Raw genomic sequence first — 72,089 nt, 5'->3', positions numbered from 1 at the left:
TGCACCCAGCCCATGGGGCTGCCTTTGGCCTACATTAGGGATCAATCAATCAGTCATTTGTTAAGCGCAATACATACCCTTGAGGGTCTCAAGGAGCTAGTGGGGGAGGTGGGGGCCGCTACTGATGAAACAGCCAGGTCTTTAGAATCCTCCTGAAGGTCAGCAGGTCTTGGGTCTGTCGTAGGCTCAGTGGGAGGGTGTTCCATGTCTTGGCGGCGAGGAGGGAGAAGGATCTCCCGCTGATGGTTGTTCTTCGGATGCGCGGGACGGTGGCGAGTGAGAGGTCGACTTACGTATAGTAAAAGGGAAGGTTTGTTCCTGGCAACTGGATGCACTTTCCCATGGCAGTTTAAAACTGCTCACACAGACACTGCAGTGGCAGGTCTGAGACATGTTTGCAGGGCTACTTATCTGGTGGCACAATCAGTGCTGCAGGCCCACTAGTAGCATTTGATTTAAAGGCCCGGGGCACACCTGGTACAGTTTACAAGGGACTTACTAGTAAATCAAATATGCCAATCATGGACAAACCAATCACCAATACAATTTAGATAGCGAGCATATGCACTTTAGCACTAGTTAGTGGTAAAGTTCCCAGAGTCTTAAAGCCAGCAAAAACAAGTCAGGAAAATTAGGAGGAAGATAATAAACTTGGGAATAACCTTGCAAAACATCAATTTCCCAAAGGGAGCTGTCAATGGCTCAGCAGGGCTCCTACTCTAGACCTACCTTGCTGGTAATTCAGATTTACAAACACCAAGCCCTGGGTGCTATGCTTTATGGGGATGCAATGTCATAAGGGCCACTGTGGTGAAGTGTGGCTCAATGATTAGAGCGGCAGACCCTGATGCAGAGGTCTAGCCCGGGACCAGGGTTCAATTCCCCGCCTCTGCCGGTCTTGGGCTCAAAATTCCACGGACTTGATAATTCTCGCCTCGTGCCTATTCCAATCATGGAGTCCCACTCTGCAACTCTGGGTAATAGCTTGCTTAATCTCCACAACGGCCCCCACAACGCTAAGGATGCCTGGCCTCCACCTTGGGGGTGCCCAGGAGTGGACGCCTCACAGGGAAAGCCAGGATGGGTTCCACAGCGATATTCGTACAAGCACCTTGAGACCCTTGAGGGTGAGTAGTGCGCTATAGAAGCATCAATTTACTGCCCTCATGACCTTATAGAACCAATTTCTGTGGCAGCTGCTAGAGCTCCTGGTTAGTACTCCACTGCGCCTCGTCAGGATGGATGAGGGCCTCAGACTGGTCTCACATTTGTCTGGTCTTAAACCAATCCTATACTGGAGAATGGTATGGGCTACTCCAGTGCTACATTCCCATCGACAAGGGCTGGAGGAATTACTTAGTCGTCTAGAGTCTAGAGATCTTCCCTGGCTAAATATCACTAAGGAGACCGTGAGGATGATGGGGAACAAAAGATTGTCGAATGACCCAATGGAGGCTTCTTCTCTGATTTCTAAGGTGGCCCTAAAGTGAAACTTCATGCAGCTTAAATAAAGTTCTCTTTTAAATAGAACTACTTTGGGCTGCCTGATATGCACCTTCCTCCTGAGGTAGGATGATTATACATTTTATGATTGGCAATATTAGCACCCGTCCTGCGTCTAATAATAACCTTAAGGGGAAACGATTATGTGGAAAAGTCCATACGGTGAATGGAAGAGAATGGTGGAGTTGCTCGTCCTTATACCATTCAAAGATGGCCGCCACTATTGACAGACTTAGAGGCTGTTTAGGATCGAGTATTTAGGTTTTCAGGAAGAACAACAGAACATCTGCTATTGAGTCTTCCTTCCCCCATTGACGGACCTGTGAACTGCCTTCTAGTGTTGTGAATTGTTAGGAGAATCCATTTATCAGTTCCCCGTGTCTACCTGAAGTCGGGTGTTAGGTACCTGCAGGGAGGCATGTTTGTTGGGCAGAATTCCCTGGAAGTGGACTTTTGATATTTGGGAACATTTTGGAATGCACTCTTGTTTTATCATGTTCCATAATTTGCAATCCAGTGCTCATCAGAACATCCAGACTGTTAGCTTCAGATTGTGTGTGCACATCGATTTTATGGTGATTCATCAGATAAGTCACAAGAGGAGATATCCTTCAAGTTAATTCTTTTAACAGTGTCTGTCCAAATTTAAACTTTTGTTATGTTCTGGGTATGGCACGGTCTGCTGGAGAGTTATTTCATTACTATGTTGACAAAATTATTCTTTACTTTGAGAATATTATCTAAACATAATTTTTTTTGTACTAGGCAAGGTCATGCTAAAGACATATTGCCTATATATTCATTGTTGTTACAGAATCTGAGAGCAAGGTTCCTTGTATCTGAGTATGTTCATTCTATAAGCATCTTTTGATGTGAGAGTGTGTGTGAGTGTAGGCTAGTGACTTTTCTTTGTTCTTGGTTTCCCTGCATTTAGGCTGATTGGGAATAGTATTTTTATGTGTTGGTATAAAATAATTTTTTCCTCCACAGGTCTCCCTCCCTGCTGTGCTTTTCCTAAAATTCCATCCCCCCATTTGGCCACTCTGCGACTCTGATACAAATATGCACAGAGCTGGAGCTGCCGAAAGGTAGACCTCTTAAGAGGGTGCTGATGGAGAACATGGTGGCTGGCTGAAGAGTAAGGCCGGGAGTGTTGATCCTCTCAGGGCAGCAACATGAAATCAACAAGAGTTATTTTCACTCAAAGTGGCTCCATTTACTAAAATCAGCATAGTGAGAACAAAGGGAGCGCAAACTTACCCCGGTTGCAGGGAGATTCTTCGGGTGGATGCAGGCTTCCCATGGTTCGGCTGGAGGCAAGGCTTTGGTCCCGGTAGAAGCACAAGGAGTCAGCATGTGGGTGGACGCAGCTGAAGAGCTGCTTTGGAGATGGAGAGCCACTGCTCAAATTACATACCAGTTACCAGCAAGCATCTGGGAGAGCATTCCGAGAGTCTCAGCGAACCACAGTAGAAGTGAGGGAGAGAAGGAGAAAAACAAAACATGTATGACTCTGGTAAGCAGGAGGGGGAGGGGTAAGAGAAGTAAACTTTCCCCTATAGCCCCATAGAACGCTTAACACAGGCAAGCTCCACTAGTGCCTCAAAAGGGAGAAAGGGACAAAAACACCTTCCCTCTGAGGATGTAAATAAGGGATAGATACAAGGATATGGAACTAGCTACTGCATAAGAAGCTGACACTTTGATATAGAAAACACAGGTATTGGCATGACACGAAATAATTTGGTTATAATCCCTACAATTACTACTAACAGCAAGACAGGGGCAAGCAGAGGGTAAACCAGAATTGGGGGTGAAACCATTTCTTCACTCCCTAAATCTGTGCAAAGCAAGCAAGGAGGGAAAACTAAAATGACTCCTTCTCTTTGCTCCTTCTTCAAAATTCAAGACAAACAAGCCCCTATCACCACAGCACTCTGGTAATCAAAAGAGGAGGGTAAAAATAAGGTTTGCACAGCCACGAATATGCAAGGAGACGCCCAAACCCCCAGGAGTGGAGGGTTGGTTACTAGTGATAGATTTCAAGCATTAGCCATGGACAAGCCAGAAGCAGAAATATTGTCTCCTCAAGTGATCTTCAGGAGGGGATCAAAGGAAGGCCCTGAGACAAAAACAACAATTATTCAGAGTACTCCTCAAATCGAGAACATTGAGATGGGGCCAGGCTGTAGGCCAGATCAAACCGCATAGTCTGAGATGGGGAAGTTAATGGGAAATTCTAATTGTGGAAATGAGAGCAAACATTGCCAAATCCGAGCAAAACCAGGAAGAAATTCAGGCAACATGTGAAGCCCTTGAATAAAAGAAAACTCTTTAATGGATCTTGTTCAGGTGGTAGAAACAACAGTAGAAAAACTCAGGAAAGATATAACAGATAGTCAAAGAGAAATTCATACCCTGAAAGCAAGCGAGAGGGAGCTAAGAGACAAGATTGAGTCATTAGAGAACAATTCAAGACGAAATAATCTCAACATTTTAAACATACCAGAGGGAATGGAAGGACAGAATATAAAAATCTTGGTGATCAATCTTTTGAAAGAGTCATTTCGGGGATGGATGATAGGACACTAGAATATGACATTTAAAGAGTTCATAGAGACCCCTTCAAAAAAGGAAAACTAAGAAAAGATGCACCGAGAATCCTAGCTAATTTTAAAACCTATACTCTGAAGAAAACATTCGGAGTGAAGCCTTGAAGGCTGGTGCCTTCACCAAAGGAGAATGTAATTTCAGAATTCGATCTGACATATCAAGAGTTACACAGGATAGATAATCGGAGCTTGGCAAGCGTATGCAGGAGCTTAGGTCTCTGGAAGCAACAGTCCAGATGAGATTCCCGGCCTTACTGAAAAATTAGTGGAGGAACAAAATGCATAATATTAGGGAGCCTAAAGAAGTAGTACAGTTTAAGTCTCAACAGAATTAGATAAGAGTCTGGGGAAAATAGATAAAAGCACAGCTATATGGATGCCTATATGGATGCCTAGAGAGTGTGGATCTCGAATAGGGCAAACCAGGTTTGTCCAATGGCAACAGGGAGGGTTCTCCAGGGGAGGGTGGGGAGGGGGATGCACTTAACATAAGCGTAATGTTTTCACAATGTATGGGAGCATATGAGAAAAAACAAACCTTTGTCCAATATGTAAAATAAAAGGAAAGGCAAGGTCTAACCCACAAGATAGGGAAAGTAAGATGAATTACAAAGTAGTTGTAAAGAGAGGGCATGGCAAATAACACAGGGAATTTTATGTCTTGGAATGTGAATGGCCTTAGAGTAAAGGAGAGGAGACAGAAAATTGTGTAATATTTACAAATTGTGAACAGTGAGGTTATTATTCTACAAGAGACAAACCTTTTAAAAATAGAATGGAAAAAAATCATGAAGTATCAAAAGTGGGTGGATAGCTATGTTTGCCCAATTCAATTTTGTTTTATTAAAGGCGGGCAATTATAATGGAAAAATCAGTGAAGAGGGGGGCGTGGTCTCGCTGCGCATGGAGTGAGACGTGCCCCCGGGGGGCTCCGGCCGGCCACTGCCGTTTACAGCCAGATTTACAGCACTGGGACTTTGACGTGCTCCCCAAGATGACACAAAAGTCACCAGAGGGGCTTGGGAGCTTTCTGATCGAGCTCCTTGGTGCTGCTGGGGTCTGGGCTGTTGCTATGGCTGTGGGGCCTGGAAGCTCTGCTCAGTGAGGCCATCTTAGCCATGCTGATCACGGAAGGCTGTGGGATGAGAGGGAGCGCACCTCTTCTGGATGGCCAACTGACATATGCCTCGCTACATTGACTGTGGAGGTGGCGCCTCCGTGGGTAGAGGTCCTGTGGGCCATGATTGACGCCTGGAGGCAAACAGGCACGATGCCCGGCTGAGGGAAGAACCGAGACTGCCATCTTGATGACTTGTGTGGCCAAAGCCTCCAAAGCCTCCATCTAATCCTCTTGGACTGGTTTTTTTTTCAGGATCATCAGCGCCAAGATGCTCCCTCCGGAGCGAACGCCGCGCTCTAGAAATACCCCACAAATATCAAATATCAAAAGTGACTACATGCTGCAGCCCCCCCTCCCCGGTCACTATACACATTGCTGGGGCACTGAAGGGCCCACATCGCCAGTACTACAGGTACCGGGGCGGAGCGAGGCCATCGGAGGCACTGCATGGCCCAGCCCTTCCTCTGTGGTCACCGTCATCTGTACCTCAGAGACCTCGGGATGAATGGATCCCGAAATCGATCAAACACCAGGCCACACATATACCTCTAACGGTGCCACAGGGCAGCGCTTCCCTGGGTGGTGCTGAAGTCTGTCACTCTGGGTCTCTGCAGGACTGAGGAATTGCTGCGCTGCATCATAACAAAGGTGGCTTACTTGCTTACTGCACCAAAATGGACTCTTTGGAGGTGTACTGGCGGACTTGATTGCGCTGCGGCCTACCCTTTGGAACAGAGTACAGGCCTGGGTGGCAGCGCTGTACCGGGGAGTGCCCCATGATGCAGTTTGTTGACATGGCGCAAACGTGGCCACCTGGAGAGAACCTGCCTCACGCTTTGCCCCGGTTCTTTGATCGCACTAACCGAAGTCAGTGAAGGCTAGAGGAAGCGCAGTGGCTGCCAAGGCCCTGGGAGGAGGTGGACCCCTTGCTTTTAGCTTGTATTTTCACCACACACTCTGTGGAAAAGAGACTTGCAGGTCCACAGACGTGGCAGCAGCCCCCATCTCTCTACAGTTACACTCTTTACCTGGGGGCACTCTTCGCTTGTCCTGGTGCTGCTGCCTGCCCCAATTGTGAGCGACTTGGCTCCTAATTCTCGGGTGTAGTTGGTCTTCTATCCTGTCCTCCTGATCGAGCTCTTCACTGGGAGCACTTTTGCCTGAAGGGTCATGCCACGTAACAAGACAGGGAAAGATGCCACAAGTGAACTTGAAAGATAACTCTGTCACATCATTGTGGAGTAAAACCCAATTCTTTATGACACAGTCCCTGCAAGAGATCAAATAAAAAATCGGCTCCCTTAAATCTGAAGTCCAAACGTGCATTAAGGAACTTAGAAATTGGGGAGAGGGTGGATGACCTTGAAAAACAGTGGATGCTCACAATGAGGATCAGGAACATCTTTGGCAATGACTTGCCCTTCTTGAAGAACAACACATTGAGCTGCAAATAGAGCTAGAGGATTTAGAGAACAGGAGTAAGCGAAACACCCTCCGCCTTAGAGGCTTACCAAAAGGGACAGAAGGCACGGACATCTTGAACTTTGTTGCAGAGCTCCTCCATGAGGTTAGAGGGGATGAGGACACCTCTCCACCGGTACTCAATAGGGCACACCGAGTGGCTGCTCCCCCAGACAATCTGAGCTAGTCCCCGATATACTATACAGGGTCCATTTCTTTACAGAGAACTAGGCCATCTTAAAGGCAGCATGAAACAAGTCATAAGTGCCTTACAAGGGATTTACTATAAAGCTCCTCCAGGACCTTGCACCTACCATGCGCTGGCACCATCAAGACTTTAAACCTGTCACTGACAAGCTTCATGAGATGGGCATCCAATACCAGTGGGGTCACCCTTTTGGTCTAATTTTCACCTGGTAGACTAAACGCTGGGTGCTACGCTCCCTTGAAGAAGATAAGCGGCTGCTGCAGCTCCCGGCCCCCTCTGGTCAACCAGCCTTTCACGCTTGTCGCTGCTATATAGAGAACCAGCATGGCCAGAGTGGGCTAGAGTGCTCAGACAGCGACAAATGCCTACACTTGGGGGCCAGTCCTCCTCCCGGGCCAAGCAGGACATTATCCTACATCTCCACTCCATGGACGGTGAGAAATCGCCCACCCTTTCGCAAACGCCATTGGATTGATTGAACTGTCATGCTGGATGATTTGACTGTGCTTCTTTCTTGTCACTCCCCGCTGAGACGGCAGAGAGACCTCTAAGATTAGTAACTGATTGCTCCTTTGCATTGCTGAGGCTTGACGGCGGGGTCAGTGCTTCTCACCTGGTGACTGTGTTTTGTTTCACGAGACTCTCTACCTACACCCTATTCCTAGGACAGGGACATCTCCGGAATGGTGTGTGCTAGGGTCCCTTGCCCATTCTTGGACTGGAATAGGATCTGTTGGCCTTGTTGGCCCTTGTTGCTTTTTGAAGTTTTGCTCTGTGCCTCTTTTTTCTTCTCCCACCTTTTTTCTTCCGAGGAGGGAGGCAGGGATGTCATACTGTGACTGCACTGACTTCCTGCTTCTCGCTAGTGAGCTGTGTTGCTACTTCAACTCACTTTCTGCTGAGTGTTGGGGCGCATTCCTGCGCTGTCATCACTGAGGGGTGGTCCTTTGGGGGTGGATGCGGGGTTTGGGGCTCAATCTCTGCACTTTAGCGCTTCAGGGCAGATAGATATACTTGGTATTTACTATGAATACCGTTCCCTGTTTGAAGATTCTTTCCCTTAATGTGAAGGGCCTCAGTGCCCCCAATAAGCGCCGCTAGATTTGGCGCTATTTGTTGCAACAGATTCCGAACATTATCTTCCGGCATGAGACGCACCTCCTGTGGAAAGACATGTACTGCATGGCTCATCCCAAATATCCCCTCCAGTTTTGGGCATCTGCGCCTACGAAAACAGCTGGAGTGACTATTCTCTGTACAGCATGTATCCATCAAGGTGTTGTGCAAGCAGTGAGGAGCAAGGAGGGTAGATATCTTAAGCTTGTGGTTCAAGTTGGAGTGCAGACCCTCAATCTTTTTAATATTTATGCCCCAATCAAGTACAGGATCTTTTCATTAGAGACCTCCTAAAAGAACAGCTATCACAAAATGATCATCAGCTTATTTTATGGAGAAACCTTAATTTGGTATGGGATGCAGAGCTGGATCGGAGTGTCAGCACCTTTCAGGGGACTGGGGTTATGTCCGCCTCTTTAGAAAGAACATTTAATGATCTGGGACTACTGGATGCCTGGCACTATCATTCCCCTGACACATGATTACTCATACTACTCACATGTACACTGCTCTTATTCTCTCATTGACTATCTGTTTGTCTATCATTCCCTAGTGCGCAATGTCTTATCTGCACCTATGTCTGATATCTCAGTTTCAGATCAGGCACATTTAGAACTATTGTTGCACAACCATACACATCATACATAACATTCACCCCGTTGGAGACTGTCAGGTTTCCACTCTGCAGGATCCGTCCGCAGTAACAAAGCTCCACCTCCGGATCTCCCGAACACCCCGAATATATAAACACTGGGTGTTCAAGCGATACGGTGAGGGAAAAACCCCAAAGGGGAAAAAAACAGGAAGGGAAAGGAAGGGGGCAGCAGGGAAAAGGAAGCTGTAAGACAAAATGCACAGCAGGTTAATACAATTCCTAAATCCTACTCTCATAATATTCTCGCTAAGGGATAGGAGGTCACCTGTGCTGTCTTAGCATTATCTTCATCCATGCAGTGGTATCTCACAGAGCACCTTCTAACCCTAAATAATACAAGGACCTCCGTCACTATCCAAAGCATTCAGCTGCAACATTACCTATATGCATGCAAAGTGAACATGAGATACAAACCCCCAAAGCTCAATGAACTCAGATATTAAATATTCCCTGGTGCCAATCAAATCTTGACAGTAGTCAGCATCCCAGTATCAATGAATAAAACAAGCAAACCCTTGTCCTACACCAAAGGTTCCTTTAACTAACTGGTAACAGATTCCCCCACCTGCACCTGTTAGTATCATGAGTAACAATCTAGTATAGCTCAATGACGCAACCCAAACACGGTAGGGCGTGGATCCTATACCACTGCCGCCCGCTTTGGTAATTATATTCTACAAAGCATGTGCAAAAATGTCATTTCTTCATGACGGTAATGCAGAGATTATTCCCCCTACACTCCACCACTGGCGCTAGAGTAAAATGTCCCCAAAATAAAGAACAGAAGCAACAGAGCCACTCACATCCCGGGTGAGCTCTTTAAAGTTATGTGCCAATCAAACGAGGAAAACCAAGAAAGACCCACGACTGTTTAAGAGCGACCCGCTCTTTAATACACAGACGCGATAACATTACCAGCACAAACGCCTCCTAGTAGACGCCAATCCTCTTCAAGAACGTTAACAGTATTGTCCGAAAAAAGTCGAGAGCAGCCGCTCCCGCTCACATAATCAAAATCAAGTACACCTTCCTCACGGGCATACCGCGCTATATCCGGTCGGGCAGCAAAGGATCATGGGAGTTGTAGTCAAACCCCCAAAGCCCATGGGAAATGTAGTTTCTTTCCTAATGTTTAGGTAGGCACATCGGTACAACCCTGACAGAGACTTCCTCCCCATATCCTGCACGATCCGCTAGAAGTAGTCGAAATCTGGGATGACATCACAGCATATTTCTTGTCTAACAATCGCCCAGAAACCCCATTTCCAGTGGTATGGGATGCTTTTAAAGCTACTATGTGGGGCCAAATAACCTTTATTGCAATAGAGCGGAACCAGGAAGCCTGTCTGTTTGAGGACAAATTGACTAAAGATATTAAGATGCATTAGAAAGAAGACCAGGAACACCCTTAAGATATCCATACACGTTGCTTGGACGTGCTTCGAGGACAACTATGTGCCCATAGAACCAACAAGACGGAGCAAGCCCTAATGGCATTGAAGCAGAAGTATAATGATGTGGGGATAAAGTGGGGTCAGTATTAGCACGCCGCCTACGGATGAGGGTAGCAAGGGCACATATTGCAAATCTCAAACTGGTAGATGGCACGTGGGCCACCACTGAAAAAGCTAAATTAGCAGACTTCCATGACGACTCAACCTCTCTCTATGTGCAGGAGACTCCTCACCCACACCAAATACAGGTAATACTGGAGGGCTGCCAGTGGACTCCGATAGATGGGCAACACTCACTCTAAATTAACTTACATGTGCACTGAAAACTTTGCCCCTCTGCAAATCCCCGGGCCTGGATGGTCTATCGGTTTATTTTTATCGCACCTTTCGCCCGTAAATACAAGACCATATGCTTTGTCTTTTTAACTCCTTCACAGATGCTACTGGTCCATCCACCTCTATGGCCCTGGATGAAATAGCATTTCTTTCTAAGCCGGGTAAGGACCCCACATTGTGCTCCTCATTTTACCAAGTTGCGCTCCTTAACACAGACTTAAAACTTTACACCAACATCCTAGCCAAATGTTTGGATCCACACATATCAGGGCTCATCAAGCCCGTCAAGTTGGCTTTATCTGACACCGAAAGGGCAATGATAATGTGCGGCGGATAGCACATTTTGTAGGGAAGGCACTGTCGCAGGGATTCTGCTTCCACACAGAACCGTGCACAGAGACCCAGGACCTCAGTGAATTGTGGTGTACCAAAAAACTCACCTCAGTACATAGAAACCCTAACCAGCTAGCATCAGTGTCATATTAGCTCTTCATCCTATAGCAAAGGAACCAATGATTAGACAAGCCAGAACATGCAACTTAGGTTATACTCAGGAATGGTTTGAAGCAAGAACACTCTTTCATTATACTCTCATACCAGTCCACAACAGGAGTAAAAAAGAGACACAGGTAAGGTTAAAATATTAATTTTAACGCCGTGCTCTAAGATGCAGTATTTTTGGTAACATAAGCAGACATATGATTAGAAATAATATGATCAGCTTGTTACAATTCCATAAAACACAAAAGGAGAAATCATATTACAATGATTGTGAAAATAGGTCCTATAGCACCTAGTGAATCACCCTCCCTAGCTAGGAACCATGGGCCAGATGTAGGAAGGCCATTACCGGTCGGTAACGGCCGAAATCGGCTGTTACTGACCGGTAATAGGCTTCTCCTATGTAGGGGGCAAATTTACCAATTCTGTAAATACCGATTCCGTATTTACCGATTCAGTATTTACCGAATCATCATTTATCGATTTGGTATTTACCGAATCGGTAAATGAAATGTAGGAAGCATTTTGAAGAGTGCTTCTGTGCTTACAGAATTCGTTATTTACCACCAACTATTAGTTGGTGGTAAATAACAAATACCTCTGTAAATGTATTGCATTTACACCAGTGCCATGTGGCAGACACACATGCCCTTAGGGCATGTATGTATGCCACATGTGCACACCAGCACTAATCAAGGGTGCAACAGGGTGTCAAAGTGACACCCAGCCACCCTTGCCTCTTTCCCTATTTTACCGAATCGGTATTTACCGATTCGGTAATTGCCATTCATTCCTATGGGCCTCCAGGCCCATAGGAATGAATGGCAATTACCGAATCGCTAAATACCGATTCAGTAATTACCGAATCTTAACGATTCTGTAATTTTTACCGATTTTTTATCTACATGGCAATTACCGATTCGAAAATACCGAATCAGTAAAATTCGGTATTTTCGAATCAGTAATTTACAATTACCTACATCTAGCCCCATGTTTTATAAAATATAGAAGGTCTCTTAGGCTTAATTGTGCGACCACATACCTCCAAGATCAGCAGGTGTAATTCACATCAGGATCTGCAAAAGCTTTCTGTCTCTCTGGAAAAATTGACTTCTTCCAAGTGTCTGAAATCATGCATACATTGTGATATTAAGGGCACCACAATCACGTTGGCTTGCAGCTGCATATATGTTATGGTTAGAACGTGAGTCGATAAGCTCGAACAACAGCTACTTTGTTATGATGACCTTGTAAGCTTTAGAACTCAGTGTGCTGACTAGAGTCACGATGTAAGTCTAGGGATGCTGAAAACAAGCCCTTCTCATGTGAAGCATTTCATGTAGCCTAACTTACAACAACAATTTTATGCAGTGTTGTGTGCAAAAACAGCAAAAAGGTAAAATGGCATTTAAACAATGCTAACTTAACAATGTGCACAACAGGGCCCAGCCCACACTACACCCTTCCTTGATGGGAGAACGGACAATAGCGGGGGCAATTTCTAGAACGCAGAATTCAAGTTCGAATGAGACAGAACCAAGTTCAAACTTTCGTCAAAGTGAATAATTGAGAGTACAATCCAATTTAGTAACCAAAAACATTGTAAAATCCAACAGGGATCCACAACACATGTAACCTGAAAAGTGACAGCAAAAGACAAAAAATTAAAGAAAAAATTCACTAGTCCATTACGTATCTATGAGGCAGAAAAGGGATCATGACTTTAATCCAATAGCGTATAGGCACAGTACGTTGCAACCGCCTCCAATAGGAAGTCATTGGTATAGTCAGCAAACATTTCAGCCATCCTATTCAGTAATGGAAAAGAACACACATGTTCCTCAACAGCCGGAGCCTCTAGCATCATCAGAGAACAACTCGGGTGTTCTTTGAGATAACTGCGTGCCAGAAAGTCATTGGCTGAAGGCCACATGTTCCAATTGCCTAGGACCCCATGAGCCGCTGCGCAAGCCATAATCGCGATTCCAGAACAGTCTAGTTCATGAGCAACTAAGGGACTCATTAGTAGATCATATTCCTGATTAAGAGACACTGTGTTGCAGAGACACAAATCCAGGGCCCATTCAAATCTGCAATCCAGGCAATGAAAAACTGGCTGCACGCATGTAAAGTAAGAGAACCGGAAAGATAAACCATGCGCCACACTCAGAGTCGCCAGAAGTAGCGATCCATAGTATTCAAGTATCTGGTTACGAAGCTGAAGCAGCCGTGGCAGACCATCGTGGGGCACAGAATGTGCTACCATTTTGGAGTAAGCAGATTAACAGCAGTACTCCAGCACCCAAAGAGGAGAATCAACGGGAAACCGCCAAAGACGCTGGAAAAAATAGAATGAAAAAATGCCGGTATCACTCAAAATATAGCTTGGAATGAAGTCACAAGGCCAGAACTTACTACTTTAAAAAAGTGCGGCAAGCCCGTGATCGAGGAGGCACTTAAAATAGTGTGAATCAACGCCCCAAAATGCAGGGAGAGATCTGAGTTTATTAAGACATGTACCTCAGTAGGAGTATAAGCCACGCGAAGGACAAATGTTTCACATGCAGATGTAAGGGCGACTTCTTTTTAAGACAAAAGCGCTCTTATTCGACTCATCTTGTTGAACTCTGCTTTTAAGGTCGGAATGGAAGGCCAGAATGATACATCGAGCTTCCCATGTGGAAGCGGAAACAGTACATTTTAACAACAGACTACACTTTGGGAAACAGTCACTATGTAAGGAATTCCCGCCAGCATTCCACAGCAATCTTCATTATTTAATAATAAATTACTACATTTTGCTAACAACGGTGCTTCCTGGTTGCAAGAACCGTGCAATTGTATATTCATACAGACCAATGAGTGACAGGGTGTCGATGTGCAATCTTCACCTTTTAAATAAACTTCTTTTCCTTCCCTCAGGCACCTATAGGTGAAAGGAAGAGACAAAACTTCATGGAGGTATGCGCTACCCAATGGTTCATATCTGCCTATGGCATAGTGTTTCATGCATGATCCAAATTTAAACAGCGGAAAAGTTAGCATTATTAACCCCTGAATAAGCCAAACTGCAGGATTGGTTTCAGCCACAGAAAATGGTAAGGGTTCTAACTTTTCAATATGCAACAGTGAAAACGTGGCATCTTCCATTGGCATAAAATGTTGTTTGACATTCAGATTAAATGGCAAAAACAATGGAGAAGTGTTCATGTAGTCCCAAGGCACTTTCCCAGCCTTTATCATTTGTAAAGTCCATGCAAACTGCATAATAGAACGCAATTTATTTTGACCATGGTAAAAAACTGAAACTTCATCTTTCACAATATCAACAACAGAAGAAACAATATTATCTAATGTGTAAATGCGGGAAGAGAATGTGTTAATGCTATTATCTACAACTGCAAGCACTTTTTCTAAATTAGCTTGATCAAGAGCACGTAACCTGGAAGAAGCTTCAATTTGGGACAGCTTCCAAACTTCGTTATAAACTGCATAGATCCATCTTTTGGACCTGCCTTTCGCAGGACCTCTGACAAAGTTATTCAAGTCAACGGCGTCAGTCAATTTAGACAAATGGAGTTTAACTGATGCTAAGGTGGAGTGTTTGAGCCAGGACTGACACAGCTTGCCAACAGAATAGGTAGTGACAAAATGGTCAGTCTCAAAATGGGGGTCCACCCTAACTTGTGTATAGCCAGGATCTAAACCCAGAAAACGATGCTGGCATGAATCTGCACTTGTTTGCCATAACAGCCAGCCTTTGGGATACAAACTGGAAATGTACAGGACGAATTCTGTAACAGAGTTTGTAAATCACTAAGGGACCTACTGGCATGATTATTCCAATGGGAGTATTCTCCCAAATCAGGAATAGAGGGAGCATTTAAGTTTTTAGACGTAGCCAATTCAAAGCATATGGTTTGTGAAATAGTTTAATTCAGAAACAACATATCGTTAGGGGATGAGTATGAGTCATGCACGATGCAAAGCCTCAGTGCCTTGCACTTGCCAATGCTTAGAACCCCAAACAGATTTAAGATCAATAGTATCTTTCCAGAATTCATAGCCTCCTATAACCAATTGGTCGATAAAGGACTTTGAAGCAATAATTTAGTGTGGGTAAGTCTAACCTTGGAAGAGGACTTTTCAGTCATCTTAAAATAAAGTGCCTCAGGGTTGGATTGATTAAAACCAGTAAAATAAGAAAACTTTATCAAAAGAGTTTTGTAGCTGCCTTGAACCGGAGCGGGATAATGTTAATGTTCCCACTGTGTGTAATTAACCACATTCCTAAACGTGTTTGCTTTGTGCAGGAAGTGATTTCCACAGTGTTGAAAAAAAAACAAATCAGCATAATTAAAAGCATCTAAATACAAATATACAGCATCAAAGGCTGCATAATTTTTCAAATCAGAAGATAGAGCCTCTACGGCCTGGACGTCCCTATCATCAGAGCGAATATTTTGTTTAACCACATCCCCCATGGAAACACGAAGTACATTGGGGACATTAATAACTTCTGTGGGTCCGTGGATTTGAAATTTTACAGCATCCCATACTATCCCATCCAGGACAGGCCAAGCAGTGATATTCACGAAAGTCTGGTTCCTCTTCATTCTGTGTGAAGAGGAGCGGGGTGCCAAAGTTCCATCAATTAGGCTAATTGTAGTTCTTTCTTTAACAAAGTGTCCATTCACAAGACGGAAAAACACACCACAAATCCAATGGAGACAAATAAAAAAAAAAGAAAAAGCACCAGCCAAATGTAAGTCCATGGGGGAATTAAAAATGTTTTTCAAACAAAATGCAAAAAACGGAACTTTCAAAGGAGACCTTGATGTGGTAGAGTAAGTGACAAATGAAAAACGTGATTGATTAGCCACACAGGTCTCTAAATCAGGCATAGATAAGTCTGTTGGTTATGTGTACTCAGTAACATCAAGAAGATCAGCAGCCGGTTGATTCAATAAAGGATTTGTAACTGTAGTCATCTCGATGGCAACATCAGGTCCGGCAGCAGGTGTCGGAGCCAAAACAGGAGCCAATACAGAATTTTGCACCAATGCTGGACAAGAGACCGCAGACAAAACAGGTGATGGACCGAATGTGGATCAATGTCACACATTCGTCCCAGTCAAAATATCTGGGCCCAAATCCATCGTTTTTTTGCACTCCACACCACCCTGGGTTAGACAATGGCGATATGCAAATCAGCTCTGACCCTGTGCCCCATGGGAACAGTCCAGTCCGAACTACAAAAGCCATGTCCTTCCCAGAACGGAATCAAGCATCCGAGGACCGGACCGGTTTCGAGGTAACACCTCTCATCAGCCCGGCTAGCTTGACTCCAGTGGTGTGGAGTGCCTGGGACCCACGTCTGAGCATCCCCAGCGCACTTATGGCAGTATTGCAAACAAAACAGGTGATGGACCGAATGTGGATCAATGTCACACATACATCCCAGTCAAAAGATCTGGGCCCAAATCCATCGTTTTTTTGCACTCCACACCACCCTGGGTTAGACAATGGCGATATGCAAATCAGCTCTGACCCTGTGCCCCATGGGAACAGTCCAGTCCGAACTACAAAAGCCATGTCCTTCCCAGAACGGAATCAAGCATCCGAGGACCGGACCGGTTTCGAGGTAACACCTCTCATCAGCCCGGCTAGCTTGACTCCAGTGGTGTGGAGTGCCTGGGACCCACGTCTGAGCATGCCCAGCGCACTTATGGCGGTATTGCAAACAAAACAGGTGATGGCCCAAATGTGGATCAATGTCACACATTCATCCCAGTCAAAAGATCTGGGCCCAAATCCATCGTTTTTTTGCACTCCACACCACCCTGGGTTAGACAATGGCGATATGCAAATCAGCTCTGACCCTGTGCCCCATGGGAACAGTCCAGTCCGAACTACAAAAGCCATGTCCTTCCCAGAACGGAATCAAGCATCCGAGGACCGGACCGGTTTCGAGGTAACACCTCTCATCAGCCCGGCTAGCTTGACTCCAGTGGTGTGGAGTGCCTGGGACCCATGTCTGAGCATCCCCAGCGCACTTATGGCGGTATTGCAAACAAAACAGGTGATGGACCGAATGTGGATCAATGTCACACATTCATCCCAGTCAAAAGATCTGGGCCCAAATCCATCGTTTTTTTGCACTCCACACCACCCTGGGTTAGACAATGGCGATATGCAAATCAGCTCTGACCCTGTGCCCCATGGGAACAGTCCAGTCCGAACTACAAAAGCCATGTCCTTCCCAGAACGGAATCAAGCATCCGAGGACCGGACCGGTTTCGAGGTAACACCTCTCATAAGCCCGGCTAGCTTGACTCCAGTGGTGTGGAGTGCCTGGGACCCACGTCTGAGCATCCCCAGCGCACTTATGGCGGTATTGCAAACAAAACAGGTGATGGACCGAATGTGGATCAATGTCACACATTCATCCCAGTCAAAAGATCTGGGCCCAAATCCATCTTTTTTTTGCACTCCACACCACCCTGGGTTAGACAATGGCGATATGCAAATCAGCTCTGACCCTGTGCCCCATGGGAACAGTCCAGTCCGAACTACAAAAGCCATGTCCTTCCCAGAACGGAATCAAGCATCCGAGGACCGGACCGGTTTCGAGGTAACACCTCTCATCAGCCCGGCTAGCTTGACTCCAGTGGTGTGGAGTGCCTGGGACCCACGTCTGAGCATCCCGAGCGCACTTATGGCGGTATTGCAAACAAAACAGGTGATGGACCGAATGTGGATCAATGTCACACATTCATCCCAGTCAAAAGATCTGGGCCCAAATCCATTGTTTTTTTTGCACTCCACACCACCCTGGGTTAGACAATGGCGATATGCAAATCAGCTCTGACCCTGTGCCCCATGGGAACAGTCCAGTCCGAACTACAAAAGCCATGTCCTTCCCAGAACGGAATCAAGCATCCGAGGACCGGACCGGTTTCGAGGTAACACCTCTCATCAGCCCGACTAGCTCGACTCCAGTGGTGTGGAGTGCCTGGGACCCACGTCTGAGCATCCCCAGCGCACTTATGGCGGTATTGCAAACAAAACAGGTGATGGACCGAATGTGGATGAATGTCACACATTCATCCCAGTCAAAAGATCTGGGCCCAAATCCATCGTTTTTTTGCACTCCACACCACCCTGGGTTAGACAATGGCGATATGCAAATCAGCTCTGACCCTGTGCCCCATGGGAACCGTCCAGTCCGAACTACAAAAGCCATGTCCTTCCCAGAACGGAATCAAGCATCCGAGGACCGGACCGGTTTCGTGGTAACACCTCTCATCAGCCCGGCTAGCTTGACTCCAGTGGACAAGAGACCGCAGGCATCATACTAAGAAGAATCGTCCACTCTGTCTACTTTGACATTGTCAATAGAGATGTATCTGTTTTCGTTTCGACCAGGAAGGGGAAGTAAAATGACTGTTCTTGTACCCTGCAAGCCAAGCACAGGAACTGGAGAATGATATGAGGGTCCAAGCTCCTTCTTGTTTACGACCTTTTCTTGGACCAGTTCACCAACTCGGGATAATGATTCAGAAAAGGGGGTGGTGATGAACAAGGTGTCTGTATTAAGCAGACCACTCTTACCCAGTCCAAAGATCTGGGCTTGATCCATCACCGTTTTTTAGCTCACTGCACCATCCCAGCTCAGAACTTGGCTAGATGCAAATTAGTCTGACCCTGGCCCAGTGCATCATGGGAACAGGGCAGACCAAACTACCAAGCCAATTCTTATACTGGGAAGGAAACAAGCTACCGGGGACCGGTTTCTGGCATTTCAGCCGTCTTCGGCCCGGCTTGCTTGAATCCTGATGGTGCAATGAGCAAGGGACTCACATCTGAGTATACCCTTCCACGCTTAGGGTGGACAAAAATGATTCAGAAAAGGGGGTGGTGATGAACAAGGTGTCTGAATTAAGCAGACCACTCTTACCCAGTCCAAAGATCAGGGCTTGATCCATCACCGTTTTTTAGCTCACTGCACCATCCCAGCTCAGAACTTGGCTATATGCAAATTAGTCTGACCCTGGCCCAGTGCATCATGGGAACAGGGCAGACCAAACTACCAAGCCAATTCTTATACTGGGAAGGAAACAAGCTACCGGGGACCGGTTTCTGGCATTTCAGCCGTCTTCGGCCCGGCTTGCTTGAATCCTGATGGTGCAATGAGCAAAGGACTCACATCTGAGTATACCCTTCCACTCTTAGGGTGGACAAAAATGATTCAGAAAAGGGGGTGGTGATGAACAAGTTGTCTGAATTCAGCAGACCACTCTTACCCAGTCCAAAGATCAGGGCTTGATCCATCACCGTTTTTTAGCTCACTGCACCATCCCAGCTCAGAACTTGGCTATATGCAAATTAGTCTGACCCTGGCCCAGTGCATCATGGGAACAGGGAAGACCAAACTACCAAGCCAATTCTTATACTGGGAAGGAAACAAGCTACCGGGGACCGGTTTCTGGCATTTCAGCCGTCTTCGGCCCGGCTTGCTTGAATCCTGATGGTGCAATGAGCAAGGGACTCACATCTGAGTATACCCTTCCACGCTTAGGGTGGACAAAAATGATTCAGAAAAGGGGGTGGTGATGAACAAGGTGTCTGAATTAAGCAGACAACTCTTACCCAGTCCAAAGATCAGGGCTTGATCCATCACCGTTTTTTAGCTCACTGCACCATCCCAGCTCAGAACTTGGCTATATGCAAATTAGTCTGACCCTGGCCCAGTGCATCATGGGAACAGGGCAGACCAAACTACCAAGCCAATTCTTATACTGGGAAGGAAACAAGCTACCGGGGACCGGTTTCTGGCATTTCAGCCGTCTTCGGCCCGGCTTGCTTGAATCCTGATGGTGCAATGAGCAAGGGACTCACATCTGAGTATTCCCTTCCACGCTTAGGGTGGACAAAAATGATTCAGAAAAGGGGGTGGTGATGAACAAGGTGTCTGAATTAAGCAGACCACTCTTACCCAGTCCAAAGATCAGGGCTTGATCCATCACCGTTTTTTAGCTCACTGCACCATCCCAGCTCAGAACTTGGCTATATGCAAATTAGTCTGACCCTGGCCCAGTGCATCATGGGAACAGGGCAGACCAAACTACCAAGCCAATTCTTATACTGGGAAGAAAACAAGCTACCGGGGACCGGTTTCTGGCATTTCAGCATTTCAGCCGTCTTCGGCCCGGCTTGCTTGAATCCTGATTGTGCAATGAGCAAGGGATTCACATCTGAGTATACCCTTCCACCAACTCGGGATAGCCAGCCAACTACCGGAATCTGCAACGCAGCATCAGATGTGGAGGGCAAATGTTCCTTTGCAAGACTGTCTCTGGTCTTTTGTAGGTCCTGTAAAATATTAGAATGTTCATCTACTTCAAATGATGAGGCAGACGCCGCCATGTCTAGACCCTCACGGTCTGAAACAAACATTTTCATGCCAAGAGCATTTCATATGGGGTCCGCCTACCCAGAGACCTTCTAGGGAGATTATTAAGTGCACGCTTAATGCTATTGAGGTGGGCTATCCAGTTCCGGCCTGTACCTAATACTCTAGCTGTCAAGGATTGCTTTAAGTCACGGTTAATCCACTCTACATCACTATTGCCCTCAGGCCGATATGGAGATGAAAATTTGACTTGGACCCCCAATGAACAAATGGCATCCTTGTATGCCTTAGAGGCAAACGCTGGACCCTGGTCCGAATGAAAGTTACAAGATGGAGTTAGGTGGAGTGGTGTGGCTCACTGGTTAGAGACAGCAGACCCGTAAGCAGAGAACGGCCCGGGACCAGGGTTCAATTCCCAACGCGGCAGGGTCGTGGACCAGGGTCAAAACAGACTCGATAATTCTCGCCTCGGTGCCTACTCTAACCAGGGAACACACTCGGCAACTCTGGGCATTAAGCTTGCCTCATCTCTACAACGGCCCCCACAGACACCGGGGATGCCTGGTTTCACCTTGGAGATACCCAGAAAGGGACCATCTCGCAGGGAAAAGCAGGTCGGGTTCCCCAGCGGTCTTCAGCGCCAGGATACTCCATGGAGTCACAGTGCGCTTTACAAGTACACCCACATTTACATTTACATTTACATTTACAAGATGCAAAGATTCCCACAAAGACATGCAAATCCCTTAAGACATTTCAAGAATCAGCACTCCTTTGTGGCCACAACCACACAAAGCGTGTGCACGAATCAACTGCAACTAAGATTTACTTATACGCAGTATCAAAAGAGAAAGGACCGATGATCTAAATAAACACACGCAAGAGGTTTATTAGATATGTACGACTGTGTCTGGGGTGGGCGTGCAGCAGTAGAAGGTTTAATCTGCTGGCATATATGTCACAATGAAGGACATAATCACGCATTTGTTTGTACAATACCCACCAGCAGTAATGCTGTTGTAGGAGAGAAACAGTAGCTGACACGCAGGCATGCACTGAGGCCATTCCCTCATGTGCCGCTGTAATCAAAGTCTGCCTGCGGTCCGGAATTAACCTGTCACCAACGTTGTTAATTTTCACATAAGGAACTTTATCAGGACTTAAATGATAGGACTATTTAGAAGGGAAAACTTTCGGGTAATTACCTCCCTTCTCTGTTGCGGCAATAGCTGCCAAGATGTCATCATCAATCTTAGTTTTGGAGCGTGTAACTGCGGCTAATGAATATGCTGCAACTGCTGTCTTGGCCGCTTCATCGGCAAGACTATTGCCAACAGCGTGAATTCCTACACGCTGGTGACCAAGAGTATGAATTACAAACACAAGTGGGAGACGTTCTTTAAGCTCAGCCACTCGAACCCAGATCATTTTATGTTTTACTAGCAGCCCGCCCCAGCGTTGCCTGGGGCAGAAAGGGGCTGGGGGCAGTACACCCGCTCCCGCCCGACCCCCTGCTGCACCGACTCCCTCTCGCCCCGACTCACTCCCGCCCCCCTCCCGCTCCTACTCACTCGCGCCCCCCTCCCGTCCCAACTCACTCACGCCCCCCTCCCTCCCGACTCACTCGCGCCCCCCTCCCGCCCCGACTTACTCGCGCTCCGACATTTTCCTTTACTGCTGCCTCCTTCTTGCCTACCCCTGCATCACACAGTCTCGCATTCAACTTTCCCTTTCCTTACCTGTGCCGCCGCTCCTCACTTCCCAGCCGCTTGTCACTGCACCGCGGCTCCTCCTTCGTCGTCATCACGCACGTCGGTCGCGGTCATCACGCACGTCGCGTTGCGGCCAGCGCTAGGTCCCGGCCGGCGCTACTTTCAGGGGACTACTTTGTTTACAAACTTAATTTTTTTAATTTACTTTTTTTTAACTTTATATAACCTATGTCCATCTACACACCCTGACATTTTCATAGATGTATCGGGTGTGTAGATTGGCGCTGTGGTTCCCGAGTTTACCTGGCCAAAAGGTGCAAGTTCTCTCTTTATAATAGTAGTATAGATTGTGCGATCTTTGGAGTCACGATAGTCATTTTGAGTTCAAAAGGATAAATTGTCATTGTATGATTGAACACAGTAGTAAGAGTCACTTACGATAAGAGTAGTCACACTGGGATCCGCGTACTCCAATGCAAGCATCAGAGCACGAAGCTCTGCCAATTGGGTGGTACTATCCCCTAGTGTATGTGTATGCACGACATCGGACTTGAACTCACCATCCACCATTGTACCAACCACTATTGTGCAGGCCGAAGAATATGCATGCTTTGAACCCGTAGCTGCTTGCACAGAACCATCAGTGTATACGATACAATGGAAATACTCTAATGGTCGCAGAGTCAGAGGAGCAGGATGAACGAAATCATACTGCAAAAACTCTTGTGTCTGCAGAGAGGAATAAAAAATGAATGTGACATCCGGAGATGTCAAGGAAGTGGCCCATTGTATCCACCGTGGGTGCAAAGCCTTTGAATTAGGTACACTGGCTTTTGTCACTGCCTCCAAGGCAGGATACGGAGTAACTACCAAAATGCATTTTCCCTGCGACAGTGCACGTTCCTTAAGAATCGCCATTTGCACTGCTGTCAACCTTTTTCCTCAGTGGAAAACCGCAACTCAGCCGAAATGTTCAAACGTGACTTGTAAGCGATAGGCACTGTGTCACCTTCATTAAAAGTGAGGTACGTTAAACGCAAAGCCCCTGGTACGATTCTTATCACCAGGTTGGTGTGGTTATCACGGGTCAACAAGAATTTAGATGCCAGAAGATCAGCCTGCACAGATTGCACGATGGCTGAATGTGCGAGCAGCCAGCACGATTTGGAGAAAATAGGCTGTATCAAAGCGTAAACAGGCTTGATACGCTGGGCGTAATCGGGAATGTAAGTACGCCCGAAATTTAAAAAGCCCAGTAAAGATTGTAGTTTTTTCAGTGTAGTCGCAGCGCGCAGCTGTGCGCATTTCTCCAGGAAGTGAGGTGCTAAACCTCGACCTTCATTGTTGAGCTCGTAGCCCAGGAACAACACTGTGTACTCTACAATGTGACTTTTCGCAAAGTTGAATTTATTGCCAAAATCCGCAAAATGGCAAATTATGCGGTCAACACGGCTCAGATGCGCCCATAATTTGTTGTCTGTGAGATAGATGTCATCCACATAAGAACATGCATCTGCATTGAGTCCCTCCAAAAGAGAGACTATGCGGGCGGCAAAGCCGCCTTGACTGTTTTTATAGCCCAAAGCAAAATGACGGAGTTGGCTCTGTTTCGCACCACTGGTAAAAGCTGCCCATTGACTACTAATAGGGGACGGATTGTGGGCAACGAAACCATTGGCTAAGTCACGCAGGGATTTAAACCTTTTACGCTCGACACTATCCACAAGAGCAGAACAGTGAGTATTCTGTACCGCACATGTACGACAATGAGAGTTCGGGTGGCGGTAATACAATACCAAACGGTACGAGCCATAAGGCTTGGTCACAGTAAAAAGAGGGTTGTACATCGGAGACACACACACATTTCAATCACACCTTGATATTCCAATTGTTAAAGGATCTCAGCCACGGGAGCTTTCACTTTACACCGCATGGGGTATTGGGGTTGAGGCTGTGCCATGGACCGTAAGGGAATCTCATGTTTGAGGGAAAATTTGTTGTCCCAACCACAGTGAGTACGGTACAAAGCCGGCGCAAGCCCCTTTGCCCAATCTTCTGCAAAATGCATGGCCTACTCCTTCGGCACTGTGTGCGCGAAACTAGGGAGGATTACCTTCTCCCCTTGCGGAGCTGCTAAAACAACGACCTCCGCCAACAAATTGTCATAGCTAGTAGTTAGATTTTCCCAAAATACCCCTTTTTGGTACTTTGCATGTCACCTTCATTAAAAAGGACAATTTCAAAATGTCTTTCAGGGGGAGTCACTCTGGTGTCAGCTGTCTCAACTACACCAAATTTGTCAGCCACTGTCACCTTCAGTAGTGGGCGCAGCACCTCTCGCACTATGGTAATCTCCACCGCTCTGTCCAACAGCGTCAGCACCCATGTCAGATTCCGAAGCTGCGTTCTCACTATCTGTGGCATATCTCGCTGTTACAACAGCAACCTTCTTCTTCTGAAACATCGGTCTCTGATGTGCAGAGTCGTCCTTCTTGCCTTTACCTTCAGCCTTGTGGGTGGGTCTTGCTTCACACCCCTCCCCAGGCCGCCGTCTCCTACACCGGTGGGTGAGACCGATGAATCCTGCAAAGAGCGAGTAGAACATTGATCAGGAACCTGAAAATGATCTGGTGATTTAATCGTAGCGCTGTCACGCAATTCATAAGTGCGCTCAGTAGACATAGGTATTGGCGAAGCAGAACAGGACCCCAGTTTCTGTTGCTTTTTCCCCTGTTTTTTATTTTTAGTCCAAGTCTGTTTTGGACCTGAGGGGCGGTCATCTTTGTCAGACTTCGCCGCCTGTGTTTGCTTTTGCGCTGTATTGGCAAAAGGCTTAACACCTAAACTATTACGGCTAACGGTCTTATAAGCCGCCGTGATAATTCTCGCTAACTGACAGGGTTTCTCTGCATCAGGGGCATCGCGCAAAGTATTAGACACCTGAAAGCTTACCGCATCTCCCTTAACGTTAGCAAGGACGAGATCGGAAACTACATCAAACACTCCAACGAGTCTCATTCCCAATTCAACTGCCGCTTTCGGTCCATGCTATTCCTGAACACGCTTAATGACGGAGGCTAGGACAGACATTGACGGGGTGCCGAAGCATCTTGTATAGACTACTGCAAAAATCATACCTCATGTGGTACAGTCAGTCACTTCAGGTACTAAGTCTTTCTGCAAACTAATCATAAGAATCCTGTGTTTCTCCACATGAGTTGTATTAGGAAAAACTGCCTCCAGTTGGTCAAATTTCTCTGCAAGCCAAAATGGCATTTCATCCTTATCTTGGAGACGCTTGCCCATAACCGCATTAACCAAAACGAGACTAACCTTCAACACGTTCGGCCCAACTGGATGCGCCGCAACACCAGGGCCCCCACCTGACATGTTGCGGGAAATGTAATGAACCAAAGCCCTAATAACTCCTACTGCAGAGGTATAAAGAGGCCTCAATTCAAGTAAGGGACATTCCCCTGTAAGCGGGTGCAGGGGAAATCCAGTCAAAACAGGCCAAGAAGCGCCTGGAATGGACAAAGGACCCAATATAATTGTTGTAAGAGGGTGGGGAAGGGTGCCGTCAAACCAAACGCGGTGCTGCCAAGCAGAAATCAGAACCTCTTGTGTCCTATAGGGAGTGTACTCCGCAGGCACGCCAGTCGGAGTGTATGTATGAAACACATTAGTATCCGCATTAACAGCTGGAATCGTAACCCATGAGTAGAAAAGCTCAAACGGGTAATCTGCGTCAGCACTCACAACAAAAACGACTGCCATGCCGTCCAAGGCAACGTTGAAACGCTGCAGATGATTGCGAACAGCCAATCTACTGTGCTGTGGGATATCAATGGCCGCCATAAGGACACAGAAAGAAAATAGTACAATACAAAGTATTGTAGCACAACTGGGTAGTAATCCAATAGAAATCATTTTTGAATATCAAGCTTGAAAAGACCTATGTAGCTATAGGTTGATTTATCCGTCACCACTGTCAACCAGAAACAATAGTGAAGGGATCGTGGACTGATATAAGTACTACTCGAGAGTCTCACAATAAGACCACAACATTAGGTGCGCCATGTCACAGAGATTCTCCTCCTACACAGAACTGTGCACAGAGACCCAGGACCTCAGTGAATTGTGGTGTACCAAAAAACTCACCTCAGTACCTAGAAACCCTAACCAGCTAGCATCAGTGCTATATTAGCTCTTTGTCCTACAGCAAAGGAACTAATGATTAGACACCCAGAACATGCGACTTAGGTTATACTCAGGAATGATGGGTAGCAAGAACACGCTTTCATTATACTCTCATATCAGTCCACAACAGGAGTAAAACACAGGTAAGATTAAAATATTAATTTTAACGACGTGCTCTAAGATGCAGTATCTTTGCTAACATAAGCAGACATATGATTAGAAATAATATGATCAGCATTGTTACAATTCCATAAAACACAAAAGGAGAAATCATATTACAATGATAGTGAAAATAGGTCCTATTGCACCTAGTGAATCATCCTCCCTAACTAGGAACTATGTTTTATAAAATATAGAAGGTCTCTTAGGCTTGTTTGGGGGACCCCATACCTCCATGATCAGCAGGTGTGAATCACATCAGGATCTGCAAACGCTTTCTGTCTCTCTGGAAAAATGGTCTTCTTTCAAGTGTCTGAAATCATGCTTACAGTGTGATAACCAAGGTGAAAGAATCACGTTGGCTTGCAGCTGCATATATGTTATGGCTAGAACATGTGCCGATCAGCTCGAACAAAAGCTACTTTTTTATGCTGACCTTGTAGTCTGTAGAACTCAGTGTGCAGACTTGAGTCTAGGATACTGAAAACAAGCCCTTCTCATGTGAAGCATTTCACGCAGCCTAACTTACAACTACAATTATATGCAGTGTTATGTGCAAAAGCAGCAAAAAGGTAAAATGGTGTTTAAACTTCTAATAAGTCTATGCTAACTTAACAATGTTTGCAACAGGGCCCAGCCCACACTACAGCACATCATTGGAACATACCTGCCTGTCTGCTGTCGCTCAATACTGAAAAAACTTTTGACTGAGTGGACTGCAACTTCTTACGGGCTGTCCTACAGAAAATAGGGCTGGGACCCCTGATGATTTCCAGGATCATGGCGCCATATACTTCCCCTCCAGTGGAAAAGCGTGGCTCAATGGTTAGAGCAGCAGACCCTGATGCAGAGGTCTGGCCTGAGACCAGGGTTCAATTCCCGCCTCGGCGGCTCTTGGACTCAATTTCCCTGGACCTGATAATTCTCGCCTCGGTGCCTAGTCTAATCATGGGTCCCACTCTGTGACTCTAGGCAATAGCTTGCTTAATCTCCACAACGGCCCCAGCAGCACTGTGGATGCCTGGCTTCACCTTGGGGGTGCCCAGGAGTGGACATTTCACTGGAAAGCCAGGATGGGTTCCACAGTGGTATGAATACAGAGCTACGAGGCCTCCGGGTAGAAGTGCGCTATATAAATACTTTACATTTACATTTACAACTCAGGTCAGGGTTAATGGTCAACTCACGAGTCCTATACATACTTATAGGGGCACTAGACAGGGGTGCCCTCTGTCCCCTTTACTCTTCGCACTTGTAGTTAGACCCCTTGCCATAATGATCCGCCACTCAAAAATATCAGTGGCATTACTCATGGTGAAGTGGAACACAAAATAGCTTTCTTTGCGGATAAACTCCTTCTTACTTTATCGAAACCACGTACCTCACTGCCGGCACTCCACTCATTATTACAATCATTTGAGGTTGCGTCGGTTCTAAAAATTAACCATGCAAAATACTGGACCTTGAACCTTCCAATCCCTGCAACCAAAATCCTGGCACTTTAGTCCTTAGTTCCATATCAATTGACTCATCATTCTATTAGATATCTTGGGCTTTATTTAACTTCTACCGCACACACATGGATACAGGCGAACTGGCAAGAATATAAAATAGCAGTCATGGAAGATCTGCTAACCTGGAAGTCTCTGCCACTATCTTGGCTGGGGTGTCTGAATGCTGTCAAGATGTCGGTGTTTCAGAAAATATTATACTTATTCCAAACACTGCGCACTCCTTTACAGCAAGGCCAAAATCTGCATCTACAATGTGAACTTACCACCTTTATCTGGGGAGGGAGGTGACAGCACTTCTCCAATAATTTGATTATGTTACCACAGGATAGGGGAGGGCAGGCCTGTCCTAATCTGTTTGAAAATTACTGGGCTTCGCATGTACGCTATATCTCAGAATGGGTGGTGCGGGAAAGTGAGAAAATCTGATTCGATATTGACAGGTCTGTGGCATGCAGGCCCCTGTAGGACCTCGCGTGGCTTCCACGAGGAGCCCGTCAGCGTAGTGCGTACATGGCCATACCCACAAAAAATGTTTTGGAAATATGGGATAAACTTGCTCTATCCAAAGCCCTTACATAGTTCCGCTCCCCAATACTCCTATTGTACTACCAGGAGTGAGAGCCAGACGCAGGAGCCACAGTGGACTCCATCTCCCAGGCACCATCTACCTCTGACATGCCATTCTGTGCCCGGAGGCGCTCAAAACAGACGGAGACATCCCGCTGTGAGGGACACATTTGCAGCTACTGGGGGTGAGAGCCAGACATGGGAGCCACAGCGGACTCCTTCTCCCTGGCTCCCCTACCACTGGCACGCCCTTCTGCGCCCAGAGGTGCTCAAAACAGACGGAGATATTCCGCTGCGCAGGACAAGCGCGGGCCACGCCCAGGCCAAGGGCGGGCCCGTCCTTGCCAGTCACTGACCGGAGGTGGCAGGACCAGGCTCTCTCACTAACAACTGGTACCCAGAACTTACTAGCTGCTTGGGACCACATATTTCATCAGTACAAGTGAAGATCTTATTGCAGTATGGGGCTATGGTGCCTGGCTGGGAATATTCCATCTTAGAAGGAAGTGGCAGACATTAAGGATGAGTAAGTCCAACACTTCTTATTTGTATTTCTTGCTTTCGTGCTGTTGTGCATGCTGACTGATTCAACCCCCATTATGGGTAAAAGGAAAGTGGGTGATCCACTCAAAGTTGAAACCAGTTCCAAGAAAGCCGGGAAACCAGGCCATTAAAGGAAAACTGCTGATCTGTGCTCTAATACTGCACACTGGTGGATATTGACTTATTAATTGAAGAACTTGAATCCCTACTAAACGCAGTCGGTTCTGAAAATGGGAAGGGTGGTGTCTTGAGGGTCCCGGATATGTTTAAAAATACTAGAGCCATAATATTGCAGGAAGTAGCCCTTAGTAACCTCTTTATTACCTAAATCTAAGCCTAAGGCTGGGGAAGAAGACCCTGTGTTACTGTTCACTAAAATTCCTTGCCCAATGTCTCCCGGGATCATTTTGCCCCGAGTACTCTGTGCCATAATCGATTTGCTGCCTTCAAACTCTAGGAGGTGCTTGGCAGCAAATTTCATCCCAGTCGCAAATTGACAATAATCATGTTGATCCAATTGGAAATGGATGGCAAATAAAGTTAGTGACACCTGTTGAATCCAAAACTCTATCAATTTTACCACTTAAATTGGATCAGCGGTGTAGTCTGATTACTTCTCTGGTGGATCAAGTCTCCCTGCGACAGCGAAGAAATTTACTATACTGTTGTAATAAAGACCCAGGGGCACATTACAAACAACTAGCGATGATTATCACTATGTTGGTTTTGCGGCAATATTAATATTGCCGAGCTCCGCCGATTTTTATCGCTTAGGAGCCTTGCTATTATCAAGGTTTATCTCCTAAGCGATAAAAATCGGCCAAAATGCATGTATATCGCTGTAAAGTCAGCGATATTCATGCATTACCGAGCAAATGCTCTTAGCCATGTTATCCACCTACCATTGGATAACATGGCTAAGAACATCTCTGGACAGGTGTTAGCTTTTGGAGATAATCGCGCTTAGCGCGATTATTTCCAAAAGTTGGCAATAGGAGATAGAGATGTTAGAAACTGTTTCCAGTTGGCACGCCCACTTTGCATGTCATTAGTGATAATGATCACTGCCATGCAAAGTGGGCCCCTAAATGCCCGCTATTTCCTACTAGCTGTTGCTAACTGGTGTTAGCGACAGCTAGGTAATAGGGCGATACAATTATCGCCGCGTAATAGGGCGATACAATTATCGCCGCTTTAGCGGGAAAAATTCCCGCTAAAGCGGCGATAATGCCCTTGGTAATATGCCCCACAGTCCGATCCTTCCCAAATTGTCAAGTGAACCAAATCCACCTGAAAGCTCTATTAGACACTGATAGATTGGATCAGACTCAAGATTCTACTGGTATTTTAAGTACTGTTAAGCCACCAAAAATCCCTCTATCTTCAAGCATTTTTTTCTCCAGATTATTCTACACGATCTACAAGGTACCATAACCCAACAGCCTCTAATAGTATGACCACAGGAGCAGCGGACGGTAACTTTCAAAAGAGAGTAAGGGCTGCTGCCAATGTAAATTGTCCTCCCTATTGCGTGCTTTACATGAATCTACTCTTCGCTTACAACAGGACTACTCATCAATGCCTCCAATCGATTGTTTGCGAAGAAAGTCATATCGAGACTCTAGCAATGTCATTTATGTCACACGAGTGACTAAACTTAAGACAGGAGTTTATTAAGATACTAGTGGATTAATTAACAAAGGAATATTATGGCTCAGAATTAAGCGCAATTGTCTTTCTGTAATTAGATCAGATATTTTGAGTTCTAGACGGTGTTCTTCAGGCACCCCAGTCAACAATTGCATCCACGTTAATTTATGTGACAGCAAGATAGTTGAGAATCTCATAAATTTCGAAATCCAGGCCTGTCATTTTATGGGTAATGATGTGATGGGAATTAGATTAAAGATGTCTCTTCCAACTAGTAGACCCTTGAGAAGCTCCCTAGTGCAACCTAATACCTTATTCCCACATGCGGGTCATCAAGCTTCTAACTCCAACCTTAATGCAGTTGATTGAGTGTGATGCGTACGCAGTGTAATTGTGTTTTACCTTGTGTAGAAATGCTAGGAACAATACCTGTCCCTTTAAATGTGCCTATTGATTTGGCAGGAAATGAGAGGAGTGATGCTGTGGTGCTGAGACTGACAAATTGTGTGTTTCCTAATAGAAATGGAGGAGAAATTGTACCTGATGTTCCTACCTGCCTGAGTAGACTGGCTGGTAGCTTAGCAACAACAATGAGGATGGGTGTGGGCCAGGTGATATAATTACCACACCTCTGGATGCTAACGTAGGTCCGTTGCATGTCATAGGTCGCACAGGCACCCAGTCATACGGTGGTATAAACCTCATATCGTGGAACTTGGCAGGTACTGCTTCTAAACTGATCCTGAGTGGTTGTTATATATTGGAGAACATGACATTTGTATATTTCGGGAGACCTGGGCAACTGAAAAAAAATTTGTTGATGGGTTTATAAGTTATAGTGTTGACGCTACACCCCCCAACCACTATGGAAGGGCAATTAGAGGCCTCCTGATTCTTGTGAAGAATAACGTATTTAAGTCACACATGCAGATGCAGATATCGGGGCAAATTTATAATAACTGGTGCATCCCTGCGTATCAGCAGGGATGCACCAGTTATTGTGCACCGCAGCTCTGCCACCCTGGATGCGCCGCATTTATAATGCGGCGCACCAGGGGGCAAAAACGGCACAGATGTGTCACGCATCTGTGCCGTAAAATCGGCGCATTACTGGAGTTGCATCGCAAGCGCGACGCAGCTCCAGCAATGCTCTGGGGGGGGCTCTATCTCCACAATGCTGCGTCAATCCTTACGCCTGCTTCAAGCAGGAGCAGGGTTTTGACGCAGCATTGGCCCAAAAGTGACTGAGTGAAATCTTGTAGATTTCACTCAGCCACTTTTGGGAGGCGTTCCTGCGCCGGAAGGACCCCCGCAATGGAACGCCTCCTTCTGGCGCAGGGCTTTACAACGTAACGCATCTGAAAGATGCGGCACGTTGTAAATACCCCGCACCATGGCGCATCTTTTACGCCGTCGCTGCGTCACAAAAGTGGCTTGTAAATCTGCCCCATCATGTTTAGACTAAATGGGGATCACTGCCTTGTTACCATCAGGACTAGGTTTTGGCATTCCTAAATATATATGTAAGATCTGCTGCTGCTAGTATTGAATACTCCACTTTGTCCATTCTTGATAAAGCGTTCAACTCTTTCTATTCAAACACAAAAATAATACTAGCCACTGATTTCAATAATGCATCCTATGAACTATCCTCCTATATTAATGAAGTCACAGAAGATGAGGACGAACAGAGGGGTATCAGAGCCCTAACGGGGAAACCACAAATAAACTTCACGGAAACTGGCCTTAAGCTTGCTTCCATACTAGTGGGAGGAGGGTTAAGGGCATGTAATGACTTCACTTGATCTGACCCTGTCGGAGCCCCCACTTTTAGAAGAGGTAATCCTTTATATAACCTATGTCCATCTACACACCCTGACATTTTCATAGATGTATCGGGTGTGTAGATTGGCGCTGTGGTTCCCGAGTTTACCTGGCCAAAAGGTGCAAGTTCTCTCTTTATAATAGTAGTATAGATTGTGCGATCTTTGGAGTCACGATAGTCATTTTGAGTTCAAAAGGATAAATTGTCATTGTATGATTGAACACAGTAGTAAGAGTCACTTACGATAAGAGTAGTCACACTGGGATCCGCGTACTCCAATGCAAGCATCAGAGCACGAAGCTCTGCCAATTGGGTGGTACTATCCCCTAGTGTATGTGTATGCACGACATCGGACTTGAACTCACCATCCACCATTGTACCAACCACTATTGTGCAGGCCGAAGAATATGCATGCTTTGAACCCGTAGCTGCTTGCACAGAACCATCAGTGTATACGATACAATGGAAATACTCTAATGGTCGCAGAGTCAGAGGAGCAGGATGAACGAAATCATACTGCAAAAACTCTTGTGTCTGCAGAGAGGAATAAAAAATGAATGTGACATCCGGAGATGTCAAGGAAGTGGCCCATTGTATCCACCGTGGGTGCAAAGCCTTTGAATTAGGTACACTGGCTTTTGTCACTGCCTCCAAGGCAGGATACGGAGTAACTACCAAAATGCATTTTCCCTGCGACAGTGCACGTTCCTTAAGAATCGCCATTTGCACTGCTGTCAACCTTTTTCCTCAGTGGAAAACCGCAACTCAGCCGAAATGTTCAAACGTGACTTGTAAGCGATAGGCACTGTGTCACCTTCATTAAAAGTGAGGTACGTTAAACGCAAAGCCCCTGGTACGATTCTTATCACCAGGTTGGTGTGGTTATCACGGGTCAACAAGAATTTAGATGCCAGAAGATCAGCCTGCACAGATTGCACGATGGCTGAATGTGCGAGCAGCCAGCACGATTTGGAGAAAATAGGCTGTATCAAAGCGTAAACAGGCTTGATACGCTGGGCGTAATCGGGAATGTAAGTACGCCCGAAATTTAAAAAGCCCAGTAAAGATTGTAGTTTTTTCAGTGTAGTCGCAGCGCGCAGCTGTGCGCATTTCTCCAGGAAGTGAGGTGCTAAACCTCGACCTTCATTGTTGAGCTCGTAGCCCAGGAACAACACTGTGTACTCTACAATGTGACTTTTCGCAAAGTTGAATTTATTGCCAAAATCCGCAAAATGGCAAATTATGCGGTCAACACGGCTCAGATGCGCCCATAATTTGTTGTCTGTGAGATAGATGTCATCCACATAAGAACATGCATCTGCATTGAGTCCCTCCAAAAGAGAGACTATGCGGGCGGCAAAGCCGCCTTGACTGTTTTTATAGCCCAAAGCAAAATGACGGAGTTGGCTCTGTTTCGCACCACTGGTAAAAGCTGCCCATTGACTACTAATAGGGGACGGATTGTGGGCAACGAAACCATTGGCTAAGTCACGCAGGGATTTAAACCTTTTACGCTCGACACTATCCACAAGAGCAGAACAGTGAGTATTCTGTACCGCACATGTACGACAATGAGAGTTCGGGTGGCGGTAATACAATACCAAACGGTACGAGCCATAAGGCTTGGTCACAGTAAAAAGAGGGTTGTACATCGGAGACACACACACATTTCAATCACACCTTGATATTCCAATTGTTAAAGGATCTCAGCCACGGGAGCTTTCACTTTACACCGCATGGGGTATTGGGGTTGAGGCTGTGCCATGGACCGTAAGGGAATCTCATGTTTGAGGGAAAATTTGTTGTCCCAACCACAGTGAGTACGGTACAAAGCCGGCGCAAGCCCCTTTGCCCAATCTTCTGCAAAATGCATGGCCTACTCCTTCGGCACTGTGTGCGCGAAACTAGGGAGGATTACCTTCTCCCCTTGCGGAGCTGCTAAAACAACGACCTCCGCCAACAAATTGTCATAGCTAGTAGTTAGATTTTCCCAAAATACCCCTTTTTGGTACTTTGCATGTCACCTTCATTAAAAAGGACAATTTCAAAATGTCTTTCAGGGGGAGTCACTCTGGTGTCAGCTGTCTCAACTACACCAAATTTGTCAGCCACTGTCACCTTCAGTAGTGGACGCACCACCTCTCGCACTATGGTAATCTCCACCGCTCTGTCCAACAGCGTCAGCACCCATGTCAGATTCCGAAGCTGCGTTCTCACTATCTGTGGCATATCTCGCTGTTACAACAGCAACCTTCTTCTTCTGAAACATCGGTCTCTGATGTGCAGAGTCGTCCTTCTTGCCTTTACCTTCAGCCTTGTGGGTGGGTCTTGCTTCACACCCCTCCCCAGGCCGCCGTCTCCTACACCGGTGGGTGAGACCGATGAATCCTGCAAAGAGCGAGTAGAACATTGATCAGGAACCTGAAAATGATCTGGTGATTTAATCGTAGCGCTGTCACGCAATTCATAAGTGCGCTCAGTAGACATAGGTATTGGCGAAGCAGAACAGGACCCCAGTTTCTGTTGCTTTTTCCCCTGTTTTTTATTTTTAGTCCAAGTCTGTTTTGGACCTGAGGGGCGGTCATCTTTGTCAGACTTCGCCGCCTGTGTTTGCTTTTGCGCTGTATTGGCAAAAGGCTTAACACCTAAACTATTACGGCTAACGGTCTTATAAGCCGCCGTGATAATTCTCGCTAACTGACAGGGTTTCTCTGCATCAGGGGCATCGCGCAAAGTATTAGACACCTGAAAGCTTACCGCATCTCCCTTAACGTTAGCAAGGATGAGATCGGAAACTACATCAAACACTCCAACGAGTCTCATTCCCAATTCAACTGCCGCTTTCGGTCCATGCTATTCCTGAACACGCTTAATGACGGAGGCTAGGACAGACATTGACGGGGTGCCGAAGCATCTTGTATAGACTACTGCAAAAATCATACCTCATGTGGTACAGTCAGTCACTTCAGGTACTAAGTCTTTCTGCAAACTAATCATAAGAATCCTGTGTTTCTCCACATGAGTTGTATTAGGAAAAACTGCCTCCAGTTGGTCAAATTTCTCTGCAAGCCAAAATGGCATTTCATCCTTATCTTGGAGACGCTTGCCCATAACCGCATTAACCAAAACGGGACTAACCTTCAACACGTTCGGCCCAACTGGATGCGCCGCAACACCAGGGCCCCCACCTGACATGTTGCGGGAAATGTAATGAACCAAAGCCCTAATAACTCCTACTGCAGAGGTATAAAGAGGCCTCAATTCAAGTAAGGGACATTCCCCTGTAAGCGGGTGCAGGGGAAATCCAGTCAAAACAGGCCAAGAAGCGCCTGGAATGGACAAAGGACCCAATATAATTGTTGTAAGAGGGTGGGCAAGGGTGCCGTCAAACCAAACGCGGTGCTGCCAAGCAGAAATCAGAACCTCTTGTGTCCTATAGGGAGTGTACTCCGCAGGCACGCCAGTCGGAGTGTATGTATGAAACACATTAGTATCCGCATTAACAGCTGGAATCGTAACCCATGAGTAGAAAAGCTCAAACGGGTAATCTGCGTCAGCACTCACAACAAAAACGACTGCCATGCCGTCCAAGGCAACGTTGAAACGCTGCAGATGATTGCGAACAGCCAATCTACTGTGCTGTGGGATATCAATGGCCGCCATAAGGACACAGAAAGAAAATAGTACAATACAAAGTATTGTAGCACAACTGGGTAGTAATCCAATAGAAATCATTTTTGAATATCAAGCTTGAAAAGACCTATGTAGCTATAGGTTGATTTATCCGTCACCACTGTCAACCAGAAACAATAGTGAAGGGATCGTGGACTGATATAAGTACTACTCGAGAGTCTCACAATAAGACCACAACATTAGGTGCGCCATGTCACAGAGATTCTCCTCCTACACAGAACTGTGCACAGAGACCCAGGACCTCAGTGAATTGTGGTGTACCAAAAAACTCACCTCAGTACCTAGAAACCCTAACCAGCTAGCATCAGTGCTATATTAGCTCTTTGTCCTACAGCAAAGGAACTAATGATTAGACACCCAGAACATGCGACTTAGGTTATACTCAGGAATGATGGGTAGCAAGAACACGCTTTCATTATACTCTCATATCAGTCCACAACAGGAGTAAAACACAGGTAAGATTAAAATATTAATTTTAACGACGTGCTCTAAGATGCAGTATCTTTGCTAACATAAGCAGACATATGATTAGAAATAATATGATCAGCATTGTTACAATTCCATAAAACACAAAAGGAGAAATCATATTACAATGATAGTGAAAATAGGTCCTATTGCACCTAGTGAATCATCCTCCCTAACTAGGAACTATGTTTTATAAAATATAGAAGGTCTCTTAGGCTTGTTTGGGGGACCCCATACCTCCATGATCAGCAGGTGTGAATCACATCAGGATCTGCAAACGCTTTCTGTCTCTCTGGAAAAATGGTCTTCTTTCAAGTGTCTGAAATCATGCTTACAGTGTGATAACCAAGGTGAAAGAATCACGTTGGCTTGCAGCTGCATATATGTTATGGCTAGAACATGTGCCGATCAGCTCGAACAAAAGCTACTTTTTTATGCTGACCTTGTAGTCTGTAGAACTCAGTGTGCAGACTTGAGTCTAGGATACTGAAAACAAGCCCTTCTCATGTGAAGCATTTCACGCAGCCTAACTTACAACTACAATTATATGCAGTGTTATGTGCAAAAGCAGCAAAAAGGTAAAATGGTGTTTAAACTTCTAATAAGTCTATGCTAACTTAACAATGTTTGCAACAGGGCCCAGCCCACACTACAGCACATCATTGGAACATACCTGCCTGTCTGCTGTCGCTCAATACTGAAAAAACTTTTGACTGAGTGGACTGCAACTTCTTACGGGCTGTCCTACAGAAAATAGGGCTGGGACCCCTGATGATTTCCAGGATCATGGCGCCATATACTTCCCCTCCAGTGGAAAAGCGTGGCTCAATGGTTAGAGCAGCAGACCCTGATGCAGAGGTCTGGCCCGAGACCAGGGTTCAATTCCCGCCTCGGCGGCTCTTGGACTCAATTTCCCCGGACCTGATAATTCTCGCCTCGGTGCCTAGTCTAATCATGGGTCCCACTCTGTGACTCTAGGCAATAGCTTGCTTAATCTCCACAACGGCCCCAGCAGCACTGTGGATGCCTGGCTTCACCTTGGGGGTGCCCAGGAGTGGACATTTCACTGGAAAGCCAGGATGGGTTCCACAGTGGTATGAATACAGAGCTACGAGGCCTCCGGGTAGAAGTGCGCTATATAAATACTTTACATTTACATTTACAACTCAGGTCAGGGTTAATGGTCAACTCACGAGTCCTATACATACTTATAGGGGCACTAGACAGGGGTGCCCTCTGTCCCCTTTACTCTTCGCACTTGTAGTTAGACCCCTTGCCATAATGATCCGCCACTCAAAAATATCAGTGGCATTACTTATGGTGAAGTGGAACACAAAATAGCTTTCTTTGCGGATAAACTCCTTCTTACTTTATCGAAACCACGTACCTCACTGCCGGCACTCCACTCATTATTACAATCATTTGAGGTTGCGTCGGTTCTAAAAATTAACCATGCAAAATACTGGACCTTGAACCTTCCAATCCCTGCAACCAAAATCCTGGCACTTTAGTCCTTAGTTCCATATCAATTGACTCATCATTCTATTAGATATCTTGGGCTTTATTTAACTTCTACCGCACACACATGGATACAGGCGAACTGGCAAGAATATAAAATAGCAGTCATGGAAGATCTGCTAACCTGGAAGTCTCTGCCACTATCTTGGCTGGGGTGTCTGAATGCTGTCAAGATGTCGGTGTTTCAGAAAATATTATACTTATTCCAAACACTGCGCACTCCTTTACAGCAAGGCCAAAATCTGCATCTACAATGTGAACTTACCACCTTTATCTGGGGAGGGAGGTGACAGCACTTCTCCAATAATTTGATTATGTTACCACAGGATAGGGGAGGGCAGGCCTGTCCTAATCTGTTTGAAAATTACTGGGCTTCGCATGTACGCTATATCTCAGAATGGGTGGTGCGGGAAAGTGAGAAAATCTGATTCGATATTGACAGGTCTGTGGCATGCAGGCCCCTGTAGGACCTCGCGTGGCTTCCACGAGGAGCCCGTCAGCGTAGTGCGTACATGGCCATACCCACAAAAAATGTTTTGGAAATATGGGATAAACTTGCTCTATCCAAAGCCCTTACATAGTTCCGCTCCCCAATACTCCTATTGTACTACCAGGAGTGAGAGCCAGACGCAGGAGCCACAGTGGACTCCATCTCCCAGGCACCATCTACCTCTGACATGCCATTCTGTGCCCGGAGGCGCTCAAAACAGACGGAGACATCCCGCTGTGAGGGACACATTTGCAGCTACTGGGGGTGAGAGCCAGACATGGGAGCCACAGCGGACTCCTTCTCCCTGGCTCCCCTACCACTGGCACGCCCTTCTGCGCCCAGAGGTGCTCAAAACAGACGGAGATATTCCGCTGCGCAGGACAAGCGCGGGCCACGCCCAGGCCAAGGGCGGGCCCGTCCTTGCCAGTCACTGACCGGAGGTGGCAGGACCAGGCTCTCTCACTAACAACTGGTACCCAGAACTTACTAGCTGCTTGGGACCACATATTTCATCAGTACAAGTGAAGATCTTATTGCAGTATGGGGCTATGGTGCCTGGCTGGGAATATTCCATCTTAGAAGGAAGTGGCAGACATTAAGGATGAGTAAGTCCAACACTTCTTATTTGTATTTCTTGCTTTCGTGCTGTTGTGCATGCTGACTGATTCAACCCCCATTATGGGTAAAAGGAAAGTGGGTGATCCACTCAAAGTTGAAACCAGTTCCAAGAAAGCCGGGAAACCAGGCCATTAAAGGAAAACTGCTGATCTGTGCTCTAATACTGCACACTGGTGGATATTGACTTATTAATTGAAGAACTTGAATCCCTACTAAACGCAGTCGGTTCTGAAAATGGGAAGGGTGGTGTCTTGAGGGTCCCGGATATGTTTAAAAATACTAGAGCCATAATATTGCAGGAAGTAGCCCTTAGTAACCTCTTTATTACCTAAATCTAAGCCTAAGGCTGGGGAAGAAGACCCTGTGTTACTGTTCACTAAAATTCCTTGCCCAATGTCTCCCGGGATCATTTTGCCCCGAGTACTCTGTGCCATAATCGATTTGCTGCCTTCAAACTCTAGGAGGTGCTTGGCAGCAAATTTCATCCCAGTCGCAAATTGACAATAATCATGTTGATCCAATTGGAAATGGATGGCAAATAAAGTTAGTGACACCTGTTGAATCCAAAACTCTATCAATTTTACCACTTAAATTGGATCAGCGGTGTAGTCTGATTACTTCTCTGGTGGATCAAGTCTCCCTGCGACAGCGAAGAAATTTACTATACTGTTGTAATAAAGACCCAGGGGCACATTACAAACAACTAGCGATGATTATCACTATGTTGGTTTTGCGGCAATATTAATATTGCCGAGCTCCGCCGATTTTTATCGCTTAGGAGCCTTGCTATTATCAAGGTTTATCTCCTAAGCGATAAAAATCGGCCAAAATGCATGTATATCGCTGTAAAGTCAGCGATATTCATGCATTACCGAGCAAATGCTCTTAGCCATGTTATCCACCTACCATTGGATAACATGGCTAAGAACATCTCTGGACAGGTGTTAGCTTTTGGAGATAATCGCGCTTAGCGCGATTATTTCCAAAAGTTGGCAATAGGAGATAGAGATGTTAGAAACTGTTTCCAGTTGGCACGCCCACTTTGCATGTCATTAGTGATAATGATCACTGCCATGCAAAGTGGGCCCCTAAATGCCCGCTATTTCCTACTAGCTGTTGCTAACTGGTGTTAGCGACAGCTAGGTAATAGGGCGATACAATTATCGCCGCGTAATAGGGCGATACAATTATCGCCGCTTTAGCGGGAAAAATTCCCGCTAAAGCGGCGATAATGCCCTTGGTAATATGCCCCACAGTCCGATCCTTCCCAAATTGTCAAGTGAACCAAATCCACCTGAAAGCTCTATTAGACACTGATAGATTGGATCAGACTCAAGATTCTACTGGTATTTTAAGTACTGTTAAGCCACCAAAAATCCCTCTATCTTCAAGCATTTTTTTCTCCAGATTATTCTACACGATCTACAAGGTACCATAACCCAACAGCCTCTAATAGTATGACCACAGGAGCAGCGGACGGTAACTTTCAAAAGAGAGTAAGGGCTGCTGCCAATGTAAATTGTCCTCCCTATTGCGTGCTTTACATGAATCTACTCTTCGCTTACAACAGGACTACTCATCAATGCCTCCAATCGATTGTTTGCGAAGAAAGTCATATCGAGACTCTAGCAATGTCATTTATGTCACACGAGTGACTAAACTTAAGACAGGAGTTCATTAAGATACTAGTGGATTAATTAACAAAGGAATATTATGGCTCAGAATTAAGCGCAATTGTCTTTCTGTAATTAGATCAGATATTTTGAGTTCTAGACGGTGTTCTTCAGGCACCCCAGTCAACAATTGCATCCACGTTAATTTATGTGACAGCAAGATAGTTGAGAATCTCATAAATTTCGAAATCCAGGCCTGTCATTTTATGGGTAATGATGTGATGGGAATTAGATTAAAGATGTCTCTTCCAACTAGTAGACCCTTGAGAAGCTCCCTAGTGCAACCTAATACCTTATTCCCACATGCGGGTCATCAAGCTTCTAACTCCAACCTTAATGCAGTTGATTGAGTGTGATGCGTACGCAGTGTAATTGTGTTTTACCTTGTGTAGAAATGCTAGGAACAATACCTGTCCCTTTAAATGTGCCTATTGATTTGGCAGGAAATGAGAGGAGTGATGCTGTGGTGCTGAGACTGACAAATTGTGTGTTTCCTAATAGAAATGGAGGAGAAATTGTACCTGATGTTCCTACCTGCCTGAGTAGACTGGCTGGTAGCTTAGCAACAACAATGAGGATGGGTGTGGGCCAGGTGATATAATTACCACACCTCTGGATGCTAACGTAGGTCCGTTGCATGTCATAGGTCGCACAGGCACCCAGTCATACGGTGGTATAAACCTCATATCGTGGAACTTGGCAGGTACTGCTTCTAAACTGATCCTGAGTGGTTGTTATATATTGGAGAACATGACATTTGTATATTTCGGGAGACCTGGGCAACTGAAAAAAAAATTGTTGATGGGTTTATAAGTTATAGTGTTGACGCTACACCCCCCAACCACTATGGAAGGGCAATTAGAGGCCTCCTGATTCTTGTGAAGAATAACGTATTTAAGTCACACATGCAGATGCAGATATCGGGGCAAATTTATAATAACTGGTGCATCCCTGCGTATCAGCAGGGATGCACCAGTTATTGTGCACCGCAGCTCTGCCACCCTGGATGCGCCGCATTTATAATGCGGCGCACCAGGGGGCAAAAACGGCACAGATGTGTCACGCATCTGTGCCGTAAAATCGGCGCATTACTGGAGTTGCATCGCAAGCGCGACGCAGCTCCAGCAATGCTCTGGGGGGGGCTCTATCTCCACAATGCTGCGTCAATCCTTACGCCTGCTTCAAGCAGGAGCAGGGTTTTGACGCAGCATTGGCCCAAAAGTGACTGAGTGAAATCTTGTAGATTTCACTCAGCCACTTTTGGGAGGCGTTCCTGCGCCGGAAGGACCCCCGCAATGGAACGCCTCCTTCTGGCGCAGGGCTTTACAACGTAACGCATCTGAAAGATGCGGCACGTTGTAAATACCCCGCACCATGGCGCATCTTTTACGCCGTCGCTGCGTCACAAAAGTGGCTTGTAAATCTGCCCCATCATGTTTAGACTAAATGGGGATTACTGCCTTGTTACCATCAGGACTAGGTTTTGGCATTCCTAAATATATATGTAAGATCTGCTGCTGCTAGTATTGAATACTCCACTTTGTCCATTCTTGATAAAGCGTTCAACTCTTTCTATTCAAACACAAAAATAATACTAGCCACTGATTTCAATAATGCATCCTATGAACTATCCTCCTATATTAATGAAGTCACAGAAGATGAGGACGAACAGAGGGGTATCAGAGCCCTAACGGGGAAACCACAAATAAACTTCACGGAAACTGGCCTTAAGCTTGCTTCCATACTAGTGGGAGGAGGGTTAAGGGCATGTAATGACTTCACTTGATCTGACCCTGTCGGAGCCCCCACTTTTAGAAGAGGTAATCCTGCGACTGTTATTGATTTTGTCATTTTGAATGTGAGACTGGCCACTTTTGGATGATATGAAGGTGGATAGACAAACTGACAGTGAGCATGATCCCCTGGTGGTTACTTTGGGTGGAGCTTTATTGGCAAGATGGTTGAAATCATGCTACACAGAGGTACCAGACCCTGTACTCTCTAACTGCAGGTGCTATGTCTCCTGGCCCAAAATGATGATGACTCAAGCACTGTTGTCCCAGATATGTGGGCTTCTTGTTAGCTCACTGGATAGCTATGAAGATGTGAATGAGCAAGAAATCCCAATTTTAAACATACATACCGATGCGATTCGGTATTTTAAAGGGACACACTAAACACGCTCCTTCCAAACATGGAATCGCAAATTAGTATTCCATTACAGGTTACGTAGGGCCATTTGTATCATCAACCTGATTTGCGATTCTCAAATAGCGATTTTTAAGAAATCGCTATTTGAGAATCGCAAATAGGTATGTATGTACAAAATCGCATTTGTTTTGCGATTTCTTAAAATTCGCAGTTTGCTAATCGCAAATTGAGAATAATTTCAAGGGTGCAGGGGTGTCCAAAGGACACCCTGTTGCACCCCTGAAATATGCATGGGTGCACATGTGGCGCACATACATGCCCTAACGGCATGTATGTGCGTCACATGGCACTTTGAAAAATGCAAAAATTCGCATTTTTCAAGGAATTGGCAACTAACCACCAACTAGAAGTTGGTGGTAATTTGCGATTCCTTAAGGACATTTTGCACATTTTTTTTCCTTCATACATTGCCTTTAAGGAATCGCAAAATTTGCTATTCCTTCAATGCAATTGCAAAATAAGGAATCGCAAATTTTGTGATTACTTGTTTTGCACCAGATTTTGCTTAATACATAACATTTATCAAATTTGCATTCGCAAAGGCCGAACTTCTGCGAACTTCGGGGCATATTATCAAGGGGGTTTATCTCCGCTTTTTTGGCTTTAAAAGCCAAGAAAGCGGAGATAAAATTATCTCCCTATTACCAAGCTGTCGCTAACACCAGTTAGCGACAGCTAGTAGGAGATAGCGACCATCTTGGGCCCCACTTTGCATGTCAGTGATATTTATCACTAATGAGATGCAAAGTGGGCGTGCCAAGATGTTAGAAACTGAAAACAGTCGCTAACATCGCTATCTCCTATTACCAACTTTTGGAGATATTCGCGCTAAGCGGGAATATCTCCAAAAGCTAACACCTGCCCTGAGCAGTTCTTAGCCATGTTATCCAATGGGAGGTGGATAACATGGCTAAGAGCATTTGCTCGATAATGCATGAATATCGCTGACTTTTCAGCGATATTCATGCATTTCGGCCGTTTTTTTATCGCATTTGCGATAAACCTTGTTAATAGCAAGGTTTATCTGCGATAAAAATCGCCGATGTGCGGCGATAATTTTTGTCTCTAAACAAGTTAGAGACAAAAATTATCGCTAGTTGTTGGTAATGTGCCCCTTCGTCCTTTGCCTTTGGGAATGTGAATTTGCTTGATACATATGGCCCTAAATCACAATTTGGATTTGATTAATGTGAAAAACCTTTTCTAAGGTTGCGAATCGATACGTTTGCAACCTCAAAAAGGCTTCATACATGTGGTCCTGTGTCTTTGTTGTGAAATCGATCATTTGGCCTAAAGAAATAAAGTGATGGCTGACCTCCAAAACTGTCCTTACCAGTGTTGAATCAAGAAGAACAACACTAATATTTGTGTGTAACATTTATTTATGATGAACGCACAGACAATTAATTAAAATGCTATTAAACTTTTCTAGACAGTGATTATCCTAGCCATCAAATAAGGATTGTGCTCTTCTCTGACTACGTTGGAACCTTTCAAGCACTAGAATTTCGTGAAAACCCATTAAACCAATGAACAAATATTAAAAGGGCTCAGTCATGATATTCACAACGTCGACGCAGGACTTGTAAAACAATGCTAAATGTGTTTGGCTGCAATCACCCCTGATACCACGAGAGAGCGGCATTTGAACACTTGTTCTGAAAGTCCTCAGCTTGGAACTCAATCCTGTAATGGCGAGACTGTTCCCGACAAGAAAATGCTCGTTATTTTTACCTTGCCCGGCAGACATAACGATCACTTTTTATGAAGGTGCTGCCAATAATTTGCTGCTATTCGGTCTAAACGATTCCCTAATTGATCAGCACTTCTGTGAAGCCTACAAGATGAATGCCTCTGTAGATTAACACCTTTTTAATCAACCCTTTCTTCGTCTTTCCGCATCCCGCCTCATAAATAATAAAGGTTCGTAGTTGCACGGGCGCACTTTCTGCCTCGTGTCCCCGTCGTTCGTCCTCCTCCTAGACAAGCCATTACTTTTCATTGCGCCTTTTCAAGCCCCTCCGAGCTCTCCTTTAAATTTCCAGCAGAGCAGCTGCTCAAAATGGGCTCTCTTTCCCGTAAATGAAGTGTCCCGTAATATTGATGAAGCAGCGTACCTACTGTCCTGAGATGTCAATGTCGTTGAGGATGCGAGGGTACTGTAAAGTAGTGGGCACTAGGCTCACATAGTGAATCAAATGATGACACAAACACACAGTTATGGTGGGTGTAATTGGCCCAGGGCACGTGCTTCTTTGTGTAGCAGGGTCAACGGACTGACGACGTCAGATTTGAATGGGAGAGGGGTGGGTGTTAGCACAGCCTCTGAATCTAAAAGAAAATGACAAAAACCTGGGGAAACAAAACAACAATAAACTGGATACTACTGATTTCATTGCACAATAAGTACACTCCACTCTGTTATTTGAAGTGTAAAAGGCCATGGTTGTAACATATAACATTATTAACCAAAAACATCAATACAAGTATAACACTTGTTCTATCATCATACCCCTCACTCTCCCCATCCATCCTCACACCTGTTTCATCCTCCTCTTTCACTCTGCGACCTCCTCCATCTCCCCATTCTCTGTTTCCAGGGCCGGCGCTAGGCATGGGCAGTATGCGCAGCCGCCCAGGGCCTCGCGCTCAGGTGAGAGGCAGGGGGCCCTCCTGCTCCACCAGGCCCCCCCCCCCCCACACATTACAATGCACATCAGAGATGTCTGGTGTCGACGAGCGCGTGGTGGCATTCCTGGGGGTGCAGGGGTGGGGGGAGGGACAAACACAGTGGGGAAGTCCAAGCGGCAGGGCCAGCAATTAGGGCTCAGAGTGTCAGGGGCGAGGCAAGACCTCTCTTAAGTACCAGCCATTCCCTGTCTGCATTTTGTTGCTAGGTGACAGAAGGCCCCTTTGCTTCCAGGACCAGCCGGACACAGGTAAGGAGCAGTGGGTGAGGAGAGGAGGGGGCAGCCAGAGAAATTGGTGCTGGGGCAGTGTTTTAAGAAAGGCCTTGTTACTGCTTCAGGCCCAGGGGCCCGAAGTGCAGCCTTGGGAAAGAGAGAAATAAAAAATTCAAACTAAAAAATAACTAAAGCAAGACAGAGTGGGTCGAAAAGGGGCCAGATTGATTTTATTCACACCCAAAACACATTAGTGCCACTACACAGAGTTTACCAGTGAAGCGCTACTTTTGTTTTCTTGTCTTTCTCTAAACAGCATTGTTTTCCCCAGGTGGGGAAGTGCACCATTTTTGAATGTACTGCAATACCTCCTTGATGGGCGGACTGGAAAATAAAGTGCATACCGCTGCTCTGTATTCACAAATGTGGTCTTTTTAAACTATATTGCTTTTGTTTTGTAAGGATATATTCAATGGGCATTGAAGCAGGTCCATTCCAGCCCTGTAGTCATGGCCTCAACTTTTCATGCAAAGCACTCATTCATTTCTGAATAAGTGCTAAAGCGTTAAGGTAACCATGTTGTTCCTGCTTACATTTCACATGCTTTAATTAATCTTACATTCCTTATGAGTGTTTGCTTTTTCCAGAATGTTGTCACTTTTTTTTTTAGGCAGCATATTGCTCTTGTCTAGTGCGTCATTTGAAATGAGTCGCCTCTAGGTGTTAGTAGCGGGGCACAATTGGGTTGTAGTTGAAGGCAGTGCGAGTTTCTCTCAGTGGGGTAGTATGGTGTTCAGTGGAGAGAGGATGTGGCACTATGGTCAGAGCTGCCGAATTTGGAACTGGGGAGCCAGGTTCAGCCTTCATGACCAGTCCACCAGACCAATCTCCCTGAGGGAGCACATTTCCATGCTAGACCTTGGAAGGACCCGCACGACCTTAGAAGCCCTGGTGTCTTAGCACCAGCAGGTGAACCCTAGCAGTGGCAAGTGTGGGTGAACCTTGAAGGCCTGTCTACCACAATCCCTACTGAAGCCCACCGCAAGTCTTTTGGGCAGGCCTACGAAGCAGCACACCCTAGAGCAACAGTGACTCTGTCATTGAGGTCACAGGACCATTGAGCAGGGAGGCTCTAGGACGGTGCAAACGGTGAGATTGCATTGAGCGCTGACTTTGGGTCATGTTTGCGAATATATTATGTTTCTAAAAGCACTTGCTGCCTCCTTCCTGGTCTCCAGGAATTTTCGGCAACAACAAAAATGTCATGAAACTCCGGTGATCAATAATATACATCTTTGTGAGACCTGCACCTAGCTTTTCCATCTAATGAGACAAATGTAATCCATTTAACAGTTTTAAAATATATGGACTTATTTCATTTGTATATTTATCTTTTTGTCCATGTTACTGATATCCACGTTAGGTCTCTTCAGGGATGCCAAATAAGATCAATAGTCCTGCGATGTCACTTTCTATGATGTCACTTCTTGTGATGTTACCAAAGGCGGCTCCTTCACTAGGGCGGAGGAGCGATGCCCCACTACTTTCTCGCAAAAGCAGAAACACAAAATGCTAAAACGACCATTTTATGTTTCTGCTTCTAGCACTGTGAGAAAGCAGAAGTGTTTCGTTGGGGGCGGGCGGGTCTGTTTTAGGGCTGGAGAGGATTGCCTTGCCAACTGCTAAGGGCGCTGACTGTTCAGCCAAACCAGTCATACGCACTCTGGCCTTTCTCTATGTAGGCTGCAATGCAGCCTACATGGGGAAAATGACCTCCCCATAGGCGCCTGGCTGGTCGGCATCCTGATCAATCACAACGCTGGCATTGCAGCATTATGATTGACTTAGGGGAGGGAAGGGAGGCTGCCTGCTTCCTGTTCTCCCCCCCTTCCGAACTCCCGCGAGATCCTCCATTCGCGAGTCATGCCAGCTGCGAGTGGAAGATATATGCAAATTAGAGGGGCCTCACATCTTCTCTTTCGGCCGGGGCCCCAGGAGTTTTAGGACCGGCCCTGTCTGTTTCACTTTCCCGCCAACATCCTCTCTTGAATTTCCTCTGTTGCACTTTGCATCCCGCACCCCACCATCAGTCACCTATTTCCCCCCCAGGGGTGGATCCGCCGGTATATGACTCACCGTCCCTCCAAAGTACAGACAACCAAGGAACCCCCGTAGGGCAGTTACTTGCCCCCCAGCCAAATCCTGTGCAACTTTCGCCCATTCTCAATAACTCTTGCGGCACCAGATGGACTAATTCCACAACCTACTAATTACATCCCTCAACTCCATCATGAAGTATGTGTCCCCCATTTGCAAAAGGTGCACCCCATCATCCCTGAACAACAACGGCTCCTCCAATTTCAATCCCACATGAGTAATCACTTGTATGGCTCTCGCTTGGCAGAAATCCCTCATCGCCCTATTCAATTTCCTGCAAGCTGTCTCTATGGCTGCATGTCTGGCAGCCCCTTCCATACCCTATAAGGCACAAATTCTGTCCATACTGACCATATTCCTGCCAAGTAGCTTTTGCCTCTAAATCCCTCTGCATGTGTTGCAGTATTGTCAGTCCTGATAGTCGCACTAAATCATTTTCACTCCAGTGTAGAACCAAAATGTCTCGGTATCCTCTTCGCGGCACCATTTTGGTCAACCAAGGCAATAGAGCCCCCATCGCATCCCTCCTTTTCCCAACCAACACACTTCATGGAGGCTGCTCCTCAGACCTAGGCCCCGACCATACACCTGCTGATCTGTGTACTTGGCTGCCCAATGCACAAAAGAATGTCCCACCGTCTTGGTCGCTCAAAAACCTCTGACACAAAGGAATAGATTAGTGTGTAAAGCAAAACAGCTCACCTCCCCTGTCCCTGTAGACTAACATATCCTGCTCCTGCCCTTCTCTGTTCGGACCCACCTCTATTTGCACATGTATGTCTCTCAGCACCTAGACCTCCCTATCCCTATCTGACGGATTCTGTTCCAAGACCATCCTAGACGTGCCGCTGCTGTAGCAGCGCCAATATGGAAGCAATGTGTTCCCAACCTGGCTCGGTCCCTGCCCAAATATCTCAGAGCCATGAGCAGGACAGCCAGCAACTGAAACGTCATCACCCGATCTCCTGAGGCATGGTAAAAAATACCCTTCAAAGGCCGTCCTGGTCTTGCTACATATTCTCGCCATTATTGTACCGGGCACAAGCTATTGCAGCTGCTCTCATCCAACCAGACCCATCTACCACTGCCAACCTGATCCGTTTTAGAGTGTTCAAGCCAAATCCCCAGTCAGCCCTGATCCAATGTCACCTCCTCATAGGCCCTTCCTACCTGTCGTCTAGTTCCCAACATCTCCGAGACCGGGAAAGCCCTGTAAAACATCCAAATCATACATAACCTAAACACTGACACCTCAAACATGTCATAACAACGTTCTGGCAATACCCCCAACAATCCTTGCAACAAATCAAACGTTTTGGCGTCTCTCGGAATCCCCTCCCCCCACCCCCGTTCGCACCCCCAACCTTTCAATATCCTGCTCAGGATCACATATTTGGCGGTATCAAAACCTAAATATAATTTACTATAGGAGGATATCCCTACCAGCTTTCCTGCTATTGTCGTCCACAACAAAACAACGTAAAACAAAGCGCAACACTCCCTGCTCAATGTCCTCCCTTGCCCTGATCAATGCAGTTACCGACAGTCCCATGAAAATTCAAAATTCAGACCATGCCAATCTGTAGATTCTCCTTGTGGATTCTACCAAAGGCCTTTTGACCAGGCCTATAACTCTCACTTCCCCAGGCCCAGATGTCGTCCGGCAGCTCTGTCTTGCATTCGTTCCCCTCTGGGGCCAGTCTTCAAAATTGCTACCACTGTGAACAAGACAAGGCATCCACAATGTCATTACTCACCCCGGGACATGCTTGGCATTCAGCCTTAAATACATCAGCATGAACTTCCGCAAAAGCAGCAAAAGCAGCAAGACCCTCAAATCTCTCGTTTCTACCGGTTCACGAACTCCACCACAGTCATGTTGTCCACATGAAATAGCACTGACCGGTTCTGCAGTTCATCACCCCATACCGCCAGCACCACCAACAATGGAAAAAACTCCAAGAATGTGATGCTCATTCCCTGCCGTAACTAGTGTGCTGGCCACTGCTCAGCTCAGCAACGTCCATCCCAAAGTGTCTGAATCCTAGCATACCTGCTGAATCTGAAAACATTTGGACCTGCCAGATCGTATTGTCCTCCATGAGACACCCCATTGAAATCTACCAGAAAAGTCTGCCAAATTCTCAAATCTGCCCAGACCCCTAACGACACCCTCACTCTGTGGTATGGCAACACAGTCCCGGACATAGACATGCCAAGGCACCGACAAAAGGTTCTCCCGGCTCTCACCACCCGGCAAGTAACATTTAGAAAACCAAGCAGTTGTTGTACCATTTGTAGGTCAGTCAACTTCTCTCCCATCACCCATAGCAGCAAAGCCTGTATTTCCGTCACCTTTCCGCTAGGAAGCCTTGCCTCCTACTGGACCAAATGCAATTAAATGCCCAAAAATGTCCATCTACAGTTGGGCCAAGCTGTTTTTCTGGTGCTAAGGAGACCCCAAATGTCAGTGCCAAATCTTGGAAATGAGACAGCTACAATCTCCTGAGGATCCCATTCCTATGATCAAAAAGTTATCCAGGTAATGGGACACCTTCCGGTGTCCGCTGCTCTTCACGAACACCCACTGTAGAAAAGTGCTGAACATCTCGAAGAGTGCACAAGAAATTGCACAACCTATCAGCAAGGCTTTGTCCATGTATATGCCACCCCCAAACTGGATCCCTAGTAGTGAGAAATCAGCTGGGTGTATAGGCAGCAAACAAAAAGCTGATTTTACTTTGTATTTCACCATCTCCGCTCCTTACCCACACAACCTCAACAGGCGGACCTCATCATCAACTGAGGCGTACAGTACACTCGAGTTCAACTTTGCAAAAAAAAACATTGACTGACCTCCCTTCCGGCCAAGATAGGTAGTGAATAATCTTATATTTCCCCAGCTCTTTCTTTGACACCACCCCTAGAGGTGATATAATCAAGTCTTCCACTGGGCAATATGTGAATGAGCCCACTATCCCCCCTTCCTCCACTTCTTTCTTCAATTTTGCTGCTACCACCTCTGGCAATCTCTGGCTGATCTCAAGCAGTCAGCTCACCTTCTTTCCCTGGGGCCTTGATATCCCACTCGCAAACCCTCAATGAAACCCCACGGCATTCGCGCCGTCACCTCTCTGTCAGGGTAAATCGAGAACCACATGCCCATGGCCTATGGCCTAGCTCTTAACTGCAGTAGGGGCCTTTTGGCCCAGACTTCCCTCAGCTTTTAGTGGCCGTCCATTGTTCGGCTGGGGTAGACAGGAGAAAGCATTGCATGAGCGGGTGTCGTCACTGGAAAGGACTGGTACATCACCAGCAGGCTGCGGGCCATATGTGTGGATGCCAAGGATTGTGCAGTTGACACCCGTGGCATCCACAATTCTGGATCCACCTCCCCATGGCTTATCTGTGTTGACACTGATTCTTGCCCTAAATTCCTCATCGTAACTTAGCCATGCGAAACCCCCAAAGTGCATCTGTGCCTTCCGTATAATATCCATGTACTTCAGTAAGGCAAGCGCTCTGTCCAAATGCTTCTCGTGGTAAATGCTAGCATGTATTAGGAAAGCTGAGGTCCAGTTCTCCATGTTAATGGAAACCCTTGACCTACACGTCAACTCCCATTCCTCTTCTTTTGATTCTTCCTTTGCCTGAATCTCTCTATGGAGCAACTTCAATACATAGACGTATTCATGCCTCCATATCCTATTGTTTGTTTTGTCCGACAAATGTGAGCCCAACGGCATTGCCAGTCCCATGTATGGTAACCTTTTGTGGTGTTTATCCTCCCCTTTGTCCTCCTTCCCTTCACTCCCTTCTACCTTTTCCATCTGCACACTCGCACCCACTAAAAGCTTCGTCTCGCTGTGCTTTGTCCCTAACACAGGAGCCGCTGCTGCGCCTATGTTCACAGCCGAGTCCCTTACTGACCTGTCCCCCACACCCACCAACTGGCAGGCCTTTTTCCTAATGGCCTGAGGCCCTCCAGCCCATGTGGCTCACCATTCCCCATTACCTGATAGGCCTCCATTGACCTCTTTGTCCTTGCCCCGCCCGGCCTTCTTTTGTCCCATCGCCTTCAACTTGTCCATTGCCGCACTTGCCTCCTGCAAAACATCGTTTTTGGTTGCCCTCTCTGGCACCCAGGAGGCCCCTGCACTCCCATCCTCTTCATCACGCACCTCTCCTTCTTCCAATTTATTACTCTCATCCCCATAATCCAACAGTATCTCAGTCTCATCCTCTGCTGACGTCCATACCTCCTCATGCACGGTTCTCTTTTGACCTTTCACATTATTTCCTCTCAGACCACTATGTTCCTCTGCTGCTGCCGAAGCTGCTTCATCCCTCGTGGGAGGGTCGGCCACTGCAGACCCCCATGTTACTTCTGGTCAGAATCCTAAGGCTGTTTTGCGCACCGCTGGTGCCAACCCACTCCTACCCGCCTCACCTGCCGATATCATCCAGCCCTCAGGCTGCTCCAACCTATGGTCCCCAGCACCACTGGCCCTCTTTGCCGTACTGTCTGTCCCTCTTGCCCCCCCCTGTCTGTACCTGACCCAAACCCACCTTCCCCCGCAACTTCATCGTCAGGGTCCTGGACTATGGCTGACTTCTCCTCCAAACCCTGGACCTCCATCCTTCCCTCTCCCTGGCTGCACACATCCATTCCCATTTTTTCACAGTCTCCTCAATGATTCACCTTGGATCCCTAATTTCAGCCTCCAAATCCAACCCCTCCCACCTAGGTAAAATGGGGTGGTTCACCCCCCACCCCCTTCAAACTGTGTAACCCTGCTACACACATGCCTACCCCCCGGTTCTGCCATGTGTGTAACAACCTGGGCCTGCCCCTCTGGACTTCTATAGCACGGGGCCCAGGCCAACCTTCAACCCACGTTCCTGGTTCCCAGTGCAAGGCCTACACATGAGGTCCATCGGGGCCTCATCTCCCTGGGGCTGTATAGCCCCTGTCTCTATACCGGCTCCAGTGCGTGTCTGGGCAGGTTCATGTATTACCTGCTCCTCCCCCTGGCTCACTGTATATGTAAAGGCGGCCTCCTCCTGTGGATCCGCAGGCAGGCTCCATCTCCGGTCCCCGTGTTGGGGCGCCAGTTGCTTCAGCTGGCCCTCCACCTGCTTGCGGGTGATTTCATGGTGGGTGGCGGCTCTTCTTGGTACGCCGCCACAACTCCAGCAGAGGCAGACAGCTGAGTCAGACCATGTCGACCCACGCCTTGTCCAGTACACTGTGCCTCAACAGTTCCTTGTGGCCCGTTTGGCTGAGGACCTGCAATGCGGCCCTGACGGCCTCGTTATCAGGCATCACTATTGCCTGCCATACTCATGCCGGTAGGCACTACCAATTGTTTCTTTGAATTCCATGCACCCAAGGCCCTAAAGAATGCTGCCTAATGGCCCTAACTGAATAAGTACCACTAACTTTAACTGTCCCTCCCTGGGGGTGCCAGGTGTCAGAATGAGGGTGAACCCTCCTCTCCAGCACCTTTATATGCCCACCCTAATCCCTCCCTTTACCCAGCCCCTTGACCCCTGCCCACCATGTCCTTCCAAACCGGCGTGAAGAACCCCAGGGGAAGACTGGTGTGGTGGTAATGGTGGTGGCATTGGTACTGGTGGTGGTGGTGTTGGTGGTGGTGGTATTGGTCCTGGTATTGGTGGTGGTGGATGTATTGGTGGTGGTGGGGTATTGGTGGTGGTATTCGTCGTGGTGGTATTGGTGGTGGTAATGGTGGTACCGGTGGTGGTGGTGGTATTGTTAGTATTGGTGGTGGGGGTATTGGTGGTGGTGGTATTGGTAATATTGGTGGTGGTGGTGGTTATATTCGTGGTGGTAGTGGTATTGTTACTGGTATTGGTATTGGTGGTGGTATTGGTGATGGTGGTGTTGGTGGTCGTATTGGTACTGATGGTGGTACTGGTGGGTATTGGCCGTATTGGTGGTGGTATTGGTGGTGGTTGTGGTATTGGTGGTATTAGTACTGGTATTGGTGGTAGTATTGGTGGTATTGGTGATGGTTTTGCTGGTACTTGTGATTGTATTGGTGGTGGTGGTGTTGCTATTGGTGTTATTGGTAGTGGTGAGGGTACTGGTGGTGGTGATATTGGTAATGGTGGTGGTGGCATTGGTAGTGGTGGTGGTATTGGTGGTGGTGGTATTGGTATTGGTGGTGATGATGGTATTGGTGGTGGTGGTATTAGTGGTTGTGGTATTGGTGATGGTATTGGTGGTGGTGGCATTGGTATTGGCAGTGGTATTGGTGTTGGTGGTGGTGGTAGTATTGGTATTGGTGGTATTGGTATTGGCAGTGGTATTGGTGTTGGTGGTGGTGGTAGTATTGGTATTGGTGGTGGTGGTGGTATTGGTGTTGGTACTGGTGGTGGTGGTATTGGTGGTATTGGTAGTGGTGATATTAGTGGTGGTGGTATTGGTGGTGGTATTATTGGTGGTGGTGTTATTTATAGTATTGGTATTGGTGGTGGTGGTATTGGTGGTGGCATTATTGGTGGTGGTATTGGTTTTGGGGCGGCATTTGTACTTTGGGTTGGTATTGGCGGTGGTGGGATTGATATTGGTCGTGGTAGTAATGGTGGTGGTATTAGTTTTGGTGGTGTTCCCTGTGGTGGTATTGGTGGTGGTGGTATTGATGTGGTGGTAATGGTGGTGGTGGTGCTATTGGTACTGGTGGTTGTGGTATTGGTGGTGGTGGTGGTGGTGGTGTTGGTGGTATTGGTGGTGGTAATGGTATTGGTGGTGGTGATATTGCTGGTGGTATTGGTGGTGGTGATATTTGTGGTGGTGGTATTGGTGGTAGTGATATTGGTGGTTGTGGTATTGATGGTGGTGGTGGAATAGGTGTTTGTGGTATTGGGTGTGTTATTGGTGGTGGTGGTATTAGTGTTGGTATTGGTGGTGGTGGTATTAGTGGTATTGGTATTGGTGGTATTGGTATTGGTGTTGGTGGTATTGGTGGTGGTGGTATTGTGGTGGTATTGGTATTGATAGAGATGGTATTGGTCAGGGTATAGGCGGTGATTTTGATATTGATGGCAGTGGTATTCGTGGTGGTGGTGGTATTAGTGGTGGCATGGTATTGGTGGTGGTTGCAGATGAAATGCAACACAAATGTGCTGTTTTCAGCTTCAGCCCATTAGCACACAAATATGTGCTACCTGGAATTCACATGACTTCATTTGCTAAACATTTCTAAATCCATTTGTCTTGGGGGGTTAAAACAAACAGGAGATAATGTGTGTCAAAGTGATTGAAAGCAGGTGCCCGTGTTATGGGGGCACCGTGCTGATTAAATAAAAAATTACAAGCGGTTTCAGCTGAAGCAACGCATGTCCGGCCTGAAGTAAGAGAACCCCAATAAAGTGAATAGTGCTTACAGACTAAATAACTGGTTCCGTGTAACAACCGAAGTGAAGGGGCCAGTAGCCATGGGCGGTGACATATGAAGACAAGGCTGTACTAAGGATGGACTAACAAGCCTAATAACAAATCCAAAGGCAGCATTTACGAAAGATAATGACACAAGTCAATGAAAAATATGGGAGGAGGAGTGGGGGCAGCTTCTCTACCATACTCTACTACAGCAGAGAGAGCAGAGCATGCGCTGTGCAGCTAGGCTCAACCTCAAAAGCAGGACTGCAATGGACATATGGGCTGAAGACATAAGCTGCATCAAGACATCTCTGCTCGCATTCATAATCTGACCTGAGTGGTTTAGGACACAAACGCTGGCGGAGAGAAGTCTTTGACCTTCTGGCTGCATGCCCGTTGGTGTCATGTCTATTGTGTGGAATTGGCCCACTTTGCTGATGCTTCAGATGATTTGTGGTTAGTGTTGACGGTTCAATAACATGGTGCATCGGGAGTGTTGTCAGGTCCATTGTGGAGCATACTTTGGTGATGTTTCTTGGCTCACTGAAGACAGTCTTTTACTGCAACTTTTGGAGTCTTTGCTGCAAGACCGTGCTACCTCCCGTAATCCACAGGTGGGGTTGTGTCAAGTTCATCTCTCATGCTTGTCGAGGTCCCTTAGATGGTTTGTCAATGGACTGTATGTGGTCTGGGCTGTGCTGCATGTGTGCCGCATCCAGTGGTTAATTTGTAAAACTAGGTGCTGGGGCTCTCGTAAGGAGGCAGCTTGCAATAGCCAATTTCTCCTATTAGGACCAGCTAAAACAGGACCACCTACTAATCATGAAAGTGGTGAGAGGATGTAGCGTACTGGCCAGAGCTGGCAAATTCATAGCTGGGGTAGCAGGTTCCAGTCTTGGGGTCCAGTCAACTTCCTTTGATTATGGACAAATAGAACGTAATCTCCCCCTGCCCCCTATAAATTAACTTGTGCTCATGAAAAGTGTTGGTGTTGATGATAAAGTGCTGGTGCTGAGCACTGGAAATCACAGGCTCAAATTAGGCACTGGCCACATCTGGTCTGACGCAAGACTGCTGAGGAGCCACTGTCTAGTTGCTCATGCAACTGCAGGGGCAGCTGGATCTTGGTCAAGACTCACTCTCGCCACTGGGCTCAGGATGTTGGCAGGGTAAGCAGATAGTCACTGTTTGACTAATTCTTCAGAGCATCACTTTTGCTCCCTACACCTGTCCCTGCTGCAGTAGCTTACATATCCTGGAATCACCTTCTGCCCTACTGTTCCCCAGTGAGGCGATCCTTTTGCTCCATGCACATCTTCCCCTCTTGTGCTTGGGGGGTGCAGGAGTAATCATTGGTGCTGCGAGATTGCCATGGGCGCCCAAAGCGGTCGTCTCTTCTGCAGTGGTGGTAGCTACTAGGGCTGGCACCCAAAAGATGTTGGTGATCTGGGCCCAGTGCCTATAAGGGAGTAACAGTTTCCGTTACTGTGGTGCTCCAGCCCTGTTCAGGTGTGGCAGGGCCAACCAGCTGCATTCTTCTTGTATGGCCGCTGAACTGAGGCGAGTGTGCACCAAACTCTCTCATGGGTGTCGCTTTGACCAACGGCTTTCATGCAGCATGGGGTGCTAGTAGGGGACCATTAGTTGGAGCACATCACTCCCTGATCCCGTCCTGGCTTTCTTTCTGCCTTGGACTGCAGTGCAGAGACAGAGGCTGGGTGTTGGTTTTCTGGCACGTGTTGCTCCCTCCCCAAGTCACGGCTTTAGTGCCACCATGCTGAAAAACCAGGGTATGAGAAGGGACACTGTCGCAAAGACTGCAGGCAATGGGGTGAGGTATATGGGAGTGTGCGGCTTCAATGCTGTTTTATTGTTTGCCCAGATGTCCGCCACTATATAATTGGGCATAAGCACAGGCCTCCTATCCAGCTCAATGCTGCCTGCTCCTACCTGCTGTAGGCACTCGGGTCAGGTGAGTAGAACAATGCAGCAGCATCTTGGCTGGCCTGGTAGCATGGATGCAGTGGGGTTCATACTTTTCTTCTAGAGTGGGTTTGGTGCCCTACCTTGCCACGAGTTGTTGCACTGAGCCAATGTCCTATTGCTTGTGCTCACCTCGTTCGTACGGGCACTGCCCTCATGGCAGAGATGGCCACCTGCAGGGTAATTCTGGGCTGAAAGTGGGACATCAGGAAGGACGGACGGTGTTGGGGCATGGTTGGATCAACTGTCCTCATTGCCAGGGTAAAGTAGTGGATCCTAGGACCGCATACTAAATAAAGTGATCACATAGATGCACAATTATGGTGTGTGTAACTTGCTTAGGGCGGTGCTTTAAATGGGAAAAAATAAGTGTAGGTACTCATTAAATTGAGCTAGGGTCGTGGCTAGTGGGCGCGGTGAGACATGATGATACTAAGACATTTCTTTCAAGTATTCAGTTTGCCCATGCATTTCCTTTGATAGTAGCTTCAAGCTTTCCATATATGCGGATTAACAGCTGCATATGATGATAAAGTATGGTGTGAATACCTGCTGGGAGCATGCCCTAAATCATAATAGAAGGAGCTTTTAAATGAATGCAGTCAAGCCATCAACAGCACTATTCAGGCTATCAGAGTGACTCAGAACAAAAGAGAGTTTGGAATAGCAGTTTCAGGACATACCAAAAATTTGAGAAAAGTAGCAATATAAACAAAACGAGTTAACTCATTACACAAAATAAATACCTATCATGATATGTTAAGATTTCCTTGTTTTGCAATGTATGCAGGCAGACCGAACAGACAGGGTAATAACCAAGCAGACAGAACAGACAGGGTGATAATCAGGCAGACAGAACAGACAGGGTGATAATCGAGCAGACAGATCAAATAGGGTGATAATCTGGCAGACAACACAGACAGAGTGATAATCGGGTAGACAGAACAAACAGGGTTATAATCAGGCAGACAGGGTTTCAACTAACCAGGGATTCATCAGGGAATCGAGGCATAGGTCTGCTCTGGGTAACCAATGAGGGTTAGCTCACTGTGAGACACCCACTCTGTTCTTTAGTCTATTATGCTGTTGAGACTGTCCGCTCTCTTCCAATGAAGATAGCTGCCGTCCAATTATCATCACTCATTTGAGACAGCCAGCGTACTTCCAATGACAGGAATATTCATCGGAGACAGCCCACTCTCTTTTATAGATTCTATCGCACCTGTTAGCGATCTGTTTTCCAATGACTACCACATCTGTGAAGCAGCTGGATCTTGTGAGCCTGCCAGTTTTCTTCCAAAGACTATCACCCATATGAGACGGACAGCTCTCTTCTAAAGACTATTACACATATGAGACAGACAGCTTTCTCCCAAGGACGTTCTGCTCCCTTGTGAGAAATCCAGCACACTACCAATAACCATCACACCTGTGAGACAGGCAACTGTCATGCTGTACTTCCAGCATGCCTTTGAAACAACCAGCTCTTCCTAAGACTATCTCACATACGAGATCTACTTGGTTGCTTTTGGCACAATACTTCTAATACACACAGAAATAAGCAGACAATGCACACACAAAAGCATTTCACGCATTTCTTTAAAACTATCTCCTGAGAGTGTCCAGATTCTCTTCCTCTCTGAGTTCACTTTCTCTCTCACACTCAAACATACACAGAAGCAGGCAAACAGGCGCGCACACACTCACTCTCTCTCTTCCCCTCCCTCTCGCTCTCGCTCCCTCTCTCAATAAAAGGTTTACTTGGGATTGTTACAGCAAGCACAGTGTGAATGTGATTGACAGAGAACTGCCTTAATGGGCCCTTCTGTATCAAACACAGCAGGGTTTGAAAATTCCAAACAGGGACATCCCTTGCATAACGCACATGCTGAATGGTTCAGCAGTTACTCACCTACGAGCTGGAGAGGCTTTGGCTGTCAGAGTGCCATACATATCTGCTTCACTATGACTGCCTCGAGCTCTGCAGCACTAGCACCAATTAGCTTACCTTCAATCAGTACCGGTACTCTCCTTAGCAGTGGAGAAGTGCTGGTACTCTGATCCGTAAAAATAAGAAATGCTGATACTCAGTACCGGTGAGTACCGGCCCATTTAAAGCACTGGCTTAGGGCATATGTTCTGGGCTTCTTTTATGAGCAGGGGTGCCTGACTGGCAACACCTTCGTTGGATGGGTGGGGGGTGGGATATCACAGCCCATGGGGGAGGGACTATTCCATGACCTGCCTTGGAGGACACTACGTTAAAGGATACTTCCATGTGGGAGTGCTCTCCTCTGTTCAGCTCCTTCAGTTGTATGAATCCTAAATTGAGGCAAGTGTCACTAGGTGAATCAATCTTTTGCAACGCAGTCACCAATCACTATTTCTTCACGGAGCTGTAGTTGTAATGCCATGAGCCCTAGGCCCGTACGCTAAAGTAAATTTCAACACAGACACTGCTTATGTGCTTAGTCAACTGGGCATGTGTGCCAGGCTTTTTTTATTGGAAGGGTAATCTGACTGGTGACTACCGTGATGGATGGGTAAGGGGTGGGTGTTAGTGCAGCATCAGGGGAGAGGCTGCATTGCTACAGGTCCACCCAGAGGAATTGCATGTCTGCCTGCCTGCCGAAGACCAAGGCCTCTTTAATCCACCATCGGACACTGCCTGACCTTTTATCACACTCTTGCAGGTTCCTACTTTCTGCTTTTGGAAGATTTTTTCATTGTTCTCTTTCTCTGATTTGCTGCTTTCGATAGCGTGGTACACCGTCGGCTTTAGAGAACTTAAACAAACAGAAAGACAGTGGAGGAAAGACTTCTCAGAAGAAAAGAAGCAAATCTGCAGAGAAGCTGTAAAAATGTATAAATTAGAAATCCGCAGAACCCAAGCCAAGTACTACGAAACTAAAATCTCCTCAGACGCCAATGCCCCGTGAGAAATGTTTAGGATTTTTAAAACATTCACTACCCTGACTCCACCATCACCACCTGTAGCTGACACACTTAAACGCTGTAATGACACAGCGGAATTCTTTCATACTAAAATTCAATCCATCTACCTAACTTTTCCTTCGCCTACCACCCCCCAAAATCTCACTGAGATGGATAATTAGGGGAGACAATTAGCCACAGATTTAGAGGTCTTTCCTCCCATGGACCTAGATTCCCTAAACATTTTCTTGAATAAATTAAAGTCAGGCTCCCCAAGAGACATGGCTCCACCTACCATTCTAAATCAAGTCTCTCATACAGTCGCCTCTACCATTTTAAAACTCATCAATTTATCCTTAAGCACAGGCAAGGTCCCATCTTCATGGAAGCAAGCCATGGTTAGAGCACAGCTTAAAAATGTAGGAGCCGACCCAGAAGTGTTCTCGAACTATTGCCCCATTTCTTTGCTGCCAGGAATTGCAAAAATCACAGAGAAACATGTGAATGCTATATCATCTTTATATCTGGAAGAGAACAGCTGTTTTCATTCTACACAAACAGGTTTCAGACCCGAACAAGGCACAGAGACAGCCTTGTTTGCTGTCACCAAGGAAACCAGAAAAATTATGGACTCCGGAAGTTTGGCAGCTATTATCCTCCTGGACCTGAGTGCAGCCTTCGATACCATGAACCATCATCTGCTTATTGCTAGGATTAGAGAGGCAGGGGTATCGAGGGTTGCACTTAGATGGCTAGAGTCCTTCTTAGATGGCCGCTCATTCCAGGTCTTCGAGGAAAACTTCACCTCTAAAAGCATGCCCTTGAACTGTGGGGTGCCACAGGGCACATCCCTGAGCCCTACCCTTTTCAATATTTACATGAGCCCCCTGGCCAAAATAGTTGAGCCCTTTGGCATCCGAATCGTCACATATGCTGATGACACCCAACTGATAGTACCCCTCAACCAACCAGGACACAGCCCAGACAATCTAGCCAATTATCTTAAAACAATTTCAGCCTGGATGGAACGCTCATTCCTTCAACTAAAGTGAACAAAAACAGAATTGATGCTCCTGAGTAAACCTCTTCCAGAGGGGTCCACTCCTATGTGGCCTAATTGTTTGGGCAGTCCACCCACCTACAAAGATCAAATAAAGAGTCTAGGAGTCTGGCTGGACAATAAACTAAATATGAAAGTCCAAGCACAGAAGGTTGCAGTATGCTGCTTTGGATTACTTAGGATAATGAGGAAATATTTTCCGTTATTATCCTGGGACACGAAGAAACTAGTGGTCCAAGCATTAATTCTTACCCACTTGGATTGCGCTAATGCTCTTTATGTTGGATCACCACAATCCACAATAATGAGACTCCAGGCAGTCAAGAATTGTGCAGCGAGATTGCTACTGAATATTACCCGCAGAGAGTCAGCCCAAGTAGCCATAGCTTCACTTCACTGGCTAACTGTCACTGAGAGGACTCAATTCAAAGCCCTCTGAGTCACTCACAATATCATGACTGACAAAAGCCGCCAATTCTACAGTCAATCATTGTCCCTTATCACCCAACAGAGCTCTTCACTCTGGAAACAAACACCTGGCGACTATCTCGAGAATCAACAGGACCCGAAGCGGAGGCCAGCGTTTCTCTTATGTGGCCTCCAGAAGATGGACCACTCTTCCTGACCACATTCGGTTGGAAGAAGACCATCTGGCTTTTCGCAAGCAGCTGAAAACATTTTTATATCCATCCAGTTAAAGTGGACACTCACAGACCCGGTGCTTAGCGCTGGGGGGCCTCAAGGTGGCCATTCGCTTTACAAGTACCTTTTCATTTCATTCATTCATTTCATTTTTCCCTGTCTTGATTCGGTTAAGGTCGAATACTGAAAAATAAGTGTCAGTCCCCAAAAGTAGGGCCAGTCATCCCCACTGGCATCCTCCAGCTCAAATTAAGCTCTGGCTGCAAGGCACATACAATGCGGCAAGAGACATGGGGGCTTCTTTACAAGCCCTTTGCTCCGTAGGCAAGGTGCTTGTAAATAAGCCCCATGGCCTTCCCTCTGTAGCGTCTATGACTTTCAACATACGCAACCTCTGTGAAGGGTCAGCAACTTCTGTGGAGACCTCCAGCTCCACATTCCCCCCATTATGTGCATCAAAAGTATAGGCTCATATCCAGAATTATATTTTAAAGGGATAATGGCCCCCAGTGAATATTCAGCATAAAAGAATGTCACTTGAGGTGCAGACTCTCACTTGTATTTGTAGGAAACGTGGTATAGTATGCAAAGTGCTTTTTTAGTTTCAAATGTATTTTATTGGGTATTGCAGCAGGTTGAAAAGTAGACATCATAGCACATTGTACAGGCGTATGGCATGTATAGCGGACGGGGCAGACCAACATGTCTTCCCCAAGGTGGAACAAACATGCGATGCAGACATGCCTGGTGGCTAAAATGACATCAGTAATGCATATGACCCGCGAAGCATATGAGCGGATTAAGAAGAAAAACAAGAACCAATAACTCCCAACCCACCCTCTGCCCCCCCCCCTCCCGCCCCCACCCTGACCAGTGTGCCGTGTGGTGCCATGCGGGTCTTCAACGGGCCAAAAAGGCCCACTATCAATTTCCGGAGAGTCAGCGGGGGTTATGTGTGGCATCGGTGAGACACAGAAGTCTAAGATACCTGGGGCATGTAACTTCATTAAATTCCCTGGATAGAAGGGTCAGCAAGGGAAGCCATGTTTTGCGAAACGCATCCGTTGAATCGGTGAGGGTGGCCTGAATGCGCTCCATCCCCAGGGTATACCAGAGCTGGTGTAGCCAACCCGTGTGGGACGGTTTCGTTGTGGAACCCCATAAGGAGAGTATGTGCTGTGTAGCGGCTTGCATGGCAATGCCCATCTGCCGGCCTTTTAACGACTTCATCTCGGTACTTCGGTACTTCGGTCTCAAATATGGAGTCAATATCATCCAGGACCGTTTTCCAGTAGTCCCCAAGCCTCGAGCAGTCCCACAGCAGGTGAGCCAGGGTGCTCTTCTCCCCACATCCCCTCCAACACAGCTCGCTATGCGCTGGGTTACCTTTGTGTAAGCGGACTGGGGTGAGGTGCCAGTACATGGCGAGTTTCACTGCTGCTTCTCTCGCTGCTGTGTTGCGTGTAGTGTGGGAAGCCCTATAGTAGATGTAGCCCCACTCCTTAAATGAAATCTGGGTTGTCCAGTATGGGAGTGAATGGGGAGGGGAAGGTGGTGAGATTATGCTTAAGTGCTACCCTATCCCATATTTGCATGGTCGTTCGTGTGATAGGAGATCGCAGCATATATCGTGGCCGATGTTGCCGCGCGAGGAAAGGGATCCTCCACAACGGTGATTGTGCCATCCCCCTGTCTTGGAAAAGCCATCTCTTCTCCGATTCAGGCCTGTGCCATTCTACCAAGTAACGGAGTTGAGAGGCCTGAAAGTATCGCATGAGGTTGGGGACACCCAGACCCCCATCGTCAATACTCTTGTATGCCAATTGTTTGTGGATCCGTGCTCGTTTGCCGTCCCACACAAAGGCTAGCAGGATGTCCTGCAGGGTTTTCAGGGTGCCGGCCGGGGGCATGACCGGGATGGTCTGGAATATATACAGAATTCGTGGCAGGATCGACATTTTCACCGCCGCTACTCTCCCTAGTAGGGAGAGGGGTTGTTTGGTCCACCGTGCCAGATCTGCCCGGATTTGGGCAGTGAGAGCGGTGTAGTTAGTCGACACAGTGAGATCTGTCGAAGACGTCAGGGTAATTCCCAAATACGGCATTTGGGTGGTCAACTGGAGGCCACTCCCCCGGTCAATAGTAGGAGCATTTGGGCGCACATTCTTGCCTAATGGCAGGATTAAGGATTTATCTACGTTGATTCGGAAGCCCGAGACCTCGCCGAACGAGGCCAGTTCCTTCATAAAATTGGGTATAGAGCTGATAGGTCGGTCTAGGGCAGCTATGACATCGTCAGCATATAGACTGATGGTATGGGGTTCGTGTCCAAAGTTGACGCCGTGAATGCGCGGGTTATCTCGGATCCTCTGCGCCAACGGCTCAATATACATGGCAAAGAGAAGAGGGGAGAGAGGACACCCCTGTCTGCTGCCCCGTTGGATTTCGAAAGGATCGGAGCGCAAACCGCCAAGACGGACCCTCGCTTGTGGGTGATGGTAACAGCTTGCTACCCAAGCGCAGAAGCGGTCACCCAATCCGAAACGACGCAAGACTTGCAGCAAGTAATCCCAATTGACGCGGTCGAACGCCTTTTCGGCATCAATGGCCAGGAGCGCAGAGTCTGAGGTTTGGTAATGTGATTTGTCTATGAGGTGCAGCACTCTCTTCGTATTGTCACTACATTGTCGGTTGGGCACGAAACCTGATTGGTCCGGTTCTAGAATACTGGGGAGACAAGGGCCGAGGCATGAGGCAAAGACGCCGTAAATAATTTCAAATCGAGATTCAGTAACGAAATGGGGCGAAAAGCAGAGCAGTGCGTGAGTTGTTTGCCGGGTTTCGGGATCACTACTACTTCCGCGGCAAGCATGTCCAGGGGAATAGCACCCATCCCTTCGAAGGAATTGAAGAGACGGGTGAGTACCGGAGCCAATTGCAATTTGAAGAGCTTGTAGAAACCCGCCGAGAAGCCGTCCGGACCCGGAGATTTGAGCGGACGCAGTCGGGATATGGCAGCCAGGATCTCATCCTGGCGTATGGGGGAGTCCAGAGCATCCGCGTCGGCTTTGGAAACTTCAGTTAGAGCCGTCGCTGCCAGGTAAGCTTCGATGTTTCCCGGCGGGACTCCACCCTCCCCGTATAGGGAAGCATAGTAGGAGCGGAAAGCTTCAGCCACTTGAGTGTCCTGCGTGAGCACTGCCCCACTGTCGCCCACGAGAGTAGTGATTTTAGCTCGCTGGGTTTTGACCTTCAAGGAGCTGGCCAACAGTCGGCCTGTCCTGTTCCCCCCAACGTAATATGTATGTTTGAGGCGTAAAGCTGAGAATTCTGCCCTATCTATATCTAGGCTGGCTAGTTGGGCTCGGGCTGCCTTCAGCTGCTTCCACACCCTCGAGGCACATGTGCGACTATGGACCCGCTCTAGTTCCGCGACTTTCGCCGTGAGGTCGTCTCGTTTACTTTTGCGGTCTTTGGCTTCGGCCGCTGCGATAGCGATAAGTTCTCCTCGAACTACCGATTTCAGGGCACCCCAAAGAGCTGTGATAGGTATCTCTGGAGTATCGTTGGTAGCTAAATACTCAGTGATGCAGTCACTAATGCGTTTGGTGACCTCCGGTCTCTGTAATAGCGTTTCGCGTAAACGCCATGGGCCACGTGGACGACGAGCCGCCCAGAGTTTGAGTGTCACCTCGACCGCGTCATGATCCGAGAGAGCCGCTGGTGTTATGACGGCCTCCTCCAGACACTGGATCAGGTCCGAAGAGCCTATGAAATGATCCAGCCTGGCATACGTGTGGTGCACGTGGGAGTAGAACGTGAACTGGGAAGAATGTGGATGTTTAGTTCTCCAAAGGTCGATCAACTCCCTGTCCTTTAACCAGTCATGTCCTGCGGGTGAGAGAGCACCAGTCCCTCTATATCAATGTCCCGACCTATCCGTGAGTGCGTCCATGACTATGTTGAAGTCCCCTATGAGCAGGGGTGTGTGTGGAGTTTGAAGCGCCTCAGAGAATGCGCCTTTTAAGAAGGCCTCTTGTCCTGAGTTCGGGGCATAGAGGGAGCCAATCGTGAGGTGTGTGTCACCCAGCTGGAATGTATGTACCAAGAGCCGACCCTTAATCTCGCCTACCTTTGCACCTAACCTGCCCTGGAAGCCTTTGGAGATAAGGATTGCAACTCCCGCATGTTTTGTAGGGAGGGAGGAGTAGATCTGGTGTGGAAAGGCGCGGGAGCGCATTCTATGCCAATCCTTTTGCAAGAGGTGAGTTTCTTGTAGCAAGCAGATATCTGCCCCTGAGTGTTCCAAATAGGAAATAACTGCCCTCCTCTTTATTGGGTTGTTTAACCCCTTCACATTGAGCGTTAGTACTTTAAGGGTAATGTCTGTCATGGTGTAGTAGACCGGCAATTCAGCGAATAGCAGGCCTCCCGCCGGCTCCTTGACTGTGAGATAGTAAGCCCCTGGTAGTGCCCCGTGTTGTAACCCTGCATGGTCAGCTGCAGCCCCTTGAGGTATGGGTGTGCCAGAGCACGGAGGCCGCACAGTAGCAAAGCGCACGCTCTCCCTAAGCTAGACCCAGAGTGGCACACTGGTCCCCACCCCTGAAGTTTCCCCGACCCCAACATCCCTCCCAACAAAACCCACAGCCACCACAGAGTAAATAGGAGCATATGTGTCTGAAAGTCATCATGAGCAAAGGTGTGGCAACGTTCCCCTGTAACAAGCCCCCCTCCCTCACCCAACCTCAACAACCCTGAACCCTGTAGTCCCAATCCTGTTTCTCGGCACAGGATCGCGGTAGAAAGTACTGAAGGGGTCATCTCCGACGGCGGCCTCTCCGGCCCCCCCGCCCGACCCACCCACCGAATGAGCAAAGTTCGTGCTGTGCAAAGTCTCTCTCCCGAATTGGCCTATCATTTGGGGGAGGAAGTTTCTTTGGCGACCTCAGCCACCGCTGTTTCACGCTCCTTGGAGATGACTGAGGCATCCGGTTTGAGGCGGCGAGACGGAGATCGCCCATAGTGGACAGTCTGCCAACCCCCTGTAGCCGATCTCTGAGAGCTTTTGAATACCGGCTCGGTGTCAGCCAAGTCCAAGCCCAGGAGTTCACAAGTGTCCCTGAGTGATCGCAGCTGCTGTAATCGGCCATTCCATTTGACGATTATTCGGAATGGGTGGCCCCATGAGTACGGGATTTCTTTTTGCCGCAGGTAGTCCGTCACTTGTTTGAACTCTTTCCTTTTTTGAAGAGTGGTGGAGGAGAGGTCCTGGTAAAGGGCGATGGAGTGCCCCTGAAATTGAAGGGGCTGGGTGCGCCGGGCCTCCCTCATAATCCGCTCCTTCAACGGGAAATCAGGGAGGAAGGCCAGGATGTCCGGCGGTGGGGCTGAGGCTTTGCGAGGCAGTCCCACCCTGTGCGCCCTATCTATGCGGATGGGAAAGTACGCCGGTTCACCCAGCACGCTCCTGAAGAGGGCCTATAGGAACTTGGTGATATCAGCCCCCTCTTCTTTCTGAGGCACTCCCCGGACCCGTATGTTGTTCCGACGGGAACGGTTCTCAAGGTCCTCAGCGTGGGCTTGGAGGTCCAGCTGCTGGTCCGTAAGGCGTAGGATCTCCTGCTGGAGCTATTCAATTTCTGCGCTCCTAGTTTGGTCGGCCTCCTCAACCGCGACCACGCGTTCGCCAAGGCCCTCGACGTCTCACCGAAGCTCCCTGACCTCCCCCGCCACCTCCTGCTGTAGGGATTTGAAGTCCTCCCTGAGCGAGTTAAATAAAGTTTCTAGGAAGGTCCTAGTGATGGGCACTTGGTCATCTGCTGTCTTTGCTGGACCTGGGCTGCGATTTAGCTAACAGTTCAGGGAGCGTCTGGCCCGCCATGGCGTGGATGGGCAGGGCACCCGCAGGCGGTAGGATGCAGGGATCTAGGCTAGAGGGGTAGTGAAGGAGCAGTATCTGGAGCAGGGAGTCCTCAGCAAGTTAGATAATGCGCCCCGTGCATCAACAAGTTGGAGGGCAGTGAAGACAGGAGCCCTTTGAACTCCAGGCAGAGGCGTGGCACTCCCTAATGGCTGTTCGTGCTTGGGTCACCACCACCCTGGGAGCCTGTGGGGCCCTATCAGACAGCACCCCGCCGGGGGCTCGATTATGCCCCCCGAGTGTCCCCTGTTCGCCCCCGTCCTCCTCACCTGCGTAGTTGCAGCCTGGTCAGGGATCGTGGCCTTCCCGGTCAGCGCCCACGCTATCCAGATGATCCGCCGCCGCCCCCGGTGTCTGGGGGCCCTTAGAAGCTGCAAAGAGGCTGCACTGCCTCACCAGGAGGTCGTTGGCTCACCCACGTGGTCACGTCCAAGGTGTGGGGGCGGGGAGCGCTGAGGCTAGGCCCGAGGCTGGGGCCTCGAGTTTCGCGACCGCCGGCCGGACCTTCCTGGATGCCGGCCGGGTCGCTCCAATGGAGGCGTGTCTCCCCCGCAGCTCCGATGGTGCAGGCAGCGGGGGGGCAGGCTCTGGAACTCTGCGCGGGTGAGGGGAATGCTGTGTGCGCTAACCGGCGCCGGGCAAGCCCCACAGGGGGGCGCCCCCTCTCCGCTAGTAGGCCCAAGCCGGGGCCTAAATTTTCGCGGCTGCCTGCCGCACGGCCCTCGCGCCCAGCCGAGCGCCGGCGAGGCGGTCGTCTTCCAGGCGGTTCCCGCGGCAGCAGTAGGCAGAGTGGCCGCTCTCGGGCCCGTCGCAGCGTCCCAGGTGTGGACGGCTCGCCTCAACCAGCCCCATCTGCCACCGGGTACCTGGGCAGGATCGTCCGAGCTCCGGCGCCGCTGTCTGCACCGGCTCTCAAGTGCAGGCTCCCCGGGCAGCTCCTGGCGCAGATCGCGGGGCAACAGGCGCACCCCCAGGACTCTGCAGCAGTGTAGCTGTTCCTCCGCTGGTTGTGGCGGTGGTCGGGAGAGAGTTAGGCTGTGTTGGACGGTGGTTTGGCGGGATCGGGCAGGGAGCTCCGAAGACCTGCGTCCGATCACGCCGCCATCTTGGACACGCCCCCAAAGTGCTTTTTTAAGGAACGTAGTATAATGTGCAAAAGTACTTTTGGTATTTTTTCATTATTAGTGGTATTCTGTTTGAAAGAATAGGCATTTTTAAAGGCATGTCTTAAAACATTTTTCAATCACATTTCCACACCCTGCCTAATGGTGGGGTAAATATGCACAGTGACTGGGTTGCCGATGCACTCAAAACACAGTAAATAGATTGTTAAGTAACAATACAACAACACTTTAGCAACATAAATGACAGAAGTATTTCAACAGAACTCCAAATGAAGGGTAAATCGTGGAGTCTTTAATGAAGTATACAGCCAGCCGACACGTGTTTCATCCCACTCGCGATTCCTCAGGGCTGAAACAAACAGATAATTGACAATAGAGCATGTGTCTCGTATGGATACAGTTACAATAAGACCTCGGTGTGTGGTCTGTACATACTTATTTTTAGCTTCTACTGCAGTGAACGTACAATGATTCACCTTTTATCGTCTCAGTGCCACCACAACACATCCGTGTCGAAAGTGTGTCGAATGCCGATGTTATTATTCGACGTGCTGGTGAGTGGTGAGTTTGTGCTGACACGTTGATGGAACCTGAATACTGTTCCTGAGACGAATGATATATAACGTCATAATAGTCGTAGCGGAAAAAGTGTTCTATCCGTGTACGACTCATTCATACTACATGCTTAGTGAGTTGTGGACAGTAATGAAACCTGTGACTCAATGCACAGAAAGGGCACATACCTAGATGGCTGTGTCAAAGTCAGAAGGTCTGTATATTCAACATGAGAAATGAACAAGAACAAAAAGGGAAAAACCTCATCACTAAATATCATAGTCACAATAATGAGGCAAGAAAAACAAAAATAGTGAGGCTGTAAGACAAAGGAATGGAAGCTTACCGCTCAGCTGGTGATAATTCCGACCCAGCCGGGCCCGTGACCGATGGTACTCGGTATGAGTATATACGATGAAGGGTAAAGTTCTCGATTCTGTAACTAGACCAAATGTACTGAGTCACTATACGTAAGTCGGAATCTCATTATTTAGAACTTTAACAAATGGTCATCTGAATTATGAATCTGGTATCATAGCTTATATAAAAATTGTGAAAATCAAAAAGAACATCGTAACCGATTGTTAACGGGCATAATCAACTTGTGGACACTTTCGACTCCTACCCCAAATTACCAGTTGGGTAAATAACATATTCGTTGAGGTAGGATCTGGGATATCCTTCACAAACAGTATTTAATAGTTTGGAAAGACTTACATGTCAGAACTATAGCTGGTTCTATGAGGCTCGGAGGTCACAATATTTAGCAGTTCCAATATTGTAGAAAACATCGAACAGGGTGCTGTTCTGAAAAGATTAGGGGCCCCGGTAAGAGTTTGCCCAATTCATACTATATATAACAGGATCGCAACTAGGGTAAAGAATTTCATTGGCTTACCTATTCAATGGTTTCGATCCTCATTTTTATGCCGAGTATGGCTCCAAAAACGACGGGAAACCCCAGGCTGAAATGACACCAAGTTTAGATGGAGTCAAGCTCCTCGTGCGATTCAACATGACCAATTCCTTGTAAGGAATGTCAGACACAATATCGGTTCTATCTCTCTATCTTACCTGTGTAAAGCTCTGGAGCGGCATGTAGAGCGCCCTGACCTCCGAGCTGTGTTCCTGTTTGGACACGTGACCGGGTCTCTCAAGACGTTATATACGTCACTGCGCTGCGTGCCCGGTCGACTAGACCGGTTGTGTTTGTTATGGCGCGTCCATGTTGGGTTCCCAACTGAGCCCAGATATTATCCTTGTGAAGCGCTAGTAGGATGATGTTAATATTAAGTGATCGGTATTCTGACGTTCATATTTGTTGGAAGGTCAATGAATCGTGTTACGATGTCAGAAAAAGGAAAGAAGATCTCGGTGAACCTCCAGGTGAACTGGATTGTGAGCACCGTGATTAGACATGGTCAGTCTCCCGGTGCATATCCCAGTCATACGTGAATATAAATTACATCCAATTTACAAATACAATTCACAATCATAGTTGTCTATTCACATATATAACATCAATTAATCTCAGAATTATGTGTTCAGAAAATCATGAACAAGAATATAGTAGAGTACAGGAGAGTTATCATAACATGAAGGATTGCAATTGATCATAAGTAATGTAACCTATTGACAAACACAGATCTACATACAGTGCGGATGTATCACAGTATTATATCTATGGTTTACATATTTAATTGCTCAATCTCCCAGGAAATATTGCATCTCCTGGTCATAATTGAGTCCTTGTTCTACAGACTTCAGACGCATGATCCAAGTTGCCTCTGTGCGTCTAAGTCTCAGTTCACGGTTTCCACCTCTGACGTCCTGAGGGACTGTTTCAATGCCAAAGAATTTTACCACTTTGTTGGTTTTATCTTTCTGGCAGGAGGCTACGTGTAAGGCTACGGGGTATTTAGGATCACAGTTCAATATTGCCCTTATATGTTCCATCATTCTGTCTTTAAGTTGTCTGATGGTGCTTCCCACGTAAAACTTTCCACATTCACATTCGATAATGTAAATCACAAATTTAGTTGTACAATTAATGTTATTCTTAATGACGAAGGAAACACCATATGGACCAATAAATTGAGTTGTACCATGTTTGGCCCATTTGCACATGCTGCAGAATCCGCATTTGTAAAAACCTTGCTATGTTGTGTCATCCAAGTTGTG

Source organism: Lissotriton vulgaris, chromosome 1_1 (genome assembly GCF_964263255.1).
Source record: "Lissotriton vulgaris chromosome 1_1, aLisVul1.2, whole genome shotgun sequence".
In the NCBI taxonomy this organism is placed as follows: domain Eukaryota; kingdom Metazoa; phylum Chordata; class Amphibia; order Caudata; family Salamandridae; genus Lissotriton; species Lissotriton vulgaris.
This window is presented reverse-complemented; position numbering follows the sequence as displayed.